Below are 72089 nucleotides of genomic sequence, written 5' to 3'. Positions count from 1 at the left end.
CAAATCCTGATCACTCCTCTCTTAGAGGTCAGTCAGCAAAGATATCAGGGGGGGTGACTGGACTAACAAATTGCTTAGAGCTGAAACAAGATGGCAGTTTAGATTGAACGCTACTGTAGCCGCAGGAATTAATGATCACATTAGTATAAGACCTGAATTAAAGTATAGAGTAACCAGACTTTAACTTTTTCTGGTTTCGCTTCTAATCATTTTTTAAACCATTCCTTTAAATATATTGTTTGTTTGCAGTGGAATTTATTGTGACAAATGTTGTGTTCATCAACTGGATCTGTTAATATTAAAAATTCAGAATTGTTAATTTGTTAGTCATAGGTTTCATGTTAAATAGGTATTTTCACTTTAAGAACTTGTTTACTGCAATTAATGGGGTTTAGTGCAACTATATAAGTGTTGAATTTTATTTCTCATTGTTTTGATGAAGTCTTATGACAAAAATGCTTGACCTTTTCTATCTGGAGTGCATTTTACTGTGGCTAGGTGCCTTTGTGACTTTTTGTACTGTTTATTTTTACACATTAAATGATGGATTTTACATCTTGGTCACAGGATTATTGGCTACAGATTGGTATATTTTTGAATGTAACCCATATATACCATGTTGTGTATATATATATATATATATATATATATATATATATATATATATATATATATATATATATATATATATATATATATATATATATATATATAAATAAGTCTACTTCACAATGTTGATCATTCAGAATGATGACTTTCATATGTCCGACACCATATGATCGACATTCCGAAATACCGACATCCTGAAATAGCACCATTTACCTACCTGTAAACACAGTAAAACTGTGTTATATAGGTGGGCAAGCCCTCCTGCACCCCCCACACCCCCTGCTACTTAAAATAGTATCACTCCAAGATCGCACTACAGTGTAGGAAAGGGGATTCTCCCAGTCCCTCACTGTAGCGGGATCTCCACTATCATTTGTCAGCTTTTCAAACGTTCGCTGGTTTCGGCCATATGAGTTTGGAACATTTGAAAGTTTAAACAAATGAAGGGCTCCCATAAATATATATATATATATATATATATATATATATATATATATATATATATATATATATATATATTCATGTTAGTGACAACATTTATCAGAAGCTAAAAGGTGAGGAACTAAGCCACACATTTACAAATATTGCATTTAATGAATGGGAATACAGGTGTGAGTTTAACTCTAAGGTTTTATTATATTGCCATTATAGTAACAATTTCTTTTTCATAGTTAATTTAGGTATTAATTATATTGATATATTCAATGAAGAACCAATTTTGAGTTTGGAGTCTTTAAAATTTGTTCATAGGTTGGCTCTAGGCTGTTGGCCCTAGGACCTATACAAACCTAGCCACAACAATTCTCTGGCTATTTCTTCACACAGTATTTACTTCCCTGGATCCCTGTCTAGCTGGGTGACTGACGTGATCCCCGGGGTGAATTTTCTATCTCCCATCCAATCATCAAGGTTCCTTTTGAAGAGGGCCAAAGAGGCGCTCTGCTTGACATGTATGGGCAGTGTATTCCAGAGTCTGGGGAGTCTCTGGGTCAGGAACCTATCCCTCCAGCATGTTTTGTTCATTGTGATGACAAGGTTTAGATCCCTGGAGCATGTGTCTCTCAGGAATTTGGATTTCTTTAAGTGTAGCATGTCCAACAGCTCTGGGTTTGACACGGCCGTGTATGTTAAGCAGAGATTGCCTCTGAATAGACGATATGCGACAGAGTATAGGTGGAGTTTTTTTAGACAGTCAGCATAGGGCATCTGCTTTAGGCCTGTGATTTTTTAGTGAGGTATTTCTGCAGCCGTTCCAGTTGTTGAATATGTCTTGAGAGGTACATACTAAATAGGGCATTGTATTCTATAATGGGTCTAATGAGGGATGAGTACAATGGGGCAATGACCTCCTTTTTTCTGGATGAAAAGCCCTTAGTGATGAGGTGTGCTACATAGAAGGATTTTCTGCTTTTTGTGGCGATGTGGTTATCGAAGGTGAGACCACTGTCTACCTGTGTCCCTAAGACTCTTATCACATGTTCGGTGTTTAATGTACTGCCACCTATGTGGTAATTCATGGATACATGTTTTTGCCCAAAGGGGATAACTATACATTTCTTGGCATTGAGCTTGAGCCCATGAATCTGGCACCAAGTTTCTGTTTCTGTAAGGTCCTTTTGTAGAATATCCACATTATTTGGGGATTCAATAATGGCTCCCAGTTTAAAGTCATCTGCGAACTTTGCTTTTTGATAATGAAGGCATTACTTTTTAAATAGTACAGTTCAGTATAATAATAATAATTATTATTATTATATTTGTTCACCAGATAGGCCTACAGGTCATACAATCCCTTTTCAAGGAAGACCTGGGAAAAATGTCTGGTTAAGTGACTTACGCTTGGTCACACATGAGGCAAATGTGGACTGAGAGAATCAAACCCTGTAACACAGGAACTACCGTTTGCAACCTTAACCTCTTGCTTAATAACATTTTGCTTCCAGCTTGAATAGAAAACCCATTTTCAGTAAAAATGGCATGTGTGCAAGTAGTGCACATTGTATTCATGTAACGAATGATATTTTTCATCAGGTTACAAAAAAACTAGGTTAATTATTTAGTTATGCATATATTTAAATATTTATTTCATTCATTAACTTGGTTTGAGCTCTGATCACAATTGACCATTTCTAGTCTCACCCCAGGATAAGTATTACAGAATATTGCAGAAATGTTACTGAAGCAATAGAAATTCACAATCATCCAGAAAATCAAACATTCAACATTTATAAATACAGAAAGTTGATTGTTCAACATATGTTACATTTATATAAAATGTAAATTCAATATATATACAATAATGAGCAAATGAGTCAAAGTATTTGAGGGAACAGGATGAAGGTAAAATTTTAAATGAGCAGGAGTGAAACTATGAAAGTATGCATGCCAGGAAGTGCATGGTTCAGCTAGGTTTTGTCGGAGGGTATGTAGAATTGGCATTTAACTGTATTCTGGAGGTGCTTTTTTAGTTGTGATCAAAAGCCTGGGTAAAAGGCAGTATATAAACCTGAATAAGATAAGATCTCAAATTTAAGGCTTAATATGGAGAAGTAGTGAACTGTACAATGGAGCTATATTTTAAGGGACTGCAATGTATGAACGAAATGGATGGAGTAAAGCAATTAGAAACTATATTAGTTGAAAGGGATTATATCAGTAATTTTGTAGTAGATAAAAGGAAAAGCTTATTTAAATCCATTTTATTTGAAAAAGACAATTCAGTAGAAAATAAGATAGCAACTGATGTAATAAAGAAAGCCTGGCATTTAGTGTATACAAGCTTTCCCAATTGGTTTTAGTGGTCACGAAAAAGGCATCAGATATGTTTTGAAACATAATTAGAAATTTTCCACTAGTACTGAGATTAGATTCTTATGGTATGTCTTCCGTCTAGGCTGAGTGGTAAAAAAAATATGACCTGAGAAATTTGTTGAAATACTATTCTTTATATAGCATCAAAAAGACCTCTAATAATTTGTCATTTCTTATAAGTGATGCAGGTTTTTTTGTTGAGGTCCTAATCTATTTTAAACTGCAAAAATTATAGTATGGAGAAACATTAGAAATACACATTATAGTGTTGGGGTGCGGGACTTTACTTCATACACTCATAGGTTCATACGTTCATAGGAGTTTACTAGGCTAACAGCTTAAAAGCCCTTACAAGCCTAGCCAATATGACCCAATTTTACCCAATATATGGCTCTTAGGGGTGACAAGATGAAATTGATTTTTGCCTAAGCCTTAAATATCTGGATTTATGCCTATGCCTTGAATATCGTACAGAATGACCTTGTTCATAAGGGACATAGGCACAACCCCAGGTGTAAATTATTCTGTGGTGTGGTCTAGATGCAGGGATTTTTATGTACGTAAACTAAACAAAAGTTATCCACTAGAATTAGTGAGCATTTTTATGGAATTAGAATAAGAAAAATATTTAGAAATACTTGAAGAATTGTAAAAAAAATCTGTTCTTTTTACTAGAGAGTATGAATAATCAGGTTAGGGTCATGATTTTGGAAATGAAATAGAAGTTTCATAGTAATGTGATAGGTGACATGGAATGCTATTAAGCCACCTGGTCTTAATCATTTTATTAATATAAAACGTATTTTGAAATCTAACTCATTCAAAAAATGTGCCATTATGAATGCCAATGTTCATAAATTGTATTTTTTTTTCTGTATTTCTTTGTTTGCTAAGGAATGGTAGAATCAGCTATGATCTGTACATTGCAGTAGCAATTGCAATTCAAGAAACATGCAGATTAGCAGATAGTGAAGCCTTACATCAATGAAGCTAGCATGTTCCTAAATTGAAAATGTGTGTATTGTGCTAGAAGGACATTTCTAGCACGAGCTGAAATTTTAATGTATTCCTAGGCTGGTCAAACTAAGTTTTCATTTCAAAATGCATTTTCTTTTCCTTTATAATCATTTATCCTGTAGCTGTCATTAAGTATTTTACTGGGGTTCCAAATTTGTCTTTGCTATATACTTCAACCAGAAAGTTGTATTTTTTGTATATATGTCTGCTATTACACTGCATTACTTTATTGTAATTAAATCCCTTGTTATGAAGCTTTTTTTCCCTGGACTTACATTGAAAATTTATTTTTTTAAGCCCAGTTAAACTTTCCCTGCAAATAAATGTCAAATAAATAAAAATGACATATGGAAGTACTTAACTGAACTTTAAACTAAATATGTTTATGTGAAAGAAAATTGTGTCCTTGGTGCACTATTTTAATTTAAGCTATTAAAAAATGATGAAAGCAGGATGCTGTCTCCTCCCTCTGTTGACATTTCTTCCTACCATATACAACTCTAACCAGAAAATGGGAATTTTTCTAATTAGTCATTTGTTTGATAACCTACAAAATTGTTAAAAGGCAGATCTATCATTTTTTTTACATTTTCAGATTTCTTAGTCCAATATTTATTTCCTGACATATCTGTTTATACAAGACCTGTAGTTATTTAAACACATTTAAATTTTCTAGAATTATAATACACTAATTGATAGCATAAGCTGTTTATTTATTTAGCTGTCAATCTATTTATTTATTGCCTAAAAAGATTCTTTCCCTCTGAGTCAAACCAGGAGCAAAATCAGATAACTATTTTTCTATATCTTTTCTTATTTTTTTCATGGCATTTATTGTTAATTGATTAATTCTGATTCATTCTATTGTTCTTTCAAAGTCACCCAATGTGCATGTGCACACACATGGACACACACACACACACACACACACACACACACACACACACACACACACACACACACACACACAGACATCACCCCGTCTTCACCTTTTCTTCCCTTTTACACAGCAGAAAATAGACTATACCTTATATTCATTTTCTTTTAAACTCAGGATGGATCAATACAAAGATTATCTGTGCTTATTGTTGCCCCCTTAGTCTGCTCCCTAGTATATGACATGATCTCACATAAAGACAATGCATCCAGTTTATTTGCATGAGAAACCATTCCATAAATGTGAACCAATAAATAGTGCCAAACAATCAACAGTGCAGATGTCTTATTCATGACAGTGTTAATCCACCCCTGAAGCTGCAGATTGCTGGTCTTTGGAAACCAAGATAGGTACTCCTGTACTACTCATCAACATGCCATACTGCGATTAAATGACTGAGGAAAGAAAGTGGAGCATAAAACGTGGGAAGAGACCATTGACTGCCCCTGTCTTGGGCTGTGGGTAGTGATGATGCTTGGTTATTCATTATACCAAAATGATGAGTCATGCCATTTGTTCAGTGTTAAAGTCTCCAGACTATCAGTGGAATTGCACCCCCAACATCCATGCATGGCCACTAGAACAAACTCTTTTGCAAGCAAATTTTGTTTGCTACTCAGTAATGCTTCATCTTTGACATACTGAGTAATACACACATTATAAACAATACTTTTACAAGAAGTACCACTTTCTCCTCTAGCACATACTTGTAATAAAAGAAAGCTCCTCAGTAAGGAAACACCTTGATCATTTTATAGTCTACATTTTCAAAATTATAACAGATAATGCCAGTCAGCAAGCATTTCCCTTTCTGTTCATGCAATAAGTGAGGTTTGGTAACAAACTAATTTGTCCAGGGACACAGGGTGGAGTCAGATAAATACAGTAGCAAGAATTAAGAGGGTGGGGGGATGAAAGAGTTAAATGGGAATGAGAGATGATTGGGAGGAAATAAGGTAAGGGTAAGGAGGTGCTTTAGGGGTTTAGACAAGTGTAACTGGGGAAAGAATCACATTTTGGCGTGAACTTGCTACACGCCCTCCCTCCCGTTTTTGTGGTGGCATAGTGGGTATTGTGGTCATTTTCCATTTGCTGTTTGTGTAGGGCAGATAAGAAGGGCAGGCTTGCCCTCTTTTGTCCCCTTCTGGTGTTGGATGTTCCATTAAATGACTTGGGAAAGTAAAGTCAGTGTTTGGATGCTGTTTGATAAGTAAAATAAGAGAGGAGGAAAGATGCTTATTTGGTTGGATGTGTAATTCAATAAATGGTAAAAGAAGTGAGTGGTGGTACACTGCTTCATAGGTAAGTGAGTGGAAGGTATGGACGCTGCTTACTGGGTCAGGATGAGCAGGGTCACACTGTCATAGTTAACTTTACATGGATGCTCAACTGTACCATGTGTCGGTTGTAATTAATAAGTATTGGTTAACAAAATTATATTTTTGGAAGTTTAATATATGTCATCAAATGTCATTTGGTGTGACATCTTCATTGAAGGTGACCAGGACGGGGGCAAATATGTTCATGCATTTTACAGTTACATTTGGAACTTTATATATTCTCTAACTAGTTGGAAGCTTTAGTTCTCTTCTGTTTCCTACTAAAATGGACTGTTAAGCGTGACTGGGGACAGATTTTTGCAGTCTTACCTTTATTTTCTTTCACCTCTGATTAACCTTGTTGCACCTGTACTGGAAGCAGTGACAGTAAAGGTTGTGGTTAATAATATAATATTAACTTTTTTGCTATTAATTACTATGCATGTCACAGAAAACCTTGCCTCTTTTGAAGAGAAATCATAAATGCAAAGGTCGGTATACTTATACACACAAACCCACACACACACAAATATATACACAAATGCAGACACACATGCATATTATGCCTATTTGCATATCTATCTATATATCTATAACTAAATTTATATCTAATCTATAGTTATAAATATAGCTATAACCTCTTTATGTCTCTCTCTCTCTCTCTCTCTATATATATATATATATGTGTGTGTGTGTGTGTGTGTGTGTGTGTGTGTGTGTGTGTGTGTGTGTGTGTGTCTATTTATATACATGTATATTTATATATTTATGCTTATCTATATATTTTTATCGATGTATAGCTAGAGCTATAAATATATATATATGTATATATATATATATATATATATATATATATATATATATATATATATGCCAGATGTGCGCACGCACACACACACACACACACACACACAAAATCTATGTCTATATGTATATCTTTATTTCTTTCTCTCTATTTCTCTTTCTCTCTCTCTCTCTCTATCTTTTAATATATACATTAATAAAATTAAAAATCTTGTCTCTACAAATTATCAAATGTAAAAATTAAAAAAAGTCTCTCTTCCACAATAAACAAACTCCCAACTCCCTGAATATCAAACTGCCTAAACAACCCATATCCTACAATGTCAACATCAAAAACAAACAACATAAAAATACATTAAAAAGGGGGTGGGAGTATAATATTTCCACCAGGCATGCTTCACTTTCTTGTGCCACCTTACTCAAGTGTGCTAACCCTGATTCCACCTGTGACCCCTGTCCCCTCCTTAGCAATGGTTGTTATCCCCAACCCTAATGCTGCCCCTTCTGCAATCCTACCCCTACACCTTATCTTAATAAAAACTTCCAGTAACACTTCTACGGCATAAAACATACTCACACACACAAACACACAGTTACACATAGTGAAAACATTACATCTATCCTCTTACCTAACCCTGATCCTAACCCTAAAATACACATAGTTGCACAGAAACATACAACACCTATCCTTCACCTATCCCAGAATATAACCCTGACTCCTAGACACATGCAGAAGCACTCTCACTCTCTCCAGCCTCACTTACCTGTCTTGGTAAAACATACTGTCAATACTTGCCCCCTCTATACCTTTGACATTACACAACACCCCTTACACTTGTTGACAATTAGTAACACAGGGAATGAAATATGGATATACATATCTATATAAAATGTTTAAAATGTAAGAAGTGTGCAATGTGGTATGCATAGCAAAATACTGTATCTTAACAAAATTGTCATACTGGCAAACATGGGAGCAAAATGTAGAACAGATTGTAGTTAAGGCAATTGGATACATTGCAAAAGTCATCAGTTCATCTCTCATAAGCAAACTACTTGAAGTATTCTTAGATGACAAGAGATTTAGGGTTTATCCATTTGATAGACTAAACTCTTAGGCTGGAAAACATGTGCATTCCGATTTACCAGTAAGGCTTTCTTGACATACCTCATAAGAGTTGTATATTTTATTTTATTAAGTTGCCATGTTGTTTAATGGAGTACCGATTTTGGGACCATAATGCTTACAAGGCTTTGTCTCTTCGTTGTGATATAATCTGTGAGTTAGTGAAATAATAAAGCTGAACTTAAAGCAAAAAAAAACAAATTTCAATTTGTTCATTGAAGAAGCAAATGAAGTAATTTATAAAGCACTGAACAAAATAAAGTCAGTGGAACTGTGGTGGCCTGGAAGTTACGTGGCTTGTTTTTGATGAGTGATATAGTGGAACTCATATTTGGGACGCATGTGACAGAATGGAAGAAGTTTACTGAATAATGTTTGGAGGACATGGCAGTAGTAAAAGAAGAGTTCAGCATACCTTAAACACTATTTTTGCTAATGAAAGGCATTGATATTGACACATTCTAGTAGTAAGAAAAAAAGATTGCTGGAAAAAGCTGTATGCTTTCTACATCTCATTCCAAATGAATGGAAAATAAAGCATATGACCCAGCTATAGGCTTAAGTGTTTGAAATGTGAAATAGCCTAATTATCATGAGTATTGAGTATGACATTTTAGTTAGATGAGGTTATGTTTTAATCAGGGAATAGCTTGGAAATAGCCTTAGTTTTAGTTTAATAAACATGATGGCAGTTACTGTCAAACCAAAGGACAGCACAGTTGATATTTGTTTTAAGTTGAGAGGTAGTACCATCAGATGAATGATAAGGTACAGATGTAGGGTTACTATAAAAACAAAGCACATCACTGAGGTTTATGGACATTTATTGTTAATAAATTAATTTAAAGAAAAAACTGGACAAGAATAGATCATTCAGTCTACTTAATTTAACATGTGAAAATCTAGTGAGGATTGCATCTTTAATTTTGTAAACAATTATGTCATTTGTGAATATCAAACTGATTTATACAATATGCTTTTGTTACAAATGTATTAGAACTCTGTGTCATGTGTATATCAAACTGATTTGTACAGATGTGTGTATAGAAAAGGTATTTAGAAAGTGCTTGTTTTTAAAATATATCCACAGTGTGCCCTACTGGAGAGATCAGAAATGTACATGCACTATTGTAATTTTTTACATGTGTATGTTTTAACAGAGGAAACTGGAAGGTTAACCTCAGTCCAGCAAACTTTAAAATATATCTGAAATTAAATCACTTCACAGACTAGGCCATAAATATGCAATCTAACAGATTTCAATGCAGCTAGGGATGCAAAGTCTGTACTAGGAAGCTTTCTGTATTGTCTTTGGGGTGAACTAATTACTTGGAAGCATGAAGATATGAAATTGTTTTATTGTTTCAGCAGTTGCCACAGATCTGAGCAAAAGCCCTTATGTGTGTATTTTTACAGGTAGGTGCTAAATCCTGCCAGATTCCAGTAATGGGGTTTTGCATGGGAGCTAGAAGTCAAATGACCAGAAGTGATGTAATTCTGAAAGCTATCCCAGAAGTAATATTGTACATATTATTTTGCAAAGTCTCTTAGTTAGACTATGCATTCTGTATTCTGTCTTGGGCCTGACAACAAAAAAGGACCATTCACCACATCATCTGCCTTGCTCCATTAAGTAAGTAGGGAATAGTAATTCTCTTAGACTCATTCAGGAATATAGTGAAGCTTAGTTTAGATATTGGTTTTCTTTATTTGTGTGAGTCTGTCCTTTAATGTTATTTTAAACATCTCCTGTGATTTTGAACTCTGATATCACTGTGAAGATATACTTAGTATTTTTCTTATTATTTATTATTAAATATATTTAAAACATTCATTGTGGCTGATCTTTATAGCAATATTTAAGTTTTGAGCATAATTGCATATTTATTTGGTGACACTGTGTGGGCTACTCCTAATAGCCTTGTTCTTGGTCAAACTACCATTTGTATTACAATTAATTTCACTACGTGTATTGGGTACCCTTGTAAGGGCCTTAAGATAGTTGGCAGGAGTGTCTGGTAGTGGTGGTAGCTACCTTATAGTCTAGGAAGAAGGGGGCATAGCTAGATAGCTAGTAGACCTGTACCAGTTTTTCCCAGGTGTGTATGTGATTGTGTAAATCAAATCTCCGGGAATGTGTGTGCCAGCTACTTGGGCAGGGACATAAAGGACTGGTTGGACAGACAGGCTGCTGGAGGTCTTGGCTTGGCACTCAGCTGAGATTTCAACTCTATAGCTGTCCCAGTGGGGATTTTTATTGGGAATCAAGTGAAAGAGGGAGAAACCAGTCTTGGACTGACTGTGTTCCTCGTGTTTTCTAAAGGGAAATTGTGCTTGATTGTGCTTGATGCAGAGAACTGCATATACTGTATTTGTACCTGTTAAAATCCCAGTGAATGTCCCCCACTAGTGCCAGTGGTGAGGATTGAGGCTCCATGATTACTGGCCCAGAGGTGGTGGGGCATCACACCTAGAAATATGTCTAAAGTTATCCATACCTGAATTATTCCGGCTTTTCATTGGTAGTACAAACTTAACTGTTTCTACGGTTCATTTCTTATCCCTGCATCCAAAACCAGGTAATTGATGACATTAGTGGTTTTATTGTAAATGGTGTACAGTTTACTATGTACTGAGGAAAAAATATACTCCTGCACTGCAATGGGAAAGGAAGGACTTTCCAAAGGCATTTCTAAATGGTACTAGAGTCAATCGATTATACAGATGAAGGTGTGCTGACATCACCTGCACAGATCTCAAACTCAGCAAATGAAATAAGTGCATGTTTTTACAATCTTGAACACATTATTCAAACAGATCTCATCTACCTGTAAAGTACTATTTATGATTAAAAAATACTTTGGCATAAATCACTTTTGAGAGCCATACTTTCATTTTTAACCACCTTTCTGTTGTCTGATACTGCAAAGGATCTTTCCAAAACTATATTCTTTTGGAGAACATGGCACTTTAACATGAACACTATTTTTTTCCTGTTAGCCATGAGCTTTTAGACTCAGGAGGTTTTTCACTAACAAATCTAAGGTGCGTAACATTCACTATATTCAGCAGAAGACTGACCATAAAAAATGCTCAAAAAAATAAACCCATAAAAATAAAATAAAAAAATCAGAACTTAAATGTGTAAACTAGATTTACTGTGTTGTCTGTAATTTACTTGATAAATTGCACTAAACAATTGGAGTGTTGCACAAAAGAAGAACTTTTAAGTGGCTCTACTCTGAAACACTGAATGACAAAACACTGAACATTAGTAGTGCCAAAAATGAATGCCTAAAACACAGAAGAATAAATAAAGCAACATGAAACAAGTCCACATGCTTCTCGTGATGTAGAGGGTAAGTCCCCCACCCTCCATCTAAATGTGTATATAAACACTCTACAGTTGTACCCGCATTTGGCATGTCAACACGTACATGAATGGGTTATGGCCCATACACACACCACCATCCCCATAGCTCTAATATGACAATCCTGCTGAGGTGTTCCAATGTGAAATACGCCTTTGGGAGAGCTGTAGCCCTGTAAGCTCTCTGGCACATCCCATAATTGTGGACTGCTGTAGTGTGATAAACTAGTTAGGTAGGAGTTCTAACCCCAGACTTGGTAACTGTGTGTGTATTTGTGTGTATGTCTGACTGTGTAGAGATCTATGCTTTTTAGGGTGCTCACACTCCTTACAATTCATATACTCAACTTTGGCAAGGCTTCTGATGACACCCACCTAGAAATAGACCTCTGGGAAAGTTGCATCCCAATAATCTCCATAGTGTGTTCTGTAACTGCATATTGCTGTAGTGTGATAAAGTAATTAGGTAGGTGTTCTAACCTCACACTTGATGTCTCTGTGTGTGTGTGTGTGGCTGACTGTGTAGAGAACAATGCTTTTTATTCACACCCATTACAATTCATATACTCAACTTTGGCAAGGCTGTTGATGTCACCCACCTAGAAATACACCTCTGGGAAGGTTGTAGTCCGGTAATCTCTGCAGTGCATCAGGTAACTGCATACTGCTGGATTGTGATTTAGAACTGTGGTAAGATTCCATCTCCACCCATGGCAGTTCTGGATGTTTTGTGTGTGTTTCAATGTCTGTGTATGGAGTAATGCATTTTAGGCTAGTCACTCGCAGTGCATTTCAAATGCCCGATTTTGGTAATCCTGCTGATGTCATTCATTGTGAAATACACCTTTGGGGAAGGAGTTCTCTAGTACTCCCCATGGTGCATCCTATAACAGCTCCATGCTGTAGTGTGATATAGACCTCTGTCAGGGATTGTATACCAACACATGTCGATTGTGGAAGTTTTGTGTATGTTTCAATGTCTGTGTAGGGAACAATGCATTTTAGGCTGGTCACTCACAGTACATTTCAAATGCCCTACTTTGGTAATCCTGCTGATGTCATTCATTGTGAAATACACCTTTGGGGAAGAAGTTCTCTGGTGCATCCTGTAACAACTCCATGCTATAGTGTGATATAGACCTCAGTCAGGGGTTCTATACCCACACATGTTGGTTGTGGATGTTTTGTGTGTGTCTCACTGTCTGTGTAGGGAGGAATGCCAATGTAATTCATTGTGAAATACACCTTTGGGGAAGGAGTACTCCAGTAATGTCTGTGGTGCATACTATAACTGCATAGTGCTGTAGTTAGGTAGGTGTTCTACTTCCAGACATGACAGGTGTGTGTGTGTGTGTGTGTGTGTGTGTGTGTGTGTGTGTGTGTGTGTGTGTGTGTGTGTGTGTGTGTGTGTGTGTGTGTGTGTGTGTGTGTGTGTGTGTGTGTGTGTGTGTGTGTGTGTGTGTGTGTGTGTGTGTGTCTGTGTGAGACACCTGTTGCCAATGTGGAGCAGGTTTTGCATATTTCTTATATGGTGGCCCAACTATATATCACAATGCCCACCATACAGGGATAACAGACCCAGCAATCAGAATTAGCAACCCCAGTATTACCCAAAGCACACTCTCAACCCATGTCTCATGCACACACACATGTCTCGGCAACAGACAATATGTGGGTAGTACACTGCATAATGGCCACTGATGCTAACTATGGAGTAATAGCAGTGGGCTACAGAGGGCATGTCACCCTGTCCATCTGTCCAGTATGTACGTACATGCAGACAGTGCACCTCCCCCATGTTCCCCAATGGACACCTGCACCACCTGTGGTGCCATCACATATGACCCACAACAGACATACCATGCCTGACAACATGCCCTGTATGAACAGATGCCACTGACACCAGGGAATGCTGCTAGCATGCTATCAATGTAGGTGCAGGGTAAACCTGCTGGACATTATCAGTTCCTGCCACAGGTGGGCAAAACTGGTACATCTGATGGTAATCTGTGTTCACAACATGGGCCAGACACCCCAGGTACAGTTCCACATGTCACTGTACATGCATGTGGGAGGGGTGCACATCCCAGACACAGTCCATGTCTGACCAGACTAAGGAACACAACATTGGCCACACACAATGGTCACCCAGGTGACTGGATGGGGGATACAATACCCACCTGCGTGGGCAAATGCAGAAACTACAGCCCTGAGCCACAATGCAGACCCTTGTCATGTGGCCTGATGCCAAGGTATACCCATCACCTACTGTGGTGTAGCCTGCTGGCACAGTCGACCACCACACACTCGTGCAGACATGCACCCGTGCATGTCAGTACTGGCATACTATGTGTTTTTGTGTGTGTTGTATGGTGTGTATGTTCACATCTACACTCACTACAACCCCCATGGCCATACTGAAGCATGCTGTCTGATGTCGAGACACCTCATCATACACTTTGGCCATAAAACCTCCATATGACCCATGTAGTGCATGTGATACCTACACAGTGATGTGTTGTAGCAATCCCACTACTGATGAGTTGTACTCCTGGCCCTGCCAAGTGTGTCAATGTGTGTGTGTCCCTGTGAGAGTGTGGCTGTGTTGACGCTGGCACCTGTTCATGTGGGCAGGCACATGTACGCCACCTACCGTATAGCTACTGTATCCCTGTTGCAGATGTCACTCACCATCACATTTATGTTCTGAGTGCTCCAAAACAGGTCACCCATGTGGCACATCCAATAACTGCATCAAACTATAATAGCACTACATAGCTGTCAGGGGTTTGATACCCTGAGATGGTAGGTGTGTGACACAAATATGCTTCATTTTTACTATCCCACCCCTCCCTGACATGTGTTTGCCTCTCTCTGCCTCTCCCACTCCCTCTCTGGTGGATGTGGAGACCTACACCTGCTTTGCTTAGGCAGCAGCATGTGTATTTTAAGTGCTGCTCATGATCAGCTGATAGCCTCTGCATGAATTGCAGCCATCCCTTAGCTGATTGCATGTGAAACAGCTGTGGTAATTAGCCAATTGCATGGAAACACACTCCAATATCTAGGAACATCGTGGTGGTGTTGGCCCTTTTCATTCACTGTGAGCAGGAACTAGATCTATTGTTTGGCAAACAGCATCTCAGATGGATCGGAGATTTACCTCTAACAACATACACTGTGGAAAGAGGGCAACAAACAGGAGGGGGATGTACCTGACCTGACTACAGACTGTAAGTGCTGCTATACTGCATTTGGAGTAATGTTGGTTTAACTGTGTTTGTGTGGATATGGCTGTCATACATGTCTCAATACCTGCCATGTCAGTTCCATGTTTATGAGGACTCTCCATCTGCAGTGTCATCTGCAGACTGAGCAGTGTTGTGCCTTTGGTTTCATGTGTTACCCAAGGATCATCTATCTGTGGACTGCAGAAGGTAGTGTAAGGACTGCAGTCTGCAGATGGTGAAAGCCGTGATAGTCGCTGGCATCATATCCCTCATAGGACATATGTTGCAACAAACCCTGTTACAACAGTAAATGTATGAGGTTATCACAACAACATGCCAATATTGGCCCTGTGTATGTGCTTCCAGCCACACCTCTGTCAACCTTTGTACATATGTCGTGCATGAAGTGGTGCATATGTGCTGTACACCATAATTAGTGTCATCATATCTGACAACAAGCCAGTGATATATCCAACTGCAAAACATGTTATGTACAGTAGGGGTTATATTACATGACATCACCTGGACATTCTGTTGATGTTTGTACAGTACTGAGGTATGTGCACTTATGGTGAATGTCAACAGTGTGTGCATTGTTAATATGTACTTTAGCATGTGTACAGACTGTGGTAGATGCCATTGTTCTAGTTCCCTTATTATCTGATGTTACATGCTGCTCCACTTTATGGTACTGTATTGGAGTACATGTTTGTAGGGCCATACAGACACATGTCCCATACCACAGACAGCGATCAGACCAAACTCTGTAGCAGCCCAGTATATGTAGGGTCAGTCTGTGAGTGGCACATATAGGTTCATAGGTTCATAGGTAGGTATTAGGCTATCTGCCCGAGGGCATTTATAAGCCCAGCTAGAGTGTGTCGGCTTTTGACATCCCATTGTTTAATTAACTGAGCCTCTGTCAAGCAGAGCCAAATAAGTGATCCCAGGGGTGTATTTTCTGTTACCCAGCCACTCGTCAAGGTTTCTCTTGAAGAGTGTTAGTGAGGGGCTCTGCCTAATGTAGTTTGGAATTTTGTTGCAAAGCGTGGGGAGTCTCTGTGACAGGAATCTATCTACCCTATGTTCTATTTATTGTTGTGGTGACATTTAGCTCACTAGAGCACATGGCTTTCAGTGACTTGGATTTCTTTAGGTGGAGCATGTCCATCAACTCTGAGTTGGACATGGCTTTGTAAGTCAGGCAGAGATCACCTCTGAGTAAGCGATATGTCTCTGAGTACAGCCAGAGTTTTTTCAGTCGGTCTTCATAGGACATATGTTTTAGGCCAGTAATCCTCTTGGTGAGGTACTTTTGTGGTCTTTCCAGTTGTTGGAAGTGTCTTGTGAGGTACATCCCAAATGGGGCATTGTACTCTATGATGGGTCTGATGAGTGACAAGTAGAGGGGCACTATAACCTCTTTATTTCTAGATGCAAACCCTTTAGTAATTAGATGGGACACATAGAAGGATTTCCTAACTACTTTGGCAATATGATTGTCAAAGGAGAGATTACTATCTACTTGGGTCCCCAGATCTCTTATTAATTTTTCTGTATTAAGGGGGCTGGTACCTATGTGGTAATTTGTGGGTGTTTTGTTTTTCCCAAATGGGATGACTATGAATTTTTTGGCATTTGACTTTGACACCAGGTGTCAATCTCAGTAAGGACTTTTTGGAGAATGTCCATGTCAGCTGGAGAGTAAATTATGGCTCCCAGTTTGCAGTCATCGGCAAACTTGGCTAGCCATAGTCCTCCTGTGTTTGCCTGTACTTCTGAGAAGTATATGCCGAACATTAGGGGGTTCCAGGACAGAGCCTTGTGAGACACCACTTGTGACTGGTTTAGAGTCGGACCTGGAGCCTGCTGTTCTTACCGCGTGAGTTTTGTCTATAAGCCAGTTGGCAACCCATCTTGTGACGTAGGGGTTTATGTTCAGGCTGGTGAGTTTTTCCATAATACCTGAGTGAGGAATGGTGTCGAATGTCTTGGCGAAGTCAAGATAGGCTGTGTGAACCATCTTTCCCTAGTCTATGGCCTTTGTGACCATCTCAAAGAAGTCAACCAGGTTTAGTAGGCATGATCTGCCCTAAACAAAGCCAAACTGGGTTGGGTCAGGTGTTTGGAAGTTCCCAATGTCTTTGTTAATGGGTTCCATGATGATGCGCTCCATAGCCTTGCAGACCAGGCTAGTCAGGCTTATGAGGCGATAGTTACCAGGGTCAGTTGTGGCCACTCGTTTGTGGACTGGAATAATCATTGCTTTGTGCCATTCTATGAGCACATAGCCTGTGGAGAGGCTGAGGTTGAACAGCGTGTTTAGGTAGGGGGTTAGTTCATTCTGTAGTTCATGCAAGATGCATTCTGGGACACTATCTGGCCCCATTGATGCTGGGTTTTTGGCTTTTGAAAGGGCTGTTTTCACCTGTGCATCTGTGATTTCCGGGACACTACACTTTTCCGGTATTGTTGTGGGCCCTTTTTGAGGTGAGAGGGGGGGTCAAGTTTCACTGAATCTATCTGCCAGTATGTTGGCAATATCTGTAAGTTCAGTATATTTTGTGCTATTTTGCACTAGCTCAGAGCATTTCTGCGAGTTGCCACTTAGATTCTTGACATAGCTAAAGAAGGCTTTGTGGTTATCCTTTGAATCCTTGGCTATTTTTCTTTCAAAGTTAGCCTTGGATAATTTTATGAGGGACCTTAGTTTCTTGCTGATACTGATCAGGGATGTCTTTCCTTCTTAGGATTTGCTTTTTTTCTGAACTAGTTTCCTCCTTTTATTGTACAACCTGTTTATGGCAGGGGTTCACCAGACTGGTTTCCTTCTCTTAGGGGAGTGAGTCTTGGTTTTGCTAGGGATGGCATGATCCATGCATCCTTGTAGGTGCTCATAGAGTGCATTTGTAAAGGATTCTGCATCTTGGGTAGCGTTATTCTTTAGCGTGGGGGCTGTGAAACTTACCACCTCTGTCTTAATTAAGGCAAAGTTTGCTTTAGAAACATTTTTCACAGTGGTTTCCTTGACTGGGGGTGGTGGTGGGGTGTGGACATCCAGAGTGATTAGTTTATGGTCTGATCTAACCAGTGACAGGTTGACCTCCGGTGCGGAACACCTGTCGTCAATGTTGGTGATGACCAGGTCCAATATGTTTTCACCTCTGGTAGGGGAGTTTACCAGCTGATCCAGGGCGTTTGAGTTGATAAATTCCAGGAAGCGCTGAGCCTGGAAGTTTGTACTCAAGTAGTTTTCCCAGTTAATGGTAGGATAATTGAAATTGCCCAATATCAGGGTGTTCGGTAGGTCCTTCATGTTTTCCAGTGTCTCCAGAAAGGCAGAGTGGTGGTCCTGGGTCATGGAGGGTGATCTGTAGCAGGCCACAATTTTCATTGCAGATTTGCCTGATGTTAGTTGTACATGGATGATCTCAGAGGTATCATGCTGCACCACTTACCTGGAGGTGTAGGTATCCTTGATGAAAATGGCTACACCCCCTCCTTTTGTGTTTCGGTCTATGTCCTGTGGCCAAAATGTGTGGTATGAGTTGTAGCCCAGTCGTGCTAGAGTGCTCTCTGGAGCCTTGAACCAGGTTTCAGTTACTGCACAGATGTTGACATTCTCCATACTGAGGAGTGCTTTGAGTGCATGCATTTTGAGATTTAAACTCATGGCACTGAGTAGCATAACCCTCATTTTTTTTATTTGTGCTGTTTATGGAGGTGGATTTGACTTTTGATGAGGATGGTGCAGAACAGATAGTCCATATACTGCAATATTACACTAGCTTACCATATGTGGCTGTGGCTGTGTTTACATTGGTTGTGGTTATACACTTTCACACAGGTGTGTCCTACCCTGTGCTGTGACATGCCTGTTGAGCCTACTATATATGCAGGTAAATGTGCATTCCCCCATAGGAGATGTAGGCCAGTGTTGAGCCAGTCTGCCTGTAGCCTGCACTTTGCATTGTTACATGCCTAGCAGCTTAGTGTACTTACCCAGTGAGATGTCATGTACAGATACTTGCCAGATGTAGTGCTGCCAGGCCTCCCTTAACAGTCATGTATGTCAGACAGAGCAGTGGGATGCTGTATAGATGTATGTCAATATGTAGTGGGTAGTATGTGGTCATGGCGCCCCTGTACCAGTGGTCATTATGTGTCAGGCCAGACAGGGGTGTGTGAATGCATATCCTATGGTGGCATATGTATACCAGTCGTTATGTGTTATACCCATCTACATGGCTGTCTACATCCATATTGTCAGGCATGGTGCACTTGCTTTACACTAAGGGTGTATGTGTATACCTCTGGATTGTACAGAGTGTGTCAGAATTTCAACATATATTGGCCAGTATCTGTACTGCAGTTCACAGGGGCATTACGTGCTAGCAGCAGTACTTTATAATGATGCCCTTAGGATGTCTTTCAGGAGCCAATGATACACATGTTATAAGCAGATGTGACCTCCCACACACACCATGTCTGTGAAGACAATCACAATGACAGTAGCAATAGTCTACTAATATACCTGCTATACATACCTGACATCCCCTTGCACTACGACTTTGGGACTGCAGGGGCTGGGATAGGGCTACACTCCATGTCCAGGACATATGATGGAAATATATGTACATATACTTATCCAGATAGCTATTTATATATATATATATATATATATATATATATATATATATATATATATATATATATATATATATATATATGATTACACATGTATAGTACTTCCAATTACCACTTTCATGGCAACCACTCACTATAAATCCCTACATCATGTGGGCATTGTCCCTTAACATTTCCTGTGTGATGGACATCCTTCCTGTGTATGGCCATCAGTGTTATGGACAGCAGGTAGCAGTACCTATTACAGGAGAACCGGCACACTCAGGGCAGCCACATATTTGTAGGAGGTTCCAAAACTACAGACAGAGTGTGAGTAGAGTTGTGTTATGCTTTGTATAGTACTGGTGTTACAGGGTGTGTGTGTACATACTAGTTTACCTTGGAATGCAGTCTGTCTGCATAGCTCACAACTGTGGGCCTATCCTCTTGCTGACCAGAGGTATGCCTATTATTTTTTGTCTGTCCACCACACAGGTCCTGTGTCAGATATTACACTGGCAGTGTGTGTGTTGAGTGCTATCTGTACATGGCTGCATCCATTTCTGTTTCTAACCTCAATTCCCTGACTAAGGGTATGTTGCAGACTATCCTGTAACACCAGCAACTTGCTTAGTGTATGGCAACAGTTGTTGACATATGTGCCTGTGTTCCAGCCTCTGTCCTCAACCTACATACCAGGCTTTGCACATATGTCATGTTGTCAGTGGTTATTCTGCAGTGGGCTGTGAGTATATCACACTGCCATTGCTGCCATCAGTCCACTGCTGTTGTATCCTCAACACATACAGTGGGGCTGAGACCATATATGTATGGGCGTCACCTACACAATACATGTGTGCCCTTATGCACTCCAGAGGCCAGTCTATGTAACAGTGGTATATGGCCCTGTATTACTGAGTCTAGGGGGGAGCACCATAAATGACCTAGGCTGTTACAAAATGTGGGAGTATCAGGGGTGTGCTGCCTTAAGGTATCAGGATGTACAGTATCATATACTTCACCTATATTTACATTACTCACATGAATTGGGGTAATGCAAGCCTACTGCCTCCTTCCATACAAACTGTTCTATTTGTCAGTGTGCTCATGATGGTGGCAGTTATGCCTTGCTATGTAACAGTTACAACCCATGTGATCACATGACATCTTTTCCATGAACTGAGTTTGTACAGAGTGTTGATAGAGGCTGCTGAACTATACACCTGCATTACATTTTGTTCATTGGTATCTTGTGGCCCAGTTTGTCTTCACTATTGTACAAGTTAAAGGGCTTGGCCTGGACATCAACAGTTGCGAACCTTTCCAGACTACTGTATTAGTGTAACTGTTTCACATTTGCATTACTCTGTTTGTATGGTTGTCAGTGTGTAAACAGCTATATGACATGGCATATAGAACTGAAATAGTACATGATCAAAGGTTTTCCATTTCTGCAAACCTGTGTGTGGTGTTTTTCCTATGATGGGTAAATGTTGCAGGCAGCGATTGTTATTTGTTTGGGTGGGCCATACAGTGTCCAGTTGTTCAGGTGTTAACTGTAGGCATAGTGGCTGTTCCATATTGTGTGCACTTTCGACATATGTATCTTGCTGTACATATATCTGCATGTGTATGTGTAGTCACATGTATATCTATGTATATGTGTATATATATATATATATATATATATATATATATATATATATATATATATATATATATATATATATATATATATATATATATATATATATATATATATATATATATATGTATATATGTATCTGCATATCTTTGTTTGTGTATCTGTATCTATGGGATGTTGATGGCTTCCACATATTACATTTTCTATTGGAGGCAGACTGTACTGCATGATATGTTACCAATACCAGCCTGACATCATACAGGTGGGATGAAGTACTGGTAACATCTTGTACCTATGTCATGTCAGGTCCTGGTTATGGGATCAGCAACACTTAGTAGTGTATTGCAGGGCGGACTTGTTTGGCTGTGGGGGGATGCCTGTTTGTACAAAACGTATAATGTGTGGGGCCTCTCAACCCCATTAATGGTGCATATAAACACATGTGTGCTTGTTAATCTTCCATTGCTATCTACAGATGTATGGCCATATATACCTATATAGATGCATGTATCTGCTAACATACATAGATATATATCTGCATACACATATGTAATTTGCTGTGTATATGTAGGTGTAGACATATATATGTGTTGATGTAGGCATTTCCATGTATTATATATGTTCATATATATTGAGATATATGTAAATAGTTTTAGAAATATATGTAAATAGTTTTAGAAATATATATATATATATATATATATATATATATATATATATACTTACATATATGGATATGGTGTATCTGTTTACATATTAATATATTTAGATAGACATACATCTAGATGTTGGTATACATTCTCTGTACTGTTGCATGACTGGACTGGATGATATGTTTCTGTAAACATCGGGTTTGTTCGTATCTGGCATGGCTTAGTGGGAGATCGCTTTGCCTATGGTGTGCAGGATCCTAGGCTCAAGACTTGCAGGCGCTGTTTATTTTGTTGCTGGGCAGAACACTGCCCAATGGATACAGAGTGATTATGGCACTTTTGAGTAGTTGTAAGCGGATTCAAGCCTGTTTGCGCATGGGGTAAGCACTGCCTACACAGGTTAAGCGATTTAGAAGCTTTGTGTAAGAAACTGTAACCGGAAGTTAGCAGTGTTTGCCGTCAAACAAACCTGCTCAAACCCACTTACAATTGCTAAAAAGTGCCTTAATCACTCTGTATCCAACGGACCTTGTTCTGCCCAGCAACAAATTAAACAGCCTCTGTAAGGCTTGAACCCAGGACCCTGCATACCACAGCCAATGTGATTTACTACTAAGCCATGGCAGATATACCAAACCCTGATGTTTTCACAAGCATAGCATACAGTAAAATAAGTCAACAGTGCAGGGAATGTACTTATACATGTACATGTAACAGATATATACCTCTCTTTCTACTATATCTATATCTATATATAGCTATGTCAATATATATCTGTGTCTATATATATGTATGTCTATATATATATATATATATATATATATATATATATATATATATATATATATGTATATATATATATATATATATATATCTACATATGTATATATGCATATGCATACAGCTATACATATATATATATATATATATATATATATATATATATATATATGTGTGTGTGTGTGTGTGTGTGTGTGTGTGTGTGTGTGTGTGTGTGTGTGTGTATGTGTGTGTGCATGTGTATGACAGAATCAAACAGGAATTCAAAGTAATCAAATGTAGTGGGACTTGAGCTGATCAGAAGTGTGTTATATTAACACCTAAAGCATTGAAATGTGACCCACCTAGGTCTATTAATATTGGAAAGTACTTTCTTTATTTCTTTATCTATTTTATTTGACTAAGCCTGAGGTTTGTTCCTCAGCCACCACTCTATTATTACCTCCGGTGCACCCTCCCGGCACTGGCCATATGTTTATCTCTTTGTTACGCAGCCACATTGTTTATCTGCCGATTACCTCCCTGCCTTCCTTTCTCACTTACCTCCACAAGGCGGTCTGATTAAAACTGGTCCATCTGACCCTGACAGCAATCGATCCATAATTTTCATACCCATTTTTCCATGCAACCCCCCCTCCCCATATCCACATTAGCCATCCATCCTCCGAGTGCTAGGCGAGCCTGTTCTCACCTCAACACAATGACCTCTCTCCACTGCTAGAGACCCAACATGGAAGTTGTCTCGACCCAAGCATATTCAAGCTTCCCTACATCTTAGTCCACATTACACACATGCAATCTCTACCTTTGGAGACACAAGTTAACCCAAATAATCCATTTGTATTTGTGGGTCGTCACATTTGGGACTGACCTATCTTGGTTTCAAGATTACACTTAGCCAGACAACAGTATTTATCACACTGGTAGTATCTGGCCACCAGTCTGAGAAGCAGTGATATGTTCCCACCCTACCCAGCCACATTTCCCGGTTCCACTTAACCGACAATCCAGGCCTAACCTTCTGAGCATGTAGCATGCCCCTCGACATGCATTCATCAGGTCTTTTCAGGCTTGTTGACTGTTGGTGAAGCACCCTCCAAGAGGAAAAAACGCTGAGAGAAGAAGGGAGCCACTTCTGAGATTTTAAGTATTTTTTCTCTGTTTATTTGCTAAGTTTTTCTGCATAGCTGCCTAGCTTGAGCATTTGCTGGCTTGTTAAGCTTGATTTCTGTATTAGTAGCTGTATTTAGAGCACAACCAAAAGCTGTTTGCTGAATTTCCTGTTTGCACTTAATTTTAAATCGTTTTTTTCTTAAAACTTGCATATTTTCTGTCCTTGACCTAGCACTCTTGTGTGGGGTCATTTACTGCACTGTTATAACTTGATATTACTTGTGAACCTCTGCTATCTCTGAAAAAAACAAAAACAAAAAAAAAATCTTGCTTTTTCCCACTTTTCTGAGTGTTAAAAAAGTTCAGTTACAGGCTTGCTGTTCCTGAACTATTTGAAAGTTTCTGTGAGGCCATTTTAGCTTGGGCTAAAGGAAAGTCTCTCTGTTGATCAGTAGCAGTGAATAACATTGAGCAGCTTCCCTGCCCCCCGTAGAGGTGGTTACTGGCTTGAAACTGTAGTTTTATTGGCCACTAGGGGTCATTTCCAAAACTCCTTCATCTTCCTCTCTTAAAAACCTAGTTGCCTCATGGTTTGGGCGTCTTTTCAGGCTTGTTGGCTGTTGGTGAAGCACCCTCCAAGAGGAAAAAACGCTGAGAGAAGAAGGGAGCCACTTTTGAGATTTTAAGTATTTTTTCTCTGTTTATTTGCTAAGTTTTTCTACATAGCTGCCTAGCTTGAGCATTTGCTGGCTTGTTAAACTTGATTTCTGTATTAGTAGCTGTGTTTAGAGCACAACCAAAAGCTGTTTGCTGAATTTCCTGTTTGCACTTAATTTTAAATCGTTTTTTTCTTAAAACTTGCATATTTTCTGTCCTTGACCTAGCACTCTTGTGTGGGGTCATTTACTGCACTGTTATAACTTGATATTACTTGTGAACCTCTGCTATCTCTGAAAACAACAAAAACAAAAAAAAAATCTTGCTTTTACCCACTTTTCTGAGAGTTAAAAAAGTTCAGTTACAGGCTTGCTGTTCCTGAACTATTTGAAAGTTTCTGTGAGGCCATTTTTGCTTGGGCTAAAGGAAAGTCTCTCTGTTGATCAGTGGCAGTGAATAACATTGAGCAGCTTCCCTGCCCCCCGTAGAGGTGGTTACTGACTTGAAACTGTAGTTTTATTGTCCGTTTTGGGTCTATTCCTGCTTCTTTCCAGCCCCTGGTATCAAGCACGCTTTAATGTGCTTTAGCGCGATTTAGTGCGGAGTTGCCTCTAGAGCAGCATTGGGCAGCGCCGGTTAAACAAGGTTAAACTCTTTCTGGCTCCAGAAAGTCTGTTCTTCAATTTTTCCATTAGAACTGCTCTGTTAAGAACCTAAACAGTTTACACCTTCACGAAAAAGTGCAGCACATGTTCCAAATAGCTTTTTCTTCTCAAAAAGCTCAGCACTTGTCTTATAAGCATATCCCTTGTCTTATAAGCATTCTCTTTGCAGGTCAAGCACTCCTATATTATACAAATCTCTCACTAGCAAAACCCCCCAGGAGTGCCCACTTCCCTGCTAAGCCCACTACTTTTCTGTCTCATACCAACTCATAAATCTTTCTAGCATGTCAAAGGGTCAGATGCTGGTGTCCTCTCCTGCCCAGTTGGTGAATCTGGGAATTCTGAGACAATGTTACAATTGCCTCATGTACACGGACAACCCTCTCCTCCTCCCACGTAACACTAACACTTGCGAGAGATGCAGCTATTAAGCCAAACTGGAGGCTGCGCTCTCTCAACTCAGGACTGGCAAGACCAGGCAGGAGGAGAAGGCAACTACACACACCACAATACCAGTCTCACATAACTCAACCACACCACAGAATCAAACACATAAACACACTAAGACATACTCGGAGGCTCTGAGTAAAAATTTACCTAAACAGCAGAGGCCTCCAAAGCAGACACCCAAGCAACTGCAAACTCAATACACCACACAAACAACACATAAACAACAAAATCAGTGTGCGAAGCAGTCACTGCCCTTCAGGCCAAATACAACACCAAACATACTTGTCATAGGTGACTCCATAGTCAGACACACTGACGTCCCACTCACCAGGCTGAACAAGGAGAAGGTCACAGTAAGCTGTCTATCGGGCGCTAGAATCCGCCACATAACACAAGCATTCAGGTCACTCCACTGCAAGTACAAGTATGACACAGTCATTGTCCATGCTGGTGTGAACGACCTGAGAAGTACCTCCCTGGACTACATGAAAAAAGACATAAAGGAGCTCTCTGATTATGTAGCCCAGGCAGGTATGACACTGACCCTGAGCAGCATCCTTCCTTCACCAAGAATGATGCCACAATATAGTGACAAGATGATCAGCTTTAACAATTGGCTTAATTTCTGGTGTCATTCAAAGGGGATCCAGTGCCTGTCTGCCTGGGATGACATGCTCGACAAACCACGCTGCTTTGCAAGGGACAGCTTGCATCTGTCACCCCTGGGATTCCGGATATTGGCTAAGGCTCTTGCCACCCCCATAGTGCCTTTTTTAGGCAAGGCTCAAATTCTAAACCTACCACCCTAGAAAACAAAAACGTGAAGAAACTAAGGGTAATGCTGCTCAATGCCAGAAGTCTAAATCTCAAAATGCACGCACTCGAGGCCCTTCTCAGTATGGAGAACATCGATGTCTGTGCTGTGACTGAAAATTGGTTCAAGACTCCTGAGAGCACCCCGGCACTATCAGGTTTCATCTCATATCATGCGTTCCGGCCCCAAAACCCGGACCACACCACAAAAGGAGGGGGTGTATCCATATTCATCAAGGATACCCACACCTCTAGGTTGGTGGCTACGCAAGAAGCATCGGAAACCATCCAGGTTCAATTAACCATAGGCAAAACTGCTCTACAATTTGTAGCATGCTACAGGCCACCCTCTCAAACTCAGGAAACCCACACAGCCTTCCTGAAGACACTGGAGGGTATAAATGTATCACCAAACACCATCATATTGGGTGACTTCAACTACCCGAATATAGACTGGGAACATTACTCAAGCCCAAACTTTCTAGCCCAAAGGTTCCTGGAGTTCATAAATTCAAATGCCATGGAACAACTAGTCACCGTCCCCACAAGAGGAGAAAATATACTAGATCTCATCATCACGAACATGGGGACAAAATGCTCCACACCGGAAGTATATCCCTCATTGGTGAGATCAGATCATAAACTAATCTCAGTAGAAATCCACATCCCGCGCCCACCCCCAAAAAAAGACCACAGTGAAGAACTTCTCTAAAGCAAACTTCACACTACTCAAGACAGGTGTGGTATCCTTCAAGGCCCCCGAGCCAATGGAAACCACAACCCAAGCTGCGGAAGCCCTTACAAATGCCTTCTACGAACACCTTCAGGACTGCATGGATCAGGCAATCCCAAATAAAACCAAGACTCTTTCCACCAAGGGCAAACGTCCAGTCTGGTGGACCCCAGCCATAAACAAACTTTACAATAAGAGGAGAAAGCTATTACATGATAGAGCAAAATCCCAAAAAGGGAAGGCATCTTTGATCAGCACTAGCAAGAAACTACGATCCCTCATAAAATCATCCAAGGCCAACTTTGAGAGAAAAATTGCCATAGATTCAAAAGGCAATCATAAGGCCTTCTTCAGCTATGTCAGAAACCTGGGTGGAAACTCCCAGATATGCTCAGAATTAGTCCAAAATGATACAAAAATCACTGAACCCACAGACATTGCCAACATACCGGCAGACAGGTTTAGCGCAAACTTCACCCCCCTCCCCCCCCCAAAAGGAGAGATAACTATCCCAACTGAGAGTAGCCTCCCAGACATCTCAAATGCGCAGGTGAAAGCTGCTCTCTAAAGCTAAAACACAGCATCAATGGGACCGGATGGGGTCCCTGGCTGTGTGCTACATGAACTCAATGAAGAACTAAACCCGCACATAAGGCAGCTGTTTAATCTTAGCCTCACCACAGGATATGTGCCCAAGGAGTGGCGTACGGCAACTGTGGTCCCACTCCACAAAGGCGGTGCCTCTACAGACCCTGGTAATTACCGCCCCATAAGCTTAACAAGCCTGGTCTGCAAAGCTATGGAGAGGATCATAATGGAACTCATAAACAAGAACATAGGGGACCTGCAGACCTTGGACCCAACCCAGTTTGGCTTTGTCAAGGGCAGATCTTGCCTTTTGAACTTGGTCGACTTCTTCGAAACAGTCACCAAGGCCATTGATGAGGGAAAGGCAGTCCATACAGCCTACCTTGACCTTGCAAAAGCTTTCGACACAATACCCCACTCGGGTATTATAAAGAAACTTACCAGCTTAAATATAAACCCATATGTCACAAGATGGGTTGCAAACTGGCTAAAGGACAGAACCCACAGAGTTAGAGTTGCTGGAGCCATGTCAGACTCCAAGCCGGTTACAAGTGGAGTCCCACAGGGCTCAGTCCTTGGCCCCCTATTGTTCGGCATCTACTTCTCAGAAGTACAGGCAAACATAGGAGGACTATGGCTGACAAAGTTTGCGGATGACTGCAAACTGGGTGCCATAGTGGATAGTACATCGGACACAGACATCCTTCAGAGGGGTCTCACGGAAACTGAGAGCTGGTGCCAGAGCCATGGCCTGAAGTTAAACGCAAAAAAGTGTATAGTCATACCCTTCGGGAAAAACAAGGTAACCCCAAGCTACCATATAGGTGGCAACCCACTAAGCACAGAAGAGGTTATCAGGGACCTAGGGACCCAGGTTGACAGTGGCCTCTCGTTTGACGCTCACGTTGCTAAAGTGGTTCGAAAGACCTTCTACATTGCCCACCTGATCATGAAGGGATTCACATCCAGATCAAGTGAGGTCATTGTTCCCCTGTACTCTTCACTTATCAGACCAATGATCGAGTACAATGCCCCATTCCGGATGTATCTCACCCGACACCTGCAGCAATTGGAGAGACCCCAAAAGTTCCTCACCAAAAGGATAAAGGGACTCCAAAACCTGTCATATGCTGCCAGACTGAAGAAACTCCAACTCTATTCAGTTGCATACCGTCTGCTCAGAGGTGACCTGTGCCTGACATACAAGGCCATGACCAACCCGGAATTAATAGACATGCTCCACCTCAAAAAATCCAAATCCACCAAAACCACTAGAGCAAGAGACTTAAACCTTAGCACGGATATAAATAGGATGTGCTGGAGGGATAGATTTATCACCCAGAGACTCCCCATGCTGTGGAATAAAATCCTGGTCCATGTGAGGCAGAGCCCCTCGCTGGCTCTGTTCAAGAGAAATCTTGACCGGTGGATGGGAGATCGTAGGTTTACCCCGGGAATCATCCCTGTGTCACTACTGGACAGAGGCACAACAAACTAATGGGCACAGTATTTCTAACATAAGGGGCGGCGTAAGCCACATAACTTTGGGCTAGGCTTATAAATGCCCTAGGGCAGTTAGCCTTGTATAAACCTATGAACCTATGAACCTATCTGTTGTTTTCCTGTTGTCTTCCAGGTATACGAGGTGCACACAAATACTGTTGGCACACAACTCCTAATAGGTTAGGTTCCAGGTATACATGATGGGCACGTCCCCTGTATATACATGACACTACAGGTTTCTCTCTGTTTCACCTTTGTAATGATGATGAAGATGCACACAGCACCTTGCAGGATTACAAGTCCGGCTTTATCATTGGACAGGAACTGCTTAGCTAATTTAAATAAACAGCTCAAAATAATTTATGTAAACAATGTTTAAATGGTTGCTTGTATTACTGAAACATGTCTTTCTGAATAAGTCTTGATATTAAATAAGACAAAAGCACTAAATAATACATGATTTGCTGTTGCTTTCCTTTTAATTCCTGTTGAATGCTTTTCTGTCACGAAGTTCGTTCTTAGTTATATACAGATATATATCTATAGATATAACAGAGTACATAAAGACATATATGACTACAGGCACCATTAATGGGGTGAGGGGGCTCAAGAAACATACATCTTACACGTATCGATATTCTACGCCCCCAGCCAAACAGGTCTGCCCTGAAATACAGTACCAACTGGTGCTAATCCCATGACCAGGACCTGACACTACATGGCCATAAGATGTTAACAGTAAGCCATGCCACCTGTATGATGTGAGGCTGGTATCGATAACATATACAGTACAGTGTGACTGCCATAATGAATGTACACTGTAGAAGCAATAAAACATTCCTAAGATACATATCCACAGGCACAGGTATGCAGATACATATATATGCCTAAATATATATATATATATATATATATATATAGAGAGAGAGAGAGAGAGAGACATATATGCAACTACACATACCCACATAGACGTATGTCTAGGAAGATACATAATTGGAGGGTGCACACTACACTGAACAGCCAGTATCCCTACAGTTGCAACTTCATCAGATGAACAGTGTATGAGTCACCCATAGCAAAGACAGTAGTTGGCTGAAACATATACCCAATGAGAAATCAAAGGATGTGACACAACACAGGTTTGGATACATTTTAAACATTTATTTGTGTACTAATACATTTGCATATGCCATGTCATATAGCTGTTAGACTTTGAAATACATACAAAGAGATGAATGAAACCCTCAAACAGATCATTTATTACAGTAATCTGGAAGCATAACATGTGTTGGTGTCCATGCCAAGGCCTTCAAGTAGTACAACAGGAAAGACAGACTGGGCCACAGGATAACAATCAATCAACAGTAAGTAATGCAGATATACAGGCCAGCAGCCTCTAACTACACTCTGTACTCAATCCCTAGGTGGAAGAGATCTAGGATGACACAATGAGATATATCTGTTACATAATACTCCATAAATTAAATCAGCACAATTGCACTGACAAACAGAACAGGCTGTATAGCAGTAATCAGTAGGGCAGCAATGTTCACAAGGTAAAATGTATAGTAATGTACAGCCACATGCCTTAAGCCAGCTTACTACTGATATAACTCACATGTTGTAACACCCTAGGTTAATTATGGTGCTCCCACCCCCCCTAGACTTACTTACAGGAGCATATAACAATGTTACATACACAGACCTCTAGAGTGCAGAGGGGCACACATGTGTTGTGCAAAAGAAGCCCACATATATATGGTGCATATGTTCTGTACACCATTATTCATTGACATCATACCTGATAACAAGCCAATCAGATAACAGCCTGCTGGACATGCTGTGTATAGTATTGGCCTTTACTGAGGACATGACTTGGACAGTATGTAGTTGTGTGTACAGTACTGTGGTCTGTGTACATAGGGCAGGAGTATGTAACCTTCAGTATCCCAGGAGTCATGACTGTCCCCTCTCCCACAAACGTAAAGTCATCGGGAGCCACAACAGCTATTTGACCCCTAAAATGAAGATAACACTGCATATAAGGTTTCAAATATTGTTATACTAAATATGACAGAACTAAGTGTATCAGAGCAATGCCTAAAGTCCATCCATAATTGTGTTCCTGTGTTGGCCCTGGTTGATCTCTGTGTGTGTTTGTGTGTGGGTGTGGGTGGGAGGTGCAGTACAGTGGCCATTAATCCTCAGAGGTACAGGGAGCCACTACAGCAGGTTGTAAGAGCTACATGTGGCTCCAGAGCTGCAGGTTGCAGACCCTTGTGTTAGGAATTTGATGACAGTCTGTGTATTGTGCATACGTACCTTGGGCAGTGCACAGAATGTGGTATATGCAATTGTTCTTTGTCCTGTACTATCTGATATTACATGCTGCTCCAGTGTATGGTACATTTGATCACATGTCTGTAGGGCCAGGCACATGTGTCCCATACCACAGACAGCCAATGGGCCTCACTGTGCCATGACCAATGTATGTACGGTTACTGTGTGAGTGGTACATATGAGGATGGTGTTTATCAAATGGTCATTATAGTGTCATATTAAGCTTGTGTATCTCATGTTGAGGCCACTAATCACAAGTACATGTGTATTCACCCACAGAAAATGTAGTCCCTGTTGTGGCAATCTGCCTGTATTTTGCACAGTGGTTTGTTACATGCCTAGCCGTCTAGTGTAATTATACAGTGTGCTGTTATGTCCAGTTACTTGCAGGACATACTGCTGCCAGGCCACCATAACTGTTGTGTATCTCTGACAAAGCAGTGGTCTGCTGTACAGATGTATGACACTATCCACTGGGTAGTATGTGGCCATGTATTGTGTCAGAACAGACTGGCGTGTGTGCATGCATACACTGTGTGGGCATATGTAGTCCAGTATTGTTGTGATATACCCATTTACATGGCTAGTAACATCCACATTGGGAGGCATAGTCCACATGTCTTGCATGACAGGGAATGTGTACACATCTGGACTGACCACAGAGTGCAAGACTGTCCACATATATTGGTCATATCCCTGCTGTAGTCCACAGGAGCAATACTGTGCTGCTGTGGTACCATACTATGTTTCCCTAGGATGTCTATATGTAGGCAATGGCGCACATGTCTACAGCAGATGTGACCTCACACACCAAATATGTCTGTTAAGACAACCCTTATTACAGTTGAAATAGTCTACAGATATACCTGCAATACATCCATGACATCACCTTGCACTAAGAGGTTTGGACTAATGCTGCTGAGGTACACCTCCACTCCATGTCCTGGACATATGATAAACATGTATGTGTACATATTTGTCCACATATCTATAGAGATATATGCACATATACATATCCTCATACATATATGGACATATACATATACACATACATATGTGAAGATATGTATGTACAGATATATACACATACACACTCACATATATACATATAAACAACGATGACTGCAACAATTGCCTAAGCTTCTGATGTCATTCAAAGGGAATACAGTATCTGTGTGACTGGGATGACATGATTGACATACCATGATGCTTTGCCAGAGATGGTCTGCACCTTTTGTCCATGGAATTCAAGTTACTGCCTAAAGCTGTTGCCACCCCCATAGTGCTGTTTCTAGGCAATGTTCAAAGGACTAAACCCCATGCCTGCTAAACTGTACATAATGCTACTCAATGCTAGAAGTGTAAACCTAAAATGCACTCTTGCAAGGCACACCTATAAATGGAGATCATTGATATCTGTTCAGTAAGAGACAACTGGGTTGATGCTCCAGAGAGCACTCCTGCAATACCAGGCTACAACCCCTACCACACATTTGGGCCACCAAAACAGGACCACAACACTACAGGTGGAGGTGTCTCCATATTAAACAATTATGCACACCTCCATGCTAGTTCCCAATACAATGCATCTGGAAATCTCCAGGTGCATCTAACAGTAGGTGACATTGCAATCAGAACTGTGGCTTGCTACAAATCCCCCACCATGGGCCAAGATTCTGACTACACCTTTCTAAACATACTGGACATATTCAGATACAAACAGACAATCTAATATGTGGTGACTTCAACTACCCTGCCATTAACTGGGAAAACTACTCGGGTACCAACACCTTTTCCCAACGGTTCTTAGCATTCATACATTCCAACACCCTGGATCATCTAAAACATTGTCCAATCAGGGGCTACAATATCCTACACATGGTCATTACCAACATGGGAGATAGATGCACCACAGCAGTGTTCACCCCATCATTGGTCAGGTCAGACCATAAGCTCATCCCACCCCCACCCCCCCAGGAAGGAAATTTTGTAAAAGACCTCTTCAAAGACATCCTCATGTTATTCAAGCCAATGGTGACAAACTTTGTGACACCTATGGAGACGGGAGCTGAAAGATCAACTGTTGAATCCTACAGTAAGGCACTGCATGAGCACATCCACCCCTGCATGAACTGTGCCATCCCAAATACAACCTAGATGCTCTTGTCCACAAATATGAAGCCAGTCTTGTGATCTCCTGCCATAACCAAAATATACAGCAGAAGGAAGAAACTGTTGAAGGCAAAAGGATAATCCTAGGATATAAAAAACTTCCTTACCAGCCTCAGTAAGAACCTGAGATCCCTCATTAAATCCTTCAAGGCTAGTTATGTAACTAACTTTGCCAAAGATTCCAAAGTCAACCACAAGTAGGGTTACCACCTGTCCCACTTTGCGAGGGACAGTCCCTCTTTGGGCAGTTGTGTCCTGACAAAAAATATTAAAAATGGTAAATGTACTGAGAGTGTAGGACATAATTATGTCCTTTATTTTATGTAATAGTTGCATAAAACAGTTATTCTGTATCTAAAATACCTAAATGTCATACAAAACAGAATTAGCAACTAAAATGCTACAAGAATAAGCTATTATTTAGGCAAAAAAGCTAAGTTCTATCCTTTGTACTGACTGTGGGTATATGCCGGCCTGTAAAATCTGATGTTTGTCCTGAAAATTTCCCACTTTGGCCATTAGAAAAGGTGGCAACCCTAACCACAAGCCATTCTATACTTATGTCCAGATTTGAAATGGCAATGCTCAGAAGTGCTCCGAGTTACAAAAGAATGGCATTAAAATGAACTGATGCCAAGAATTTAGCCGATATCCGACATCATTGATTTAATGACACATTCGCCCCCAGATGACATCCCGGGCTGTGTACTACATGAACCAGCATCACACCTAATTGTCATGTTTCATCATAGCCTCACATCAGGCTTGTGTTCAATTAGTGACACAGAGCTGCAGTTATCCCACTCCACAAGGTGGGATACCCCTTGGATCATGGGAAATATGGACCCATCAATCTGACGAGCCTGATCTGCAAGGGCATGGAATGCATTATCATGGAACTTATAAATGAAGACACTGGCCAACCTCAAACACTGGCCCTCACACAGTTTAGTTGGGTGGAGGGCCAATCTTGTCACCTGAACCTGATTTAATTCTTTGGATCAGTCTCCAGAGCTGTGGAAGAGGGTAAGGTGGTCCACACAGTGTATCTGGACCTTGGCAAGGCCTTCAACACCATCCCCCACTCTGGAAACATAGGCTAACCTACTAAGCCAGAAATAAAATCCTATGCCACTCAATGGGTTGCCACATGGCTTACTGACAGAACCCAGACTGTAGAATTAGCCAACTACAATTTCAGCTCCAGACGAGTGATACATGGAGTACCTCAGGTTTCAATCCTGGGACTGCTGTTGTTTAACATCTACTTCTCTGAATACAGGCCAGCACTATAGGACTCTGGCTAACAAATGTCATGGATCACTGTGATCTGGGAGCCATTACTGAATCCCCACATGATGTGGATATTCTACAAAAGGGCCTTGCAGACACAGATGCTTGCTGCCAGAGCCATGGACTCAAGCTCAATGCCAAGGAATCTATAGTTATCTCCTTTGGGAAATACCATGTACCCATGATTTATCACATATGTGCAAGTACACTAAATACCAAAAGTGGGATGACAGACCTACAGACACAGGTGGACAGTGCTCTCACCTTGAATAACATTGCCACAACAGTGAGGAAATCCTTCTATGTGGCACACCTCATCACTAAGGGCTTTTTATCCACAGTAAAGGAGGTAAATGTCCCACTATATTCATCCCTCATTACACAATTTATAGAGTACTACATACCATTTCGTAGGTACCTCATGAGACATCTGCAACAGATGGAAGGCTGCAGGAATACCCCACTAAACAGATCACAGGCATAAAGCAGATGCCCTATGCTGACCATCTAGAAAACATCCAGCTATACTCTGTGGCATATCGTCTACTCAGAGGTAATCTCTGCTTAACATACAAGGCCATGTCAAACCCTGTGTAATGACATCTGTCATAAGTGTATGTAATGCCATGTACAATACATCCGTCAATGTGCTGTCATTACAGTAACAAGTGGTGCGAGTGTCATGTCTGTGACGCGTGAGTATATGAGATCTGCATAGCACTGTTATCTGTGTGAATGTGTTACATGCAGGGGTAGTAACCCAGGGTGCATGCTGTCACACTGGCATGTAGTGTAACATGGCGGTACTACTGTTGACAGTGCTGTACCAGGCAAGATTAGACTGGTAAACGTACTAATGACAACAAGCACACCTGTAGGCATAGTTGGACTCTGAGGCCTCACTGTGGCATTCCTGGGGTGTGGGCTGTGTCAGCGTATATATCTCCTACTGGAAAATGACCAGACATGTAGAATGTAACTGTGGAGTGCCATCTGTAAAGCACATGTTAGTGAGGGCTTACAACATGTAGTAATGGCAGACATATTGTTGTCAAACATCCATCTGTCAACACAGTCATCCAAATGCATAGCTACTTGCCAAACTGATATCTGTCAATCCCTCTTCAGATGTGTAGTTGATATGCATCCAGCTGGAATACATACAGACAACCTATACTTGATTGACACTGACATGTCTGCCCAGCTGTGTACTAACTGGCACATATAGGAGACAGCACCCTGTACGGACAACATGCCATGGGTACCTACACTACACTACCACAGTCAAATGAACATGCTTGGGTACAGGTCTCCATCACAGACAGTAATCATGTGTTGTAATGCATGTTGCATACATGTCAACTGGATCACCTAAGTGGCCATGTGCAGAAGGCACCCAGAGGATTGGCTGATGCATGTCACTATCACCCTGATAGTCACCAACATAGTGTGTATCGATAGATTGCCTGCTGGCACATGGCATAATACTGATGTAAACACACCTCCTACACAACCCATCTCTCCATGGAGAATAGCCAGGTACACAGGGATGACCACTGCAACAATGCACCACAGTACCAACACTGTGGTGCATTACTGATGATAGCAGTGTATGTGTGTTAGTACACCTGTAGTTCGGAATTCCATGACAGCCTTCACAACCACCTCAACAGACATTGACATAGTCAGACGTTGCTGCAGCTGTATTGGACATGACATGTACCCTGTTACACTCCTCTCCTTAACAGCTACATGAGTCTTGCAGTACCAGCACAACAGTGTTGTTCAAATGGGTCAATAGGCATGGGAAACCCATTGATGTCTGGCAAGTGTGTGTATGTGTGTATGTCTGCATATTGTAGGGTACACCATTCTGAGACCATATATTCCTATTACACTACACATTGCCACAAAGTAGTAAATATACTATTGTTGCTGCAAATAGGTGAGGCATGATGATGCAATACCCTGCTATGCCCGTGGCATGTGCATTACATGCATATCTATGTAGTACCACTGTTGTGTCATAGAATGGGTTGTACTGCAGTTGTGGCCATTGTGTGATAGTGGGTATATCAGAGTGTCATCATGGGTTCCAGTGAGTACAATAACCAATGTGGGATTTGGGTCCTGTGTACAATGTTATTACACCATGGTGCACCCAATATATGTCCCATTTACCACTTTATGTTGACCAATGCCAACATCAACCATACAGGTAAGTGACACCACAATACAGGCCAGTTACACATGTGCTGTGTATAGCCTACCTGTAACACATTGGACACATGGACTAGTTAGTTATCACCAATAGGCCCAGATCGCTTAGATGTGTGTCTGCCTGTTATGTGTCTGTTAATGTGTGTATGATGGTATGTCACACTATTTATTATCCATATACAACCATTACATCACCCATTGCCATACTGTACATGTCTGTGCATGTTCTGCAAGTAACATGTAAGCTGGTGCACACCTCACCCTACATGTTGTGTGGTGTATGCAATGAAAGCCACACAGTTCACTAGCACTACATTCCTAGGTAGGGGACTAGTCAGAGTGTTGCCAAGTAAGAGTGTGCGTGTATGTGGATGGGTCTACATAAGGTTGCAGATTATACATGTCCCAGTGGACCACCTGTCTATGTGGCCCAGGCGCTAACTGTTATAGAAACCTGTGATGTGTGCAACTCTACTCCAGATATGTCACAGCCATGGTGTCACCACAGTGCCATAACCCTTGTGGAATCTGACTGCAGACCATCCTCCTGCTGACACATGTACACCTACAGCACATATGGCTAATATTATGGAGATCACACTCACCCAGTGTTACTGACAGCTAACATGCATCATAGCTTGATGGCTACACTACCTGACATGTATACATTACACATTACTACTAACAACATGTTATACTGCAGTACATTGCTGCACTGTATTGCAGTCACCTTGTGCAGCAGAACCACATTAGCATGTTTCTACATCAATGTTATGGATGACAAGGATGTGGCACAGGTATCATCATATGCACAGAGTGTGTTGCTGGTTTTCCAGAGGCCAAGGGTGGTCCATATATTTGACACCATGTGTGTGGGTGAGGGGTTGAATTATTGGAATGGGGCATGCTGATGTGGTGTGTGTCAATATGGTGTTGGTCTAGGTGTGTGCATTGTGTGTGGGTATGCATGCACACAGTTCTGCCATGTGGCAGCCCTATACAGGTGTTTCTGGACAGCTGCAGACCATACCTGGCAGGGTGTGCAATTCACTGCCTCTGGCCATGGACACTGTGACTGTGCCTGCCAGGGGTTCCATGGGCACATGCAGGTACAGGCCTTGAGGTGCTGCTCTCCCCTGATGATGACAGGTGCCCACTGGAACTATGTCCCGCATGGGACTGGCCAGGGTCATGTGCATGAGGACTGCTTTGGTGTGGTGTTGACAGCACCCTCAGTGATGTGCTGGGGCTACTACTTCCACTACAGGAGTGGCTTGGCATCCTAGTATGTCCACATTGACTGCCAGATGTTGGTGTGTCTGGCCTTCATCCACATGGCCATTGCACCACTCCCACCAGGTGTTTGATCATAGACGTACCACGGTCAAGGAGGCCCATCATCTCACCCCACTGTCTATCCATGATCTCATTGTGTTCATGGAGAGCAGCATCAAGTTCACGGATGTTGTCACTTATAGATGAGTAAGCAGCCCTCTGCAGCCTCAGGCCCTGTCTTGTGTACATTTCCATACATGCCTGTGCCTCCATGACAGCCTGAAACATGCGCCTAGTGGTACCAGTTGTGGTGCCTCTGCCAGGGGCAGGATGAACAGTGGCCCTACCATGAGCATATATGCTTAGCTGTAAGTATATTTACACACACACACACACACACACACCCACACACACACACACACACATATATATATATTTATATATATATATACACATATATATATATATATATATATATATGCATATATATATATATATATATATATATATATATATATATATATATACATATATATATATATATATATATATATATATATATATATATATATATATATCTGTAGATATTTATATATAGACAGACATATAGATAAATATAATAGAGAGAGAGGTATAGATCTATTTAAATGTGAATATATGTACACACATACACATACATCTACATGTATAAGTACATTCCCTGTACTGTTGACTTATTTTGCTGTATGCTATGTTTGTGAAAACATCAGGGTTATGTATATCTGCCATGGCTTATTGGTATATCTGATTGGCTGTAGTATGCAAGGTCCTGGATTCGAGCCTTGCAGAGGCTGTTTATTTTGTTGCTGGGCAGAACAAGGGCCATTGGATACAGAGTGATTAAAGCATTTTTAAGCAGTTGTAAGCAGGTCTGCGTGGGTTTGTGCAATGGTAAGCACTGCTAACTTCCAGTTACAGTTTCTTACACTAAGCTTCTAATTTGCTTAACTTGTGTAGACAGTGCTTACTCCCGTGCAAACATGCCGAAACCCGCTTACTGCTGCTTAAAAGTGCTTACTTCGGCTTACCCCCACGTTAATTTCTTTAAAAGAAAAGAAAAAAGGGGTGATAGGAAAGTGATGAAAAAGGTGCACAAAGAGGGAAAAAGACAGTAGGCAAGATAGCTAGGGATGTGCAGAAAGGGTGTAGGGAAGGTCCATAGCTGCCCATTTCTTCTACAGCAACAGCTGTGCATATGCAAAGAAATTTCGAGGTACATTTGAATGATCCAACCTCTGAGAGAGGGGCGAGAGCAACAATAATATGCTGTGATGCCAATTAGACCAGATTACATGTGTCCAGTGGACATGTGTGCAAAATGGACAGCTATGTGTGGGGCATGATTTTTTTGGGGGAACATTGACCCTTTTTTTTTAAGGTGAGAGTGGGATGTTGGGGAAGGAGAGTAGGTATGCTCGGGGAGGATAGGTTGGGTAGGATGACAGATAAGACAGCATACAGGGGAGGTGTATGACACTTGGGGGAAAGACCTTGGATGGGGAGGGGTGTTTGGAAGTCACAAGCCCATGAACCCCCAAATGGACACAGTGGGACTGAGGTCCCCACACATGGGCAGGCACCACTACACCTTCATGACCCGAAAGGTGGCTGTGCTGGGAGCTGTGTAGGAGAGGCAGTCTCACCCTCTAATTGCACCACTCGGCCCTCAAGCGGGCATAGCTGGTCTCAAAACTCCCTATTGAGCTCCCTATGCACCACGGCTCAGACCTGAAGACAGGTGACAGGTTCCTCTCCACCCCCGCTCCCAGGAGGGGGGGTGAGCCCCATCCACCCAAAGGTGGTGTAGCACCAATGGAGGAGGAGGCCCCAGGCTAGGCCTCAGACATGTTGGTGCCCGGTGCCACGGCCAGCTGAGGTGGGAGAGGTGGGTGTGCTGGGACTGGCCTTCCCATACAAGCTATGTTGTAGCAGGTTTAAGACAGATATGGGTTAGTAATAGTCAACAGCATTCAGGATTAGTTATAACAACATGCATAGATATTCCCATTAACTCAAGACACCAGATTTAAAACAGTTGCAGAGCAAGCAGAACACATGCATATATGGAACAACAGTGGCCATTACAACAGCATGTAGGTTTCATTGATGGCAACAGGCCACCAATATGGGGGTATTTTAACATGGCACATGCATAGAAATAAAACACTGCAGTGGTGGTGCTGCGGTAGCATTGTCGCCTCACAGTAATACATTGTCCTGTTTGATTCACAGTTAGAGTGTCTTCTGTGTGGAGACATGCGTGAATGGGTGTCCCTTCATTGAAGGTTGTGCATCAGGGCCGGCAACTCGGCACGTAAAACTCTACTGACAATCATTAGCGGACCGGAGTTCCACTGTGGTGACCCCTAACTGGGAAAAGCCGAAAGATACGACAACAACAACATGCATAGAAATAAATGTGAATATTTATAAACCAATAGGACATATGTCCCAACAAAAGTTTGGAGTGTACACATACAGATTGAGGTGTGTAATTAGGTTATTTTTGCACATATGGTAGGGGTGAGATAGTTCAATTAACAACTAATATATCCTTGTAGTTTTCACAACATTCTTACTCACTGCAGTGATCTGTCCTTACGTGTATTATTACACTACCCAATGGCCTTATATTGTACAATGGTATGTTTGTAGATTATTATATACATGACCAGTGTCTTACATACAGGCGTGACAAGATGCAAGTGTTAATGCAACATATTTTGAGAATTGCTCTCATACACTTTGGGTGAGATGCTAGAATGACAGGTTTGTTTTCCTATACATTCTCTGACTATGTACAGGTCTGACTGTCAGTTATATGTCATTAACGGCTGCCTACATTTCTTGGATCATCACACTGAGGGTACCAGGCTGGTGATGTGGGCCATTTATCTGGACATGCTGGACAGACTGGAAATGTTGAGGGGTATGAATATGCATACAACTTTCTATTTCAATGTTCTAGCAAATTCTGCACAGTTGTGTGTAATTATGCATACAGCTTTCTATCTGAACACTCTAACATAATCTGTACAGTTGTGGGGTATGATTATGCGTACAACTTGCTAGCACTCCCAGGATTCAAACCCCTGCTGTGTTTGTCAAAAACATTACAATTAACATCAAAGTACACTGTGCTAGCAGGGAATTATTGTGAAGCAGTCTAATGTTTTCTCTCTAAGTCTCCCCCAGTTGTACAATATGACTCACCTCTTGGCACTTCCAACATTGTTATACAGAACTTAATACACATTTTATCTGCATACCAAAGTGTGGGTAACACTGCTAAATACAACAGTACTATGTATAAAATGCAACAGTACAACAACATATGAAAGAAGAGTAAACAGAAGCATTCCAGCATTTATACCTTTATTCACAGAATATTACACCTGTATTTATACTAGTATGACACATTTTAAGGCTCTTATATTTAATTGTTATGACAGTACATGCAGAATAATTATGAACCTGCTTTGCGATGCAGCCTTTGCAACCTAGCATCATGGGCTTGCTGGATCGCAGCCTGCTCATCTGCAGCTCTCAGAGAAATACAGTGATATTTAGCCATACCTATCCATAGTATACACAAGCTAGGCAATTATTAACTACTTAGTAGAATGAGTACTTACTTGGTACTGAGGCATTAGGCATTTGCTGAGAATCAAGGATCCACTGTTCCAGTACATCCCCCTTCCATCGCTTCAGGTCAGCATGGTGGTGCCTGACCTTCTCACCAGTCCAGGGGATACCTTTGGCACTGATGAGGTCATGGGCGAGACTGTCCCAGGCCTCTGTTTTATACTGTGAGCCCTGGTACTGGCCATGCAGTAGTCTCTGCTCATGGTGTTTTACCAAGAGCCATACCATGATTTTTGACTCCTGGATGCCCTAGCACTGCACTCTAAATCGAGTGCCTTCACCCACTCCAGCCATTCTGCCTGCAGTGGGAAGCTACAACTGGTTATGGAAAATATTCTCACCTGTAGGGTTTAAATATGGCCAATTTCCCACAACTTTCCGTGATTGGCCGGTTTTGAATGGGCTAAGCTATGGGCACACCTGCTTACCTAAGGTTGGCAGTGTTTAAAGAGGTATACCAATAGGCAGATTGAATTGGCTGCCCTACACATTGCTTACACTTACTAAGCTGAGCTGTGCAGCGCTTAGCATTGCTTAATAGTTAATTAGCATTATATTTGCATTTTGGCAGTGATTATTCATTACAGGTTATATATGTGTCTGGTATCCATGATTCATGTGTACATGCACTGCATGGGGTCCTGGAGACTTCTACACTTTATTACAATAACACATCACATCTCTGCTTACTGCAGTACTCCAGTTCACATATTTATGTGAAGTAGCTGGGTATACAACATAAGGCTGTATAGAAAGTCTGTTCACATGTTCAGCTTGTTTTCCTATGGAGAGGTTTGTTTATTAAAACCTCAATCTTGTGTACTGTTGTGTTGGCTTAGTGGTTAAGTACTGTGACTGAAGAGTACAAGGTCCTGGGTTCACAACCTGCAAAGTCTGGTTATTTTTTCCTGCCCAGAACGATGGCTGATGCATACTGAGTGATCAAGGCACTTTTGAGCACTTGTAAGCAGGTTTGCATGGCTTTGCACTAGGGTAAGCAATGCCAACCTCTGGTTACATATGCTTACAGAGAGTTAGCTTTAATCTTGCTTCACCTGTGTGTGCATTGTTTACCCCCGTGCAAACAGCCTTAAACCTGCTTACTAGTGCTAAAGATTGCTTACTACCACTTACTAGTGCTACATTTTAGACAGTAATAATGTAATGGTTCTTAGGGAGGTGGGAAATTTGAAGAACTGTATGGAGTTATCATTCATTACACAGTTTACCTTCCATTTGTATCTGTGATACTGTATGGGTCACGTGATTATCTTAGGTTCATAGGTTCATAGGTTTATACTAGGCTATCTGCCCTAAGGCATTTATAAGCCTAGCCCAAAGTTATGTGGCTTACGCCACCCCTTATGTTAGAAATAATGTGCCCATTAGTTTGTTATGCCTCTGTCCAGCAGTGACACAGAGATGATTCCCAGGGTAAACCTGCGATCTCCCATCCACCGGTCAAGATTTCTCTTGAAAAGAGCCAGAGAGGTGCTCTGCCTCACATGGACCGGGATTTTATTCCACAGCATGGGGAGTTTCTGGGTGATAAATCTATCCCTTCAGCACGTCCTATTTATATCCGTGCTAAGGTTTAAGTCACTTGCTCTAGTGGTTCTGGTGGATTTGGATTTTTTGAGGTGGAGCATGTCCATTAATTCCGGGTTGGTCATGGCCTTGTATGTCAGGCACAGGTCACCTCTGAGCAGACGGTATGCAACTGAATAGAGTTGGAGTTTCTTCAAGTCTGGCAGTATATGACAGGTTTTGGAGTCCCTTTATCCTTTTGGTGAGGAACTTTTGGGGTCTCTCCAATTGCTGCAGGTGTCGGGTGAGATACATCCCGAATGGGGCATTGTACTCGATCATTGGTCTGATAAGTGAAGAGTACAGGGGAACAATGACCTCACTTGATCTGGATGTGAATCCCTTCATGATCAGATGGGCAATGTAGAAGGTCTTTCAAACCACTTTAGCAACGTGAGTGTCAAACGAGAGGCCACTGTCAACCTGGGTACCCAGGTCCCTGATAACCTCTTCTGTGCTTAGTGGGTCGCCACCTATATGGTAGCTTGGGGTTACCTTGTTTTTCCCAAAGGGTATGACTATCCACTTTTTTGCGTTTAACTTCAGGCCATGGCTCTGGCACCAGCTATCAGTTTCTGTGATACCCCTCTGAAGGATGTCTGTGTCCGATGTACTATCCACTATGGCACCCAGTTTGCAGTCATCCGCAAACTTTGTCAGCCATAGTCCTCCTATGTTTGCCTGTACTTCTGAGAAGTAGATGCCGAACAATAGGGGGCCAAGGACTGAGCCCTGTGGGACACCACTTGTAACCGGCTTGGAGTCTGACATGGGTTTACATTTAAGCTGGTAAGTTTCTCTATGATACCCGAGTGGGGTATGTCCAAATCTGTGGACTTTGCAACATTATGACACTGACTCCTCAAATCTACATTACATGCAGTATTGCATTTCATAAATATATGTTATTTCTTAGGTTATGCAATGAAAATATGTATCATAAAAAGTGATTTGGAAGGGAAAATGGAATGTACTGCAGTTGGACTTGAACCAGGAATAACTGCTTGTAAGGCGAATGTTCTGGCCACTACACTATTGCTATACTGCTTCATTTGCATATATCTTGCTTTTTATCCTCTTTCTGCTATTTAACCTGTATTAACTGTAGCTAAGCAATGGGCAAACCCACGCACCCATGGTTACACTTCGTTTTATTAGAAAAAAAAAATCTTTTTATTTGTGTTCTTCAGTATTGCTTTTATACATGTGGAGGGATGTCGCTGGGGATATACATACATCTATGAGCAGTCTCGCTCATTGTTTACTATCACTTCATTTCAGGGGCATGTATATTGTGAGAGCTCTGCTCTTAGACATGCCCCATGCACTCATCCACGCTCCATGTAGGATTAGGAGCTTAGGCAGCATGCCTTCATTAATATGCATGGCTCGCTGCCGTCAGACTTCTTAACGGCCAATTCTGTGCATGACTACCTTAATCATGCACGGAAGGACAGTGAATCCAGGGGATGGTCTCTATTTCCGGCATTTTAAAATTATGTTCATTTATTTTTGTTAGAGTTTGCTATAGATGTAACTTTATGTGCATATGGTGAATTCATATATCATTTACTTAATATTTTGGTTTGAATTGGTATTCAGTTCTTATTGAGACTAGTATATATATCTTTGTGTGATTTGAATTTACTTGATTTCATTGGATCGGGTGGGTTATGTGACTTTTAGTATGGTTTTTAAATTTGGCAATGGATTTTTGTAAGAAAACTTATGTTATGATGAATTCCCTAGGTCAGGGATGAAAGCATTTAACATTTACAGTACTGTGAACATTATTTTTTATTACATTTTTTGTGCTGAGCTGCTGGTGTCTCTGAAATATTTTTGGAAATGTGTAAATATTGTATCTAGTTTGCTTTGCAGGTCAGAGCAGAAAAAAATCATCAGCATAAGTGTATTTTATGACTTCTTCCTTCATTGTCTTCTGTCTTTGATTGCATGACATGTGTGATGCCCCTGCACTGGTACAGTAACAAAGGAGCCTCAATCCTCACCAGTGGCAACAGTGAGAGACATACACAATGGGAGAATGACAAGTACACACACAACAAATACAATTTCCCTTAAGAGCACACAGAGATCACAGTAAATCTGGGGCTGGTTTCTCCCTCTTTCTTCAGATTTCCTATAAGACTCCCCACTGGCACAGGGTTAAGATCTCAGCTGAGGGGTCAAGCCAAGACCTCCATCACCCTCTCTGTCCAACCATTGCTTTGTGCCCCTGCCCAAGTAGCTGACACACACACACACACACACACACACACACACACACACACACACACACACACACACACACACACACACACACACACACACACACACACACACACACACACACACACACACACACACACACACACACACACAAAACTGTGAAAGGCTGGCATTGGTTTATTAGCTATGACCCCTTCTGCTCAGACTATAAGATAATTATCACTGCCACCAACCCCTCCTTATCTGCTTCTGAAAAGCCCTTACAAAGGGTGACCAATCCACACTGTGTAGTGTTACTTTTATCCAAATTGTAAGTGTGACCAAGACCAGGGCTATTTAGCAGTGGCCTGTACAGTGTCACCAAACACATATGCAAGTCATCAAAGAGCTTACATATGTCTCACAAATATCAGCCACAAAGATAGGTTTAAATATATTTAATAATACATAATAAAAGAGCAAGACAATACTCAATCAACACAGTTACTTCAGAGTTCAGAATCATAGGAAATATTGTAAAACAACATGGCAGGACAGTCTCAAACAAATACAGAAAACATCTAAACTAATCTTTGCTATATTCCTGTCTATATCTGAAAGAAATTACTTTTCCCTAGATACTTACTATTAGCAAGTCAAGTGCAGATGATGGATGTTTCCAGGTCAAAGACAAAATACAAAATGCCCGGACTCTCTCTGAAAGAGTTCTTAAATTAATAATAGACATTTCTGTTGGGTTAGTTTGGATGACATCACTCTTTGTCACCAGCCTTCTGTTCCTAGGCTAACGGATACTAACAGAATTTTAAAATCTCTGTGTGAAAAATGCATATCTCTCAGATGTTTGCTCATAACTGGAAGGTGTAAAACAATTAACCACTTTTACATTTGAAACCTAGCAATTATGTCTGTTTCAAGACAATAGAAAAACCTCTAACTCTAAACATTGTGTCTGCTTCACTGAGAGATAACACAATCATAAAACACTTTAATTTCAACTTATTAACTTGACGTTTTGCAAGTTAACTTTGAATGTTCCAGATTCTACTATTAAAACATACATTTGCACAGGTATATAGTTTATATATATTTCTGTTCTTTTCCAGTAGGGTATGCTGTGGTTTAATTTTACCTCAGTACTTTACACACACTTCTGTATAAATCATATCAATATTCACAAATGACATAGAATTATTTACAAGATTCCAGATAGCTGGGCTGGCAGTTTTACAACATGCTGTGGATAAGGTACCACATGACCTTAGTTTGTATGTTTACATTATATTCCTGGAACTGCCCAATGGACAACAGTAGTGTCCATTAAATAATATAATAATAATAATTAAGTAATGCAATAAGTAATGTGCTGTTTCAGTATACTGGCATTACATATGATGCTAGAAAATCGCATGCATTTCCTTCAAGGTGGTACAGTGTAGAAGAGAAAAATGCCAAAGAAACTGAAAAGTAAGGTGTACAAAACAATGGTGTGACCAGTACTACTATATGGTATGGAAACCTGAGCACTAAAGGGGGAACAGATGAGGAAGCTAGAGGTGATGGAATTGAAGTGCATGAGATGGGTGCTAGGATGCACACTATGGGACAGATGAAGAAATGAGGACATAAGAGCATAAGCCAAAGTAACTCCAATAGCAGAAAAGATCAAAGATTACCGTGGTTTGGGCACATGTGCTGAAAAGCAGAAGACATTCTGGTGAAGAAGATTTTGGACAGATAGGAAGAAGGTAAGAGGAAACAAGGGTGTTCAGCAAAAAGGTGGATGGATAATGAAAGAAAAGATCTGTGACAGTCAGTCATGAGTGTCAAAGAAGGCAGGAATGAAGCTTTTAATCAAGAGAGATGTCAACAGTTAACACAATGCCAGATCCGATGTAGAAAAATAGAAAAAGGGAATTAATGAAGATGATGATGATCCATGAAGGAGATTTCCCAGAGAAGAATGTCATTAGTAAATGCAGGAAACATGGTGCCTACTTATGTACAACCAATTAATTTAAGAATGAAATGTAGTAACCCACCAGTAAATGTTATGTGCTGAAGATAAGAAAAAATGTCCCTTTGAGCCATGGTGTGTGACATCAGTATGACATCCTTGAGTTTTAGCAAGACATAATTTTGATGTAAGGACAGACCCATAATTTTGGCAAACATGTATGTGGGCTACTCCACATGTCCTGACACTTAGAAAAACACTGCTGTACTCCTCTGGCAAACTTCTTTTTTTGTGTGTGGCAGGTCACACAACATGACTATGGAAAAGACAGCTAGCATCACTCTTGATGACAACTTCACCAACATTTTCAGAAGGGGATGATAGTGGCAGCAATATCTAGAATGATGACAGAGACGGAGAGGATTACCTGATGAGTACAAAACGCAGAAATGGATGGGACAGTCAAAGTGACAATATCTAGTACAAATCTACATATATAAATGGAAACAAGTGGCAAAGCCACAAAGAACAAATGTATATGCTATACAGACCCTATTTAGTTTAGGGTCAGCTCATACAGTACATGACACATTACCACAGTGCAATATAAGTATCAAAATGCCACGAGTCAGCTATTACCATTTACACAGGTGATGGGCACATGCTGCTCAGTGGCAACCAGCTGACTGACACACACACACACACACACACACACACACACACACACACACACACACACACACACATGCACATAAAAACGCACGCATGCATACACACACACACACACACACACACACACACACACACACACACACACATGCACATGGACACACACACACACACACACACACACACACACACACACACACACACACACACACACACACACACACACACACACACACATGTGTGCACACATACAGTCTAGGGCATGGGAGAGAGGGGGTTTGTATAGATCATACCTCTTGTTTGAAGTAGGGCACTATTGTGGTGAGCCACAATCTGTACCATGGAATGTTTGAAATGTTGTCCCTTGGAGTGTGTGACACAGGATGATTTATGGATCCTGGAGTGATGTAAACAATAGGATACCCTGTGGTATATCCTGCAGGAGATGTGTAGGGTGTTTGAATGTGAGATTTCATAGTGCAGAATCACTGCACTCTATGGAAGTGATGTAACTCAGGATCTTCTTGTATTGCCACAACAGAAGACAGACATATATGCCACATCCTGCATGATGTCCCATGTGGGCAGAAGAGTGTGGTTACATGAGATGATGATAAAGAACCTTAACAACAAAATTATCATGGGATGGCTGGGCTCTGGACTACAGATGTAACCCATATGCCACACCTTCTTCCAGTTTCTGATGATGTCCAGGTTGCATTTTCCTGTGAATTAGCCTGCCCATGTCTAATCCTGTCACATACAGGAATTTTACATGACATCATTCTGAGAGAACAGCTTATAGAGGTTATGTAGGCCATGAGAAGCATTGTGAAGTACATTTCCCCAAGATGGCACTACTCATCACTTTTGTGAATGAGGCAGATTATGGTTGTCAACTCCCAGATGGCACATGTAGCAATAAAATTGGCTTGGGTGCTTGGGTGACTTACCTCACCATCTGGTTATTTATCTACATGGATCAATGGACTTCTTGTGCTACTTAATGGATGCCGAGTTGGGATGTAGCAAGGGGTGAAGGTTTGATAGAATGTATGGTAAAACAATGACAGTACTGACAAATTATTTAGTATGTCCCACTAGTGGGGAACCACAGTTTCTAGGAAGTGGCCACTGCAGGTGCCATACCTCTCAACTGTCCAGATTTTTGCAGAATGCCAGATTATTGTTCCATATTTTTTAGTGGTTTCTCATGAAATTCTGATTTTCTTGCAAATCATTGAAGACTGAAGTCAATAACTGATGACATACATTTGCGTTTCAGACTTTGAATCCATCAGAAAATATATGCTAATGCAAAATCTATTACTTCAGCAACTTTATAAACTTATAAGAACAACATTTAAAATCTGTCCTTGATTTTAGGTCTTTATCCCCCATTAGTTTAGCTTTATCCTGATTTTCTTGTGCTTTGATGTTTAGAGGTTTGGCAGGTAAATTCTCCTCTGTGAAACTAAAGTCCTCCATTGTCTCTATGGTATTTCTGTAACAGCATTATTTTTATCATCCCTCCCTCGGGAACATGCTGTTCTGCTACCTGTTTGTCTGGCTGTGTGCAATGTGCCCACTATTTCAGTAGGTGGCACCAGCATATGAGCAGCACCATCAGACAACTGATTAGTGTCCAAACAAGCTATATCTCCAGAGTCCTGAACATTGATGCGTTCATTATCATCTTCAGCTGCAGTGTTGTCTGTGGATGTATCTTGATCTTAACGGTAATGAATATGTTTTACCAAAACTGACGGTAAGGTAGATAATGTGAGCTGTACAGTTATGCTGGCCTTAGGGCTGACTTTTGGTCAACTGGTGCCCTAGGCAAAAAAGCTTCACAATACCCCCCCACACCACTGGGTACCCCCATCCTGGTCTACCTACACCATTTAAATTATGGGAAAAGTGCCCCTTCTAGAGTGGCACCCTAGGAGGCCACTTATTTGGCCTATGCCTAAGACCGGCTATGGTTGGCCTTCTTGCCTTCTTGAACTAGTTTGACAATGAGGCTTTAGCCTTGATATGCTCAGTATTGATTTTTCTTAATATGTGTGTGATAAACTGAAAAACTTAATGTTGCCAAAGTTGATAAGCCTGAAAGGCCTGAGTCTTTGTAGGACCTAATACACAAAAATGAAAACCATTGGTTGGGAGGGGGGCAAAATGGCTAAGATGTTTGCCTTACAAACACAGGGTGCAGGGTTTGAATCTCACAAGGGATAATTGGCTAGACTTAAAATGGCTCGCAAGGGCAGTTAGCTTAGTACTAAACTATGAACCTATGAACCTATTATCAATGACGATTCTTGAGACATCATATGTAAACAGGGGCGCCAAAAAGTCCTTTCCATCTGTGAGTTGCCTAGTATGTTTCCCCTCTCAGCTGTGGTATACCTGACTGCTCTGATGGTCCATGCCGTTTTATGGGGATAATGACCTTGTGACTTCACTGCTGGTGAGCATTGCTGAGGTCACAACAAACCCCCACTACAGGTCTCACAATTTCTAGATGACAGCACCTTTGCCTGCTAAAATTAGATCACATTCCTTCAGGCCCTGGAGGGTGACTATATGTTCTGCTCTTGTGTAACATTTTTCTGTATTTGCTGCTGTCTTAAACTTGATATTGTCCAACCTACAAAATTCCACAGGAGCACTGAGCACTTCGCTTCATGATATAAAACACAGCAGTATGCAAAAGAAGGAAAATGTCCTTTTCTGTTAAAATTAGTGATGCGTTTTGTGCTAATTCAACGATTTCAGTAACTGAGCAGCACAGCAGACAATTGTAATGTTTCCATTTCACAGTTTTCTTTCCCATGACGTCATCTGTTTATCGCAACAATTAATGTAGCTCCTTCAAAGTTAGCTTAAGCATCCAATATGTCAGAGCTCAGACTGTTCTGGAAATGTTCAGGCCACGTAGTCACTGATCTCATGAATGGGTTAACAGCTTAGCTACAGACACAGCACAATGGAAATTAACTTTGCTTTAGATTACAAAAGGCAAGCAGACTGCGGGTCATTGCATGTGACTTTTTATGGAAGGCATCTCACTGACCTTTTGTTGCGCAACTGTTCTATTCATGCTGTATATCATAAGCAGATAATCTGTGGGAAAAGGAAGGCTGAATAAAAACATGCACACACACATGCATACACACACACACACATATATACACACATACATATATATATATATATATATATATATATATATATATATATATATAGATATATATATATATATATATATATATATATATATATATATATATATATATTCTTCTTCCCTATCTCATATTTTTGGTGAAATAGTCCAGAATACAATCAGTCACATACGCACTGTCTATTTTCAAATACTTGCAGCAATAGTGTTTTATTAATGCTCTGCAAAAATGGCAATTTATTCCGCTGAGGGATGCTGTTTAAATGAGGTTAATAGAAAAAAAGTGTCATTTTTTGATGATGGCAATACTCATCTTGTTTTGTAAGGAGCGTGGCATCCCTAATTTATAATAAAGTGATTTAAAGTTTTGTGTTCATTAAAATTATTTATGATAAAAATTCAAGTCAAAGTCTCTACATTTTTATCTAATCATTCAGAGATAAATTGTGTGTTAAATATATCATATCCTCAAGACAAATACAAATAGATCCGCCCGTCTGTCTGCCTTTGAGAAATGCCTCCAAACAAGGGAAATGCATTTGCAGCGGTTTACCAGCCGTTTACCCAGAAGTACAGATCATTCCAGCTGTTATCATTCTCCATCAATTAACTAATTAAAATCATTAAAAGGAAGAGATGTGATTTTTCATTAGCTAATTGATGAAGACTGATAACAACTGGAAAGATCTGAAAAAGATATGGGTAAATGATGTTTATAAATGCAAAAGCTGGAAGTGGCAGAAAGCTTCAGCTTTCATCTAGCTATAAAAGAGTGGCTTTTAAGGTGGGAGATCAATAACTAACAGTGAGATTTGAAAGGGCAGCTCTTTGGAAGGCATTTTTATTTTTTGTAAAGTGCATTAAAGGAGCTGAACATACTATGCATCTTTTATGTTTCTTAGAGGTTAACATATGCTCAAGGATTTATATTTATGTTCTGCATATACGCATATGCATGGCAAGTGTATCATTTTTGGTGCCTTTATGGTGTGTGTGTGTGTGTGTGTGTGTGTGTGTGTGTGTGTGTGTGTGTGTGTCTGAGACAGAGGCAGGAAAAGCGATAGCAAGAGGTAAGAACAGACTCTCTCTGCAGGAAGACATTTTTGCACTGCAGTATTGCATTATTATACTTTCTCATGTTTTGCAAGTCCTGCAGTTAAATTTTAGTTCTACTCATTTATCATGCACTGCCACATAAAGAATTAGATGCACATACAGTACATATTGTCTAACATAACATGGGTTGTTACAATAAACTACCTAGTAGGCAGAAATGGATTTTCAGTGTCAATAAATAACAGTTAACCTTTGGCTGGATTCCATAAAATTTGTGGAATCTGACATATTATACCAATATCCGTGGCAAAGCTGCAGATAAGAGTGTAATATGTAAATATGCCACAGTGAACTCAGAATATCAACGGACAATGGAATATCTCAGTAGTACCAGTGCACTGTATGTACATTAACAAACATATGGAAAAAATCTCTCAATCTAAGCAGCCTATATATAAATATAAATCTATAACAGAATCTCTCCAGTAGGTTTACAGACAATTATGGGATATCTTTGTAAGTCCATTATTATTAAAATATGCTATCACTTGCAGATTCTGATGAAATCCATACATTTTCTAATAAAAAGTTAATAAAGATGAAGGGAATCATGATCACATCAACACAGCTAAGATTAGTTAACAATAGGTGCGGGACTTGTGGAACACACATTGCAACACAGGTAATGTACACACCCAAGGAAATTGGGAGATAGAAAAGCAGATGTAGGGTATTGGTGGAGAAGGACACACAAGAGATATGTTGGAATAGGAAGACTCTGAGGGAAAATCAGTGGGGCATAAGTATTTTTTTGTGGGAATAGACCCCATTTTTCTTCTTTGTAAGAATAGAAGGAAAGGTAAAGATAAGGAACAGGGAAACAGTAGGAGAAGGTCATCACAGTAGGTACAGCAATAGAACAAATATAACAGCACATGGCAGACAAAGGCTGGAAAACAACAGTGAGGACAGGTAAGTTAAACAGATGGAAAAAACAGACATTGGTAGCACACAGCAGAATTGTTTATCGGGACAAAACCTAAGCGCTTTCGCGGATGGACTCTGCTTCTTCAGACTAACAATAAATTAAACCAACATAATATTTAAAACTCTCTCTGTTCATACACCAACCAATAAGAGGCAAGGCCTTAATCATTCAATAAAACATTAAAGTGCTAATAGAATATACAAACATGAATACATCTTTTGAAAACTACAGTACTTATTCATATTCCAACCTATGAGAAACAAGACCTTAATCACTCAAGGGAAAAATAAATTGCTAATGCAACATATAAGCATACATGCATCTTTCCAAGAGTATAATATCTAGTAAAAAACATTACAACCATATATAAATTATTTAAAAAATATATAAAAAATAACTATATATACGTTAATCTCACTTAAGTTAAAATGCATAGCATATAAAATGCTTAAGAAAAAAATATGCATGTGTGTGCATATGTACGTATATACACACATGGTAAATGTGCATACACATACATACGCACGTGCATAGACAATATAAAAATATACATCTATAACATTAAAATCATTTGTGTTTAGAGGGTTTAATGTTTTAAAGTCCGAGCTTTCAGGAATGGCTTCAGTGATACTTTACTATTAAGATGAGGTGGTTTATCCGCTTAAAGCTTTAATATCAATTCTTGTTCTACGGCTTCTGTTTGACTATTTAAATCATCCCCTCTCTTGTTCATATAAACTAACTGTAACACAAAAAAATTAAAACTATGTCCTGAGCTTTCAGTTTTAACATGCATAGCAAGTGCGTTGCTCTCCTTCACATTCCTTATGTCCCTCATATGCTCCAATATTCTATCTTTAGTTTAAAACTACTTTAGTTTTTGTGTTACCTGTTATGCCTTCTATATAGGTAAGACAAATCATGTATTCAAAGATAGATTAATCTGGTATACAGTATATTTATTTCTTCATCCATAAGTTAAACAGATGGCACAGTGCACAATACAGTCAATGGAAAGTTGCCAAATAGGGTGGGGGATGCATACCAGCCATTGTAAAATGCAGAAACAAACCTCTATCTATGCAATATCATATTATTACATCTTGCAAACTCTGTGGCAGTCATACCTGGATGTGTATGACCAATGTTAAATGTGTGTTGTAGTGTAATAAATAAAGATCACAGTACACATTGTATAAATAAACACATATCCAAGAAGTCTGTCAGTCGTGCAAGTACAAATCAAGCAACATCACAGATGAACAAATGCAGATCTTGGAATGCTAGATAATTCCAGTACAAGACAGAAGAGAAAATCTCACTATGCATATGAAAGAAAACAATCAAGCACAATACGAAATGACAGCATTGCAGTAAAGCAGCAAACTGGCTAGCTACATACATGACCAGGTGAACACAACCCAAACAAATGAGTAATGGAATGGATATATGTGACACACATATGCCATGTCAAAGACAGCACTGTCAGGGGCCTAAATGGAATGCACATGAAAACAATGTCAGTACACATACACAGACCAGTGCCATGTAAGAATATATTCACAAATCTAACACTACAGCTTAATACAAAATATCATGTTGTGTACATGAATTAAACAACCTACAATGGTTAACACAAAAGTATAATGACAAAAAGGATGCATTGCAGGCAGTAGCCAGTGACTTGTGTAGATGTCCTGCATCTGTATACTTGCCATAGATATGGCACATGTTGGCCTTGTAAACAAAGTAATACATGACAATGGACCAAGCAAAAGTATCAGCAAAATATATTATGTAATATGATGGTGGAAGGGAGGTGGGGAACCTGGGTCCACATCAAGGAAGACAACGATACAGCAGGACAACAAGGTAAGGTTACACATTGTAAATGCATGGGTATAGCACACAGGGTGCTGTTGAGCCAACCTAAAATACATTTAAGCAAATGGCACATGTATGTCACATGGGCAGACTGCATTGCTGTTGTCAATCAAAATGGGTATGTATGAATCACACATACACAGAAATGTGCAATCATGTAACATTAACAGGTATAGGTAAACAAGCTAAGAATTTCAATCACATACACATATACTGTCATGCCAATGTGGAATAAACAACGGCGGGTATATTTATTTATTTTACATTTGTTTACCGGGTTGGTCTGACTGAGCAAAAGCCCTTTTTCAGTGTAAGTCCGGGGAGAAAAACTCCACAAGTAATACAGACAAATAGTTTAAGTAAAAAAATCCAAAACAGTATAAAAAGTAGAAATAGGTAGTAAACCAAGTCCAAAGATGTGCACACATATAATATAACAGATCCACAGTGTAACAAATTGTATTTGTCACTCACCCTGCTCATTACTGAGCAGAGGACACTCCCGTGAGCATCATTACAGCACATCAGTGATAAGTCAGTAAATGCTCACATGTGAATGGTATAATGCTGTTTCAGTATGGATCGCACTATGTGCAGAGACATGTACAGTCATCAGTTAATGTGTACAAATATTGCTGGAAAGCGAAAACTTATATGAATAAGGATTTTAAGTGGAAATGTAACATATACCAAACATGACATACTGTACTGTTACTGAATAAATTATACTTACCATGATGTTTACCTGAATGTTAAACTGGCGTTTGATGCAGTCAGGAAAGGATTGCCCACAGGTATGACATACCTTTATATGAGCCAACATAGTATCAGCATTGCCAGCACATGGCACACAACATGACATCATGCCAGTAGGACAAGATGACAACTGTTATCCAAAACACATGGGCAATGACATGTCCTTCGGTTTTACATACGTGATTTGGCAATACACAAATCTTAACCATACCACTGTGGTAGTACTGGACTATGGATAAAACGTGTTGTCTGTGAGTTTATCTCAGTAAAACACCTTTACCGAGTAACTGTTGCAGCAATTGCTGCTAATTAACTGGCACAATGCATGGACAGCTGAATATGGAAGGAAATCAAAATATGTTAATGTGTATCATGCGCACGTTAAAATGTAATTAAATGTCACATGAAGATACCTGCATTGTATGTTTTCTCATGTAACACATGAGCATGGCAACTATATGGTATGTATGCAGAACAGTGCATATATATAGCCCACTCAATTATATGGCAAAGAGCACATTGGCAACATTACATAGTTAGAGCACACAGACAATACCTACAGACCTTTAGGACTGCCCTGATGTGAATGAACATACATCATAAATGATTTTCAGACTCTCTCACAGAATGAGTAACAAATAACCTGTGCCATTTCCTTGAAAAAATTCCCCATCCTGTCCCTCATCTCTGTTCAAAACACATCTGTCACAATCTCCAGGATCTACTCCTGATAATCATCTCTGTGCTGCTCTTGGAGCTGTCTCCTCCAGGGTATAGTATGGCTAATGGCATAAGCAGGTGAAGGTCCAGCTTACTTGTCATCATCCTCATCATTGTCATGGTTATCTTCAACTGAGGACTCCAGCAGTGGCCTTCAATGCACTCTTTGTCAATGTCTGATTGGTAATCATCCACTAGTCCCATGCTCTGTTAAGATGAATCACAACACAAGACAGAAATTGCATATGCATACCTGATACTACCTGTCTGTATAACATGTCCATTGTGACACAATGAACAGGCACAAAACAGTCCTCATGGAACGTTAAAATATGCTGTGACCATAGTCCAGTGTGCCACCATATGCAATGTATGTCAGTAGTCAAAACCAAAACAATGAAAAGCAAATGTCTATCTCTCAGCACATTCTCAGGAAGATCATAGCTGACATTAAAATGAAACTAATATGCACATCAATCTAAGATATATTAATTAACATCCCATCCAAATGTGAGTCTGCATCTATCAATATGAGACTGAAGATGTAGTAGGATATATTGAAGTTCTTATTTAAAACACAGTTCAAGTAACATATCCTGGCATTGAATGGAAGCATGCCCTAACACTGCTTCATGTAACATTACCATAATGAAGATTTGACAAAATAACAGCTTGTAAATTATAGGATAACATTAGTATTTGGACCTGCACTGTTTAATAATGGTGTCTGCCTGAGTAAACTGTTCAGCTGAGTGACTGCCAGGATTTAATTATTTCCTTTCTTTTCCCCTTGATGTGTTCCCTGAGCATTTATGTCTGTGTGAGAAATGAAGTTTGGGAACAGACACAGTTGTCACGGGACAGCTTCAGTGTGGGGTGGGAGGGGCAGTTGGGATGTAGGCAGGTAGGTAAGATGTGCTACGTGTGTGGGTACGGAGTAGACAGGAAAGGGTTAATTAAGTGGGGAGCTGAGGGAGGAAGTGAGGTAGGATTAATGGGTGGGTCTTAAGGGTTTTTGAAGTGGAATTTAACATTGGGAAGCACATTTGGTGTGGTCTTGCTGCCCTCCCATCCTGTCCCGTTTTGGTGATGGTTTGGTGGGTGGAGAAGATGGACAGGCTTGCCCCTCTTCTGTTCCCCCTCAGGAGGATAATTGGAATTTGAGGTTGTGAAATTTGATGGTGGAAGACTTGGAGTGGAAGGATTGGATTGGTGATACGCTAAGTTGATCGGGGACGCTGCCTTTGTGATTACAATGATAAGTTAGCAAGTGGGGGATGCTGCTTATCCAAGGGTGAGAGGGTATGCTGCCCTTATGTTTAGTTATGTTATTTTGTTGCAATGAGTTGAATTTGTTTGTTTCAATAAAGTTTTCATGTTTATTATTTCATTATTCATTACAATAAAGGTCATCAAACGTATGTGGGTGTCTGTATAGTTTTTACTAGGACTGTGACAATGTAAATTGTAGTTTCTTCATGTAATATGTTTTATGAACAGCTACCAAGTAACACTGTTAAAATGAAGACAAAGTGAGATGACAATATCATGGAAAATATGCAAGCCATATTATAAATGCTTGTGTCAGGAAGCATGGTCATTGCCTGACATCACATCAATATAAGGAACCCAACATTAACAAATAGTAATAATGTTCAGTCATAAACACAGTCACATGAGACTATAGTATATGTTGTATAAACATTATTGTCTGTTTACAACTGTACACAAGACCTACCTTACTACCAATCAGTAGTCTGCAAAATGCAAACATTCTGATGATGTTCACTGATTATGAAATGGTGCAAAGAAATGCCTATGTGCACAAGTATCCACAAACACAGTATACAAGTATGTTGTAAACAAAACACCCAAGGTGCTGGCAGATGCAATACCAATTTTGAACTGAAGGGCATACCACACAGCCTGCCAATGACAGTATGAGCACTGAAGCAGCAGACACACATTCAGTATGTGAATAGACAAGCTATGCACAACAGATCAGTCACTGGGAACCACATCCACACATACAAGTGAGACAACATATGCATTATATACAGCAATCAAAGCACTAGAAACTTGTAAAATATCCACCTCCCAATATGTGTGACAGCTACACAAACCCAGCAGTCATTTAAGTTGTGGCATACATTTCAAAAAAATATCATCAGAAAGCATGACTTGCTGCTAAATGAAATTTAAATATGTTTGTATTTCAACCAGACGTTTATGCACAGGTATACTGATGTATGATGGGTATTCTGGCATTCTTTGCAATATACTTAGTAATGTAAACAATATGGGCCTGTAGCAAGGATCAGATAAAACAGAAAAAAACTTAAGCAACATATCGCTCTCCCTCCACTGCTCCTCAAGCCTGTGCCTCCACTTGATGCAGTGGGCGTAATTTCAGGTCCTGTCCTCATAGCCTGCAAAAAAAGAGCAATTATAAATAATGAAGTCTTGAAATAACAAGGATATAGATTGCTAAGATCAAGTTCTAAAAACTTTTCTGTTTAAGACAGCTTTGAACAGAGTTGAAGATATATTGGAGAACATGGGATTCAACCCTGCAGGTCTAATCTATGCCCATACTCTAACCTTGTCACCTACCTACCTAGGTAATCCATTTTGCCTGCAAATGTATGTTGTGAATGCGGTATGAATTCATGTCAGCACAGTGGTTAAAACCAGCAACAACAAGTAAAAGTCTTCATACTGCAGACAGTGGAATAGTGTAATGTATCACAGAACTTCTGTTAACAGAGACATAAACAGTTTTGTACATCAGGGACAAAGTAATGTATTGGGAGGACTACATTTAAATATATTCCTTGGCAAAGTGCACATCGCAGATCAAATGCATACATCGCAGTCTGCCTTTTCTGCATTTCAGTTGTAATTCTGACCATCTGGCTCCATCAAAAGATAAGGAAGAGTGGTTGTTGAAGTAAATTTAGTAACAAGTGAGAAAACCACACAACAGCACTTTTGCTAATATTCCAAAAAAATGTTGTCAAAAATATAACAGCCTGTTTCAAGCTTTACACATAACCCTGTGCTTAAAGAGTTACTGTTAACAGAACATTATGGATTATGAAGATATTCATAGAAATTCAATGAATAATTGAGTTATTTGCAAGTATATGCAAAATAACCATTAATATCAATAAGCAGTTATGTAGAGAAAAATATGCAACAATGTGTGAAATACAAAGATAACAATATAATATTTTCCCTTATGTGGGGATGAACCTACAGCACACCGAAATATAGGCATACTGACCTATTTCTTTACAGGCTGACCTAACAGCTAACACACGTTAACAAGCACTCTTAACAAACAGTTACTGTGTGTATGCAACAGTATTCCCATAGATAATGGCTGAATACAGAAATACTTGGCACATAACTGCTATTGGCCACTATAATCTAAAGAAATAACAGCTATCAACAGATAAGCAAAAAGATATGTGTAAGCAGCCATGCAGTCATTTCTTTTGGGTTAAACAAATAGGACTATAATAAGAATATTCACTTTATTTAGAGGAAGGAAGTAAACAAGTTATATATGAGTTGCTAGTCACACATATGCAGGTACACTAAGTGATACTTTTGTAGTAGAACTGATAACTATGAAATGTATAGTTATCAGCAGCCTAGGAGCTATAGGCATCAATGATATACAACTATCTTGGATGCGTGAAATGATGACGTTATGTGTTTGAAAATAGATGTACATCCACAATGTTCAATATTATGTACATTATAAACATAAGTAAACAAATTAATAGCATGCGAATACAACCCATACTTTTATGGAGAGCAGTCATCATGTCCTCTTAATTTTCCAGATGAGCTAATTGTCAGAATAGTTACTTAATGGTAATAAAAACCATGTATATGATATATATATATATATATATATATATATATATATATATATATATATATATATGATAAATAATACAGCTATGTCTCTAAATTCTAAAGGAATGCTTAGGTGTACATTTTATTATGACACATACTGTAGGCCTCCACCAGCTGTTGATGCACCCCGGTGACCCTCAGATGAAGCTCCTTTGTGTCCTTCTAATGCAGGTCATTATAACAGTGGCAGACCTACACTCCAGTCCTTTAGTTCCCTATATGTTATCGATGCTCCCTTGCTATCCAGTTCCAAATGTCAGTTATCACTAAGTTCCTTGGCCTGGCTCTCATGCAATGCACCACTCCAGTGTAGATTATCAGGATTTGGGTAGTTTCTTCTTGGCCCATTCAGGCACCCAGACATATCAAAGTTTCCTGGAAGTAGCCATTGTGATAATGTTGATAGTCCAATGGAAAACGTAATCAGATCTGAAAATTGCTCAATGAGGTCTCACCCAGTTCACAGGTAACAATGGTCTGATCTGTAAATGTATCAAAATCATTATTTAAAAGTGGCACTGATGTCATATTGTCAGATCATTGGCAGATAATGGGCGCATGCTACACATGGTCCCGTTTATCAATACCTGTTGGTTACTTGCACAGAGCACCTTCCCATTACACTGAGTTAATGGTTAATGTGCTGATTTTCAAAAACCTATGCAGATATGTGGAAATGAGATTTCAAATACTGGAATTTTAATGAACCTCATTAATTATCTTTGGTGCAAATGGTACTTAAAAGATGGATGCGCATTAGCTGTTTTGACTTTCTGTTATATTTGTGTCATAGGAAGCTGCTAAGGTAATTCAGTACCTGCTAGTATTTCTGCTTTGGGGAATATTAGCTCATTATGTACCTATGTTAACATTACTCATTCTCATATGTATCTGCTTAAATTTATGCTTTTATGTGACAAATATTTGTAACATACTGGAGTGGTGTGTGACTTACCTGTATGCATACAGGTGTTGATGTGCATCAAGGACATGCAGTAATTTCCCATATGCAATTCTACAGACAGAGTTATGTGGCAAAACTGAACAGTACATAAAGATGGATTTATAGATTATCAGCATATCTTACAAGTGACTCCACAGCCAACGTGGTGTAAGTACAGAACCTATGGATTCTGACAGTATCTGTATGTGCTATGTATTCCTTTTGATGTCATGCATATTTATTCATTGATGGTTCTTAAAACAAGTCTCATAACTACTGGGTCAATACAAAAAGGATCTGTAATGTCTTGCTTCCACATCTTGAGGTTTTCTGATGTTTTCCATAAGTTGTTTAATTGATAATTTACACATACTCTGTGCTGAAGTGGATAGCATTCAGTGCTTAGTAATGATTGTGTTGATCTGAGGTCATCATTTATAACATGTCACATGACAGATTGTTTTTGAATATTTGTCTGTTTAGACTGCAATTGCATTACAGCTACAGCAACACACACTTCTGCTTTACACATGTTTATGTTGTATTTTAATGTGAAATGCTTGCAGCCTGTGGCTCCTGTGGTATAATGCTGTTGTGTTTGGACCTCCAATCAATGGATATACACTGTAAGGGGCTCAAACCCCTGAGACATCCTCTACAGATATCACAAGTTATGTTGCTTTTACAACTGTTATGTATGCGGGCATTGTTGTAAGTTTTTATATGTCACATTACTGTACATCATAGTGAGTGTTTTACAGTCTTGTGCACTACACTGCAATGCATAGTATTTATGGTGCCATAAGCTATCCACACAATCGTCTCCACTAGTTGGCCTCTACAAGAATATGAACATATACATATCACTGTCTTTCAGATTGCAAACAGATTTGGGGATAGCAATTTCTTTCCACAGGAGAATGAGATTATAATAGATGATCTGTGACAATATGGACAGAGGCTCATTGGAAAGGCATGGAATACAGTATGAAGGAATGAAGTGTGGGATGACATCACCAACATGATTAATGAGGTGGAAGGTCACAATGGAAGCCAAGAGGCCTGTCTCTGACACTGCCCTGACATGATCCTCCATGCAGCCAACAGGTTATGATGGCATGGGAGATTGAGGGATGCCACCTGCAGTGACCCACCATTGACACCCCTAAGGAGATCACAGTATTTTTTGCATCCCTGCAAATGTCGAGTTGGGAGTGATGAATACCTGGGGATAGGATAGAAACAGGAGATCAAGGCTATACATTTATATGTTACTTTGCATGACTTGGATAACTGCAGAGTAAATCATCATGTATTGCTGTTACATACATAGTCATGTATTTTAATTTTTGATTTTCAGCAGCAAAATGGAATCATGCACAGAGATCCATAGTGGATGATGACAATCAACGTTGTGTAATGACATGTAGTCAAACAACTGCACTACAGACAGAACAGTGGAACCGACATGTGTACTACTGTCTGTATTAAGGTTCTCACGTCCATCTACTTCTGTACAATACCAAGAAGTGGTAGATGAGTGTCTCCATACTGTGTTACTATGACCACTACCTGTTATTGCTTCAGTCTCATGTCATGGCATTGCTAGTTACTGTCATATTGATATTTTCCTAACATCATACACTATGGATACATAGGTTCATAGGTTGGTACTAGGCTATCAGCCCTAGGACCTATGCAAGCCTAGCCATAACAATTTCCTGGATATTTCTTCCCACAATATTTAATTCTCCAGGCCCCTGTCTAGCAGGGCGACTGACATGATCCCTGGGGTGAATTTCCTATCTCCCATCCAATCATCAAGGTTCCTTTTGAAGAGGGCCAATGAGGCACTCTGCTTGATATGTATGGGCAGTCTATTCCAGAGTACGGGGAGTCTCTGGGTCAGGAACCTATCCCTCCAGCATGTTTTGTTCATTGTGATGACAAGGTTTAGATCCCTGGAGTGTGTGACTCTGAGGGATTAGGATTTCTTTAAGTGGAGCGTGTCCAACAGCTCAGGGTTTGACATGGCCTTGTATGTTAAGCAGAGATTGCCTCTGACTAGACGATATGCCACAGAGTATAGCTGAAGTTTTTTTAGATGGTCAGTATATGGCATCTGCTTTAGGCCTGTGATTCTTTTAGTGAGGTATTTCTGTGGCCTTTCCAGCTGTTGCAAATGTCTTGTCAGGTACATACCAAATGGGGTATTATACTCTATAGTAGGTCTAATGAGGGATGAGTACAGTGGGACAATGACCTCCTTTTTTCTGGATGAAAAGCCCTTAGTGATGAGGTGTGCCACATAGAAAGATTTCCTGACTGTTGTGGCAATGTGGTTATCGAAAGTGAGACCACTGTCCACCTGTGTCCCTAAGTCTCACATCACACTTTCGATGTTTAGTGTCCTGCCACCTATGTGGTAATTCATGGGTACATGTTTTTTTCCAAATGGGATAACTATATATTTCTTCGCATTAAGCTTGAGCCCATGGCTCTGGCACCAGGCATCTGTTTTTGTAAGGCCCTTTTGTAGAATATCCACATCATTTGGGGATTCAATAATGGCTCCCAGTTTGCAGTCATCTGCAAACATTGTTAGCCAGAGTCCCTTAGTGTTGGCCTGTACTTCAGAGAAGTAGATGCCAAACAAGAGTGGTCCCAGGACTGAACCCTGAGGTACTCCACTTGTCACTTGTCTGGAGCTGGATTTGGAGTCAGCTACTTTTACTGTCTGGGTTCTGTCAGTAAGCCAGTTAGCACAAGCCATGCAGGTGCAAGTACAGACAGACCAGGTTTGTTACCACAACAGGTCCATAGGTTGCAGCAATGTGTAGCCCACATGTGATACATGGCATTAACAATGCTGTTTTTCTACACAGGGACATCTGGCCAACATGTGTACTGTGTGTCACATGAGTATCTGTAGCCTCTGTTACTCTCTTGTATATGTCATTCTATCAGTATTCCACTGCCTGGAGACATGACTATGCTGTACCTCTTTACTTTACCACTGCAGGATCTGCAGTGCAACATACAAACTCACAACATCGGGAGTCTGTCAGTAGTACGCTATTACCTATCTTTTATACATCTCATTGCAATTATTCCTGTTTTAATCCTAATTTGATACTCTGTCCTTCTACCAATTTAATAGCATAGAATACACCATCATCATCATCATCATCATCATCGTTATCATCAAGTGCACAAACAAGTGGTATTGTTTCCCTACAACAGTTGAAGTTCATCCCTCTTCTACCACGCTGTTTTCCCATGAAGACTTGCCAGGTGTGTGTTATGTTGGTACTTTTCACACGTCATGTATGTTGGATATGTAATGTAATTTTCAACTCCCTGTTATGTAGATTCCAAACCCATACACAGACAAGAAATAATGCTATTACCTGCAGCATTGCAGTGAGATATATGTCTCATGTGTCTTCAGTGATATACAGCATGTGATATAAGCACGTTGTCCTGATTTGTGCCATCTGTCCCTTCTTTTAGCACATCAACTGTCTGTATCCTCCATTAGCCCATCCACTGATCACAATGTGGAATCTGACAATCTGAAATGCCTCAGTATGGTAGCATGTTCCCTAACATACAGAATTAACACTGACCTGGTGATACAGTCTGGCAAAAATGGCGACAGTCATGTGGATGCTGCTGTATTACCTAATGTGGAGACAAACCTGTCCAGCCATTCTGACAATGAGGGAACATCGGATGGTGGACAGGATGAAGCCTGTGGACAAAAGGCCCATGTTGAGACTGCTGCTGATGTTGACAGTTTCCCACAACACATTGAAACTGTCCATTGCAGTAGACATAGGCATAAGCTGGTGTGGGAGCATGTGTGAGAGGGTGTTTGCCTACTCCTACAAGCAAACATTCCCAACAACATCATGGATCTGAAATTCGTCTACTTGCCCATGTCACAGATCATGTTGCACACCAGCTGGGTGTACTGCATGAAGAACAGGAGCATAAACATGGTGAGGTAATGGTGTCATTGTCTGCACAAAATGAAATTATGTTATCTGTGACACAGTCTGTAGAATCCCTGGCCTCAGCAGTACCACAGCATACCATAGTACAAGGAGGGTTCTGCAAGCCCTGACTGTGCTTAGCTGATTGACACATGAGAGAGTCCGGTCCCCTCTCAATAGAACCAACCTTGCCCATTGGGCATCAATGTGCATGCTCAAATGGGCCTATATTTGCACTGCTAGTCCGTCTGATGTGGACCTGTCAGTCACAAACAGTCATGCTACTTCACCTTCACATATTGGCATCACCCCATCTGTCTCCTCTGTAGAGCAACCTGGCCAAATGTGTGAAATGTTTCCATATGTGGTAGGGCCAGAACAGATCCCAGTGTGAGCTGTCAATGTGGTGTCCTAGACTACGTTAGTGTAGCACAGACTGTTGATCCACTTTGTCCAGTAGTGCCATTCTCACCTCATGACAATGATGACTGCTGTGCTAAACAATGACAATGTCATCTGTCTGTGTTCTTTGACAAGTCTGTTGCTACAGGATTCTGACAGTTTTACTAAACATAGATAACTCCATTTATTAGATTACTTTATCCAAAATTTGCAGTGCTATATTTTGCTAGTGATATCAACAGCAGTTTTGCATTATGTCCTGAGTTCTTTATCTGTTTGCAGCTTTTTATACTGGACAGGTAGGAATGTGCAGTACTGATGTGTGTCCCACATTGTTTACCATACACAGATAAACCAATCTGAGTCTGTATGCATACCTGTGTCAGTTGTGTCCTGAGCTAATGATTCCTGTGGTGATAGGTTTGCATATGTTCATGATGTTGTATGTTATGATTATGTTGTTATGTCTGGTGCTCAGTGTATATATCTACTGGGTAATTGTCATTAGATGCAATCTGTGCTGCTGTGGTGGGATAACACTTGAACATCACTGTTTAATTTGTGTACTTCTGTATATGTGGCTTGTCATGACTCAAAGTTATGTGTCAAAAGCTGCTGTGTTGCCTGGACCTGCACTTGTGGTTGCATCCTCCGTCACCCATGCCTGTGTCTGCCTTCCCCTATGTCTTTCTGTTCCTCCTCTGATACCTGTGGGATGTTATCTTCAGGTCTTCAAGGCCCTATCCCTATATTCTGTCTCCTACAGGCTTTTGAGTGGAGATCTAGGCCTGGCCTACAGGGCATTGTCAGACCCCACTCTGATAGACTCCCTGTATATCCATCAAAGAAACCGTACCATAATTACTCATTCTAAAAACTTAGACCTTGCCTGTGATATAAATAGGACCTGCTGGAGAGAAAGGTATGTATCTCAGAGACTATCCAGTTTATGGAACAGGCTCCCCATTCATGTGAAGCAGAGTTCCTCCCTAACCCAATTCAAGTTCAACTTGGTTAACTGGATAGGGAACAGGGAATTCATTCCTTGTTTGGCACCTATGTCTCAAATGGACATAGGCAACCTGTAAATGGTTCATCTCCCAGGCCCATGCTTACACTTATCAAGGGTATAAGACCTTGTCAGAGATTTGGGTTGCATGACTAAGCTTAAAAAGGCCCTTGCGGTTGTTAGCCTAGTAAACACCTATGAACCTATGAAATTGGGGTTCTTTGAGTAGCTCACCCACAGTTGTATCTGGAAGACTACCCATGTGCTCTTGCTAGCATGTTATATAAAATGGCACACACTGTTATCATCTATGCTGCCTTCTCATATTTCTTTTGCAATGCACCCCTGGATGTGTCCAGACATCTATACACAGCTTTCAGCACATTGGATACATCTTCAATGATATTTCTTGTTGTTGCATGCACTTTATTGTAGGCCTTCTCTGCAAGGTTTGATGGTTCACTGGGCGGAGACTTTAGCTATGGCTCAAATGTATAACCACAGTTACCTGTTGTGGGGAATAAACATAAATGATGTCAGCATGCATATTGTTGGGAGGGATGACTTTAGCTTACATCCTAGATGCTCTCCTGTACTTAACCAGTAGTAGTCCCTCAGGTATTGCACCTTGCTGGAATGCTGCCTTCAGACCATTTTTCCTCTATATGGCAGCATCATGGACACTTAGAGGATGTGTTGTAATGAGGTTTGTTATGCTACCATCTGCTGCATACATAAACTGGCAATTCATAGGGGTCTATATTAGAACATCAAAATCTCATTATTTGGAATGTTCTAACATCGAACCGTATTCAGCAAATGCTGACAACATCGAACATTTAGAACAGCAAATTTTTTCCTAGGGAAAAATTTGCTGTTCCAAAACACATACACACAACACAAGCACACCAAACAAACAGCAATCCACACACATACACCCAAAATCTTGCAGCTAACCCTACACTAAACTGTACAAACACCACTAACTATCCACTTACCTTAACCCAAACCCTAACCCTAAGGTCTGTCACTATCGCACACTCACCTCACCCGGGCCCTAACCCTAACTCACCTAACCTGCCCTAACCCTCACGTTCACACAATCGCACACATACCTCCCTCACACCCTAACCCTAATTCACCTAACCCACACCCAACCGCACACTTACCTGAACCCAACCCGTAACTTTCCACCACAGTGCTGAAAATAGCAAAACGACAGAAACGGACAACCAAATTCTTTCCCTAGGAAATAATTTGGTTATCTGTCATTTTGCTATTTTCAGCATTTGCTGAATAGGGTTCAATGTTAGAACATTCAAAATAATAAGATTTTGATGTTCTAATATAGACCCATTCATAGATGGCCTTTCTGTTAATATACTGTCTGCTTCTGAATGAATTAGGGACTTGATATGGATGTGGGTGCAATCTATTGCTTCATGTACATGTGGGAAGTCTGCAGGGTTACAAAATTGGTACATTACAGCCATCCACTTTGCTGCATATTGTTCCAAGGAGTTTTGTCAGGATAAGACTGGTAGCTGTCTATGACATTCCTACAGCATCCCTTATTTGTCTTAGGAATGTGCCAGATGCAAGTACACCTAGACTAAGACACACTTTGGTTTCAAGGGGGATGGGGTTGCCTTGCAAGGTCTGTACAGACATGTGAGGGACAAACATGTTGCAGACAAACTGCTCCAGCTATCTGTCTAGGTGGTATCTGCCAATTATTTGTAGATCTGTCAAGTGGGTTAGCCACAGCCTTGCTCTCACTACACCTGGCTTCATAGTCACAACCTCATTTATGGCTTGTATGACTGTAGCCTGTCACATTTTTATTTATTTATTTATTTATTGTTTGTGATATTTTTATGGAATGCGACAGAATCTCTAGTAGTAGCTTACATTCCTTGAGACATCATATATCATACACTGAAAATTTCAGAAACAGAGATGGCATTGCAGTTTGTCACATTTAAGCTGTTTTGGGCATGCACAATGTGTTTAGGAATCCAACGGGTGTGTGCAGAATCCATAATTATACTATGCTAAATAGCTAAGCACTTGGATGCTTTCACTGTGTCTTCTGAAAGTGCATCAGCTGGTGCACTGATGTCCTCCTTCATCATCCTGTGCTGCCCACAAACAGCTTTTGGAATCTGACCCCTTATTTCTAAGCAGAAGAATGCTCAGTGTGTTAAATATTTAGTTTTCACTATCAGTGCTGTTTATCTAGTGGGGTCTAACTATGATATTGCTGCCAATATAGTCCTAAAGAATATTTGTGACATAAATGCATCTGCCTTGAGCCTTTATACTGTGCAATGTATAGTTTCCTATCCAGATTTATGTAGCATATGCCTTCTGAAATTATGTAAATATTTTCTTCATGAATAGCAGGTGACTACATGGGTGCATATCTTGTTGTCAGTGTTTCCTTTCATTGAAGAGTGTGAAAAGCTGGTACAGTTGGTCAAAACTCAGCTTGTTGAACTTTATTGCCTTTCTTACTCTGAGATTGCAGGACAGTGAGGATCTGGGAATTTGCCTTTTTCATACTGTAGTGTGATCTGGAGTTGGTATATATGGATATATATATGTATGTATATATATATATATATATATATATATATATATATATATACATATATATATATATATATATATATATATATATATATATATATATATATATATATATATATATATATATATATATATATATATATATATATATATATATATATATATATATATATATATATATATATATATATATATATATATATATATATATATATATATATATATAAAATTAGCCGGGGGTTGTGGGGGTGCAGGAGGGCTTGCCACCCAAAAAGCACTTGTTTAGTGGGAAGGGGTTTGATCCATTGTGGATCCATGATTCTGCTTTGACACTTTAAGGCTGGTGATGCATGTGTTAATGTTTTCATACGTCGACAATTTTTTAGGCTTCCAACCACATTTACTCTGCATGGCTACATTAATTGTACAGCAATGAGTTTATAACTGTTATTTGACTTGCAAGGGGAGGATATCATTTTATTGTTTTTTTTTTATTAGCACAGTGCTGTTGATATAGACATGCCTTGTTTGTATTGCTGATGGATCTACTTCTAAAGCTTGAAGATTCAAAACTTCAAACTTCAAAAGGACGACACCAGAAGATCAAAGTTTTGAAACTTCAAAAACGAAATAAAATAAAATATTGTTTTTGCATTTTTGCAGGGGGGCAAGCCTCCCTGCAGCCCCCACACCTTGTGCTAAATAAATATACCAACTCAGAGATCGCACTACAGTGAAGAAAATTATAAATATCCCATTCCGCACTGTATGTGATCTCCATTTAAAACGTTCAAAGTTTCAAAATTTTGATCTTATGGTCTCTGCCACTTGAAGTTCGAAGTTTTGAAACTTTGAGCTATTGAAGGGGATCCATTGCTGATATCCCAAAATGAGACTTTGTACCACTATGTTGTAAGATTAGACTGACACAGTGGGAATGTGTAGGTTCAACATTTTGTCACTACCATTAGGTACTCCACAGTGAGTATTAACCTCTGTATTATACATCTTCCCTATGCCTATATGGTGACTGTAGAGAAAAAGCACTTAAAACTGAATTCTCTTGTGCCATGATTTCTTACTGTGCTGTCTGTAAGGAGAGATTTAAAGTTAGACAGGTGCAGATGTGGTGAGATCATTTGAATGTTTACAGAGGGCAGAATGATATTGTTACAATGTTGCTCTTCCACCATAAATAAGTTTGTACTACTATATAGAAGGCTAAATTGAATACTATAGCAAATGTAAGATTGACATATGAGATCCAAGAGTATATCCAGGCACACCCTTTATATTCTACTGAGTACAATTTTCTATTCATTACTTAGAAAAAAACATGGCATTTTAGGCCATACTATGTCCACAACTGACTAATGTCATCAAAAAATGTTTCAAACAGTTAAAAAATCCTTGGGTTTCAATAAATTCTATGCAGGCTTCAGACAATTTGCATGAGTGCATGGTGATGCGTGGTGAGCAGCAGCACTCGTTGCCTATTCATTCCATGCACCACATTTAAATGTAAATAAGCAAGGCTTTGTGGCTGGCAGCAGTGTTGTCTCTAAAGCCTCTCCAAAGCCTTTGACTCTGTCTCCCACCCCCTTCTCCTAGACAAACTAACCCAACTCAATTTCTCCTCTTCTACCCTCTTGGTTCTCCAGCTATCTCACCAACCGACATCAATCATTCAAATGGCTCTCAGCCTTGTCCCCTCCCCTTACTGTACAAATGGGTGTACCCCAAGGCTCC

The sequence above is a fragment of the Protopterus annectens genome, chromosome 1.part0, assembly GCF_019279795.1.
Source record: "Protopterus annectens isolate FY-2018-M chromosome 1.part0, PAN1.0, whole genome shotgun sequence".
Classification (NCBI taxonomy): Eukaryota; Metazoa; Chordata; order Ceratodontiformes; family Protopteridae; genus Protopterus; species Protopterus annectens.
Note: the sequence above shows the minus strand (reverse complement) of the source record.